This window comes from Bidens hawaiensis, unplaced genomic scaffold (assembly GCF_021521415.1).
Source record: "Bidens hawaiensis isolate Kalapana, Puna unplaced genomic scaffold, B.hawaiensis_p1.1 tig00007427_1, whole genome shotgun sequence".
Taxonomy (NCBI): Eukaryota; Viridiplantae; Streptophyta; class Magnoliopsida; order Asterales; family Asteraceae; genus Bidens; species Bidens hawaiensis.
The window spans coordinates 143,854-215,942 of NW_027491518.1; the positions used below are offsets into that span (position 1 = coordinate 143,854).

Consider the following 72,089-nt stretch of genomic DNA (forward strand, 5'->3'; position numbering starts at 1 on the left):
ATAATCAATTCCAACAATATGACACGAACTAAGCTACAAGAAACGTAAACGGGTATGGATTGGGAGGGTTTGGTTTAATAAAACGGATATGGATTATAATAATATATTATTTAATTAGATTTTGCAATTTATTCCTTATGCTTTTGATGTGGATACAAAAATGATTTAAACTTATGTTTTAGTGTATAAATTGAATATAACTCAAATTTCTTTTAGATAATTAATTAAATATAACAAATAATAAAAATAAAATATTATTAACTTGTAAACGCGATATTTTACAGATAAAATTTCCCGAACATAAAATGGGCCCGGTAATGGTTAATAATATAATAATTTAAAATCCGAGTTGTTACAGTCTCCGCTACTTTAGGTAATTTCGTCCCGAAATTAAAGGACACTATAGCAAAACCATTAAATTTTGAGGAAAAGAAAATTTTAAATATAATTTTAAAATTAATCATAATACAGAACCTTGAATGGTCACAACAACGCTCTAAATAAAAACTTCGATAAGGGCACTTATATATAGGATATACCAGCGGCGTATCCACCATGTCCTTATCATCTTTACATTTGCACCGCTATCCCGCCTACTTTCGATTCTATATTACGACACACAATCGTACGCATAATGATTTCCATGCGAGGACTTTGATAATTATGTAGGCCTCCATAATTACCTAGGTTGTCAGATGGTCCACATAACTCGTCCCATCATGTGGGTTACAAAACATTGAAATACATTATTTTTATAAAAAAAAAACAAGAATCTTAATACGTTTTGGCTAGAAGATAGTCATTGTGGAAAATGTTGCTAACATGAATTGAATTTTGAGCTGTTTTAATAAAATATTAAAATTAAACATCTTTTGAAAGTATAGTATTGCAACAGTTGTCTTTGAAAATACAGATTATTGTATGAGCATAATCACTTAAGATTAATAAATTATTATAATTGTTTAAATCCAAAAATCGAATAAAAACTTGTTATAATATACGTTTGAGAAAGATAAAATATGTTTAGATAAAAAAATAGCAAAAACATCTTCTTTAAAAAACTTAATTATGATTGCTATGATTTATCTAATTTAAAATAACTTGATTAATTAGATCTATAAAATTTGAATAATTGAAGTTGATTGAATTGAAATATTTTAATTAGGTTGCAAAGTAGGGGTTCATAGAATACTTTCTGTAATTTTGAGCTTGATGAACATGATTGACTCGAGAACACACATGGCGTAGGTGATTAAGATTTCCATATATGTAGAAACTACAAGTAGCAGGGTATAATTTGAGCAAATGTCGTAGCATGGGTTTTAGAGTTAGACGGCATATATCGTCGTGGAACGTCTTGTGGTATGTGGCAAGTATTAACAAAATAATCGAACGATTATATTGGGTACAAAACGATAAGAGGGTTGAATTGAATAGTGATAGTGGCAAGTGAAGCGTACTAAGTGAATTTTGACGTAGCGTTTCTTGTTTGAGACGCTATGATTTTGTTGAGATTGGTTGTTAATTTGATTAACAACACATAATTGATGTTTAAACTTGCGTTTGTTATTGTTGTTGTTGTGAGAATGAGTAGTGGTAAATGAATTGAATTTATTAGCGAAGAAGTTAATGAACAAGATTGAAGTGATTGCATTTATGTTTTGGAAATTGAGTTGATATTTTAGAGATCGCATGAGCTATCTCCTTGAATATCATGTTGCCATGAGACTGTTATAGCAAATAAATGATTTATGTGGTTTAATGTTGACAAACATTCTATGATTAATAAAGATGTGATTTAATGAGAAGATTGGATAGTTGTGTAGATTTCATATGAGTTATTTGTGTAATACGACACTTAAATATGTTATGTTGATGCTTATTCATAACTTAAGGATAAGTTAGAATCTAAATTGAAAATCAATGAGTTAATTTGATGAGTGAATGAGTTTTATCAAAGTTTAACGTGTATTAACAATTTAAAATTTGAAGTTGAATACTTGAAATATGTTTAATATTTTATGTATATGATACCATGAGTATAAGAAAACCATTCGATTATGTAAGGCCCCGTTACCGGTGCCTCACATTTGGACGTTGGATTTACTCATTAACATAGTTCTAATCATCAGAGTTATAAAAAACATTCGCGGAATATTAAACTTTTATAAAGACATTACATATTAATCCATAACTTGTCTTAATAAACACATTGTCTTTCAAATTTAAACATAAATTAATAAAGTCTTGAGTCTTCGGATGCCAGTCTCTTATTCGTTTGCCACGTGTTCCCCTCAAGCGAGCTGCTTCATTCTACTCAACTGCGTGCATACTAAAAGCCAGCTACGCTGAGTGAGTTTTAGTTAATCATACAACGTACAATACATTCATTACTTCATACTTTCGTACATACTTTATATTCTCATACTTCGTACATAATATATATTCTTACCTTCATACTTTATTCTAAATTATACTTTACATTATTATATTATACCTCGGATATTATTAGGCTCCGGTCCTTTTTATGCCTTGAGTATTATTAGGGCTCAGTCCCTTCTCTACCTCGAGATTATAAAGGGCTCGGTCCCTTTTCTGCCTTGAGTATTATTAGGGCTCAGTCCTTTTTCTGCCTTGAGTATTATTAGGGCTCAGTCCCTTTCTTCTGTACCTGGATACCTCATACATTCATTCATGACATGCGTACATATCATTCATACATTATACATAGCATTATATCCATAATCATAACTTGAAAACACGTGCAATATCTGAAGATCGTTCTCGTGCCGACAAGCAGTCAATCATACCTTTCACATAATTCACATAAGGCATACACTTATCACTTAGGATAAGTGTATTAATAAATCACATCGAGTATGCAAAAAACCCCGAAAACATAACAAGGAAAGGGGCTAGAAACTCACCTGAATGCGGTTACGTTCACCGTTTATGGTTATTCCTTTCTTGAGCTGTGCACGACTAACTGTATAACAATTACACTATCAATTTAACTACCACTACCCTTATCGCGTTTCTAGTTTAATTATTACCCCCAACGAACGGGGTCCGGGGGCAACGCCCCTGGCAGCGGGTCTAGGAGCGGCAGCCCCTAGCAGGGTCCAAGGGGCAGAGCCCCAGGCTGGGGTCATAACGAGCTAGTTCATTAACTTTCTTAACACATCTTTCATTAGAATTTTAAATCATTATATAATTTGCTAACTTAAAAGTTCAAGGGCTTCTTTGTAATTAAATCATTCTTTTCTAAGTACAGGGACTGTTCTGTCATTTATCAAACTTCTAGTTCGTTACTTGGTACTTAACGAATTGGGTATCATAACGAGCTAGTTCTTGTAACGAGTTAGACCTTATGACGAACTGGTCCTTTTAACGAATTGAACCTCATAGCGAATGACCCCTCTGTAACGAATTGAACCTTCTAGTTCGTTATATTCTTTTAACGAATGGTCATAACAAATTGGGGCTAATTCGCTATCTTTTCATTAACGAATCTGGATATGAACTAAGGCTAGTTCGCTATTCTTTCCTTAGAGAATTGGCATACGAATTAGGCTAGTTCGTTAAGCTTCCATTAACGAATCAAGTTGATGAATTACCTCTAGTTCGTTAACTCTCCGTTAACGAATTAGGGTTAGGACAGAGAATGTTAGAAACATTCTTTGACATGTTAACCTCGTACCCGTCGCATTTCCGGCGCCGTCGCCGCCGGAAAACCGGGCAGTGGCCGGAAAAACAGGTTTCAGCACCATTTTCACCGTTTTTCGTCTCGTTTGATCCAGATCTAACCTAGGGTGATCCCTAGGCTCATATTTTGCTCGGTTAATACCCTATTCCACCCGGATCTCGTGACTCTAACGGTTTAAAGGTTTCGGCTCGTTGTGCCGTGACTAAATCTAACGGGTTTGAGCTCATACAATATCATACTATCATGACCTTGGATCGGGATCGGTTTTATTTCTTGGTCCGGCTAGAGAAAAGAGAGAAACTAGAGAGAAAGCTTAAGTGTGTGTTTTGGGTGGTGTATGGAATATGTGTAAATGAATGGATTATTTGGTAATTAAGGTGTATATAATTATGGATCATGGGCTTAAGCCCATGGTCTTTCCTTCTTTCCTTCCTAGTCCAAGTCCATAACCCATACCCAACACTAGCCAGACTCATAATAACTCATGTTTTCATTTTATTAACCGAAACTAGAAAACGGGATGTTACAGATTATTAAATTGTGCAATAATACTATTTAAAATTACTTGATATTTTGTTAATATAATAACATGATAAGATGAGTAGGTGAAAACAAATTCAATAATAGAGTATAAATTGTTTTGATTGGCTCGTGATAACCGAGTCTTGATGAATAAAGAATTTGTATCCGATCAGGAGAATAAAAATGTTTTGAGTGTATGAAGAGATCAAATCAATAAATCTTGATTCAAAAATGATTTAGTAAGTAAGAAATTGATTAATTGCATAATTTAATAATATAAATATTGCATAATCAAATCATAAATCGTTTCATATAAAATCAAATAAACAAATACGAATGTTCTTCGATGCGTTGGGTTTCCCATGAGCTTTCCATGGCATCTTGTTTCCCCAACTTATCAGCATACCAAAACCAAAACAAATGGTGTGAGTTGGCCTCCCATGAGCATAACATGGCAATTTGAATGTCCCAACTTAATTAATGAATTAACGAATCAATTGAGTTTGTCAGCCCATGAGCGTTGCATGGTGATTTAGCCGACCAAACTAAATAACGAATAAACGAACTCAAGCATAAGTAGTTGAAACATCTCGTGTATCACCACAACTGATAATGTTCCAACAAAATATCGCAAGTATAACGAATTATGCAAATGTACAGTTGGCGTGTCCATGGCGTCCCATGGGTTTTCCACCTGACTAGATATTTTAAAACAATAAAACACAATAAAGAGTGTAACCGTTTAGCCGATAACGTTAAACGATTAAAGTGTCGGTCGCATGACAATTTCCATTATGGCGGGAATTCTGTCACACTCTCTAGTTTTAAGTGAAAAAGAGCAAAAACAAAGCTAGGAAATTCTCAAGGAATTTTCCAATAATGAAAAACAATTAACTAACATTAAATAAAGGAGTCGTAAAATATTTTGAGAATGAGACATAGTCTCGGTGTTGTAAACATATTTTGAAGGTGAAGCATAGCTTTGGAGTTGTGTGTGCAGGACAATAAAAATAAACAATTATTATTTAAACAGTTAAATAGGTACTTAATCTAGCAAGTAATTACATAAGTTGTAAACAATAAAATATTACACATCAGGTAAACAAATAAGCACGTTTAGGGCTCCTAAGCATGTTACTAAGGCACCACTAACGACATATCTTAAACCTTCGATTCTGAAACCAATCTTTCACACCTCAACCAACGACGGAAATTGCGGGGCGTGAACTGAGTGCTCACAACTCTCAAGTTACTATCATGCATGCAGTATTTGAAATTATAATATCTATTAAATTAAATTCAAATAAAACCAAAAATATTCAATACAAAATCCATCATTCAAATAAGTCAAACAAAACAATTATATCAAAGATTAAAAGTCTTATTTATTTTCTCTATCTTGCAAATCCTATGTTTTCTTCCAATCTTGTTTGAACATCACATCACAAGATGACTTGCATATGCGTTAAAAATGAAATAGATTTATCAACACGAGGTTGAGTGAGTAGCACACCAGATTTGGTGTATATATTATAATAGATAAAAATGCAGCAGTGTTAAATGAGATAAGCAATTCAACCAATAAGCAAGTAAATGCGCTGGCAATAAGCGCGATGCCAGATAAACTGGACGATGGCTATTTCGACAGTCGTATGATCATATTTTTCTGAGATTATGCTGGACCTCTCCGGATGCGATTCAAATAGAGCACATAAGCATATAACACATAAGGTATAAATCGTTAAACACACGTGACAAATAGTTGCAATTTGCGTATTAGATAATAGGAAAATATATAGTAACATATACGTCCCCAAAACGGTAAAATAAGTGTAAAAAGGGGAATGTAATACTCACTTGATCGGATGAACGAAATATAAGTGATGATGTGAGAAAGATAAATCATTCGGGATATACAGTCAAGGATTCCTATTTAAATAATGGTAATAAGATTAATTATAAAGATATAACATGATTTAATAAATGAAGATTTCGATGTGGTTTGAGTTATTTTGGAGATTACAATATTATTGATTGAAGGATTGATTTCCAAAATCATTATTATTGCGAATATTATTGATTATCATTTATAAGAAACATTACTTTTTATTATTTATGAAATCATCATTTATTATTCTTGATAAATACATAATTAATTACTTACATAATTTAAACAATTAAGATATAGGATATTCTTATAATAATAATAATAATAATAATATCTAAATAAATAAAATAACTATAATAATGTGTAGATAATTAAATATAGTATGTAGTATGCTATAAATAAATGTTTTGTTTAAATCTTTTAAGGAAAATCTATTTAATAACGTATTAAATAGATTTTCCTTAAAAGATTTAAACAAAACATTTATTTATAGCATACTACATACTATATTTAATTATCTACACATTATTATAGTTATTTTATTTATTTAGATATTATTATTATTATTATTATTATTATTATAGGAATATCCTATATCTTAATTGTTTAAATTATTTAAGTAATTAATTATGTATTTATTAAGAATAACAAATGATGATTTTATAAATAATAAAAAGTAATGTTTCTTATAAATGATAATCAATAATATTCGCAATAATAATGATTATGAAAATCAATTGTTCAATCAATAATGTTATAATCTCAAACATAACTAATCATATCGAAATCTTAATTTATTAAATCATGCTATATCTTTATTATTAATCTTATTACCATTATTTAACTAGGAATCCTTGACGGTATATCCCTAAGGATTTATCTTTCTCACATCATCACTTATATTTCGTTCATCCGATCAGATGAGTATCGCATTCCCCCTTTACACTTATTTTTACCGTTTTGGGGACGCATGTGTTACTATATGTTTTCCTATTATCTAATACGCAAATTGAAACTGCTTGTCACATGTGTTTAACGATTTATACCATATGTGTTATATGCTTATGTGCTATATTTGAATCGCATTCGGAGAGTTCCAGCATAATCTCAGAACAGTATGATCATACGACCGTCGTAATAGCCATCGTCCAGTTTATCTGGCATCGTGCTTATTGACAGCTCATTTACTTGCTTATTGGTTAAATTGCTTATCTCATTTGACATTGTTGCATTTTTATCTATTATTATATATACACCATATCTTGTGTGCTACTCACTCAACCTCGTGTTGACAAATCTATTGTATTTTTAACGCATATGCAGATCTTCGTGTGATGTGGTGTTCAAACAAGATTGGAAGAAAACTTAGGATTTTCAAGATAGAGAAAATAAACAAGACTTGTAATCGTTAATATAATTGTTTTGTTTGACTTATTTGAATGATGGATTTTGTATTGAATATTTTTGGTTTTATTTGAATTTAATTTAATAGATATTATAATTTCAAATATCGCATGATAGTACCATGAGAGTTGTGATCAATCAGTTACGTCCCAGCATTTCTGTTGTAGGTTGGGGTGTGACAATTATATTAAGTAAAATAGGTGAATACAAGTGTTGTAAGTGTTTGATCACTGCTATGAGTACAAAAGAATGTATACGGGTGTGTATATGTGTTATATTATGATCAATTCAACTTATATTTATAGTTACAATGGTTAAAACAAGTAGTAATAAACAAAAATGAACATTAATTGCTCTAGCGAGGATCCTAGAGAGGTTACGGTTTGCATATCTTCATCATTAAACGCTTGTAATCACCTTCAACGCCCCTTATCCTTAATTATTTGACCGAGTCTTCAGCTGAATATTAATTGCCGACCGTTGCCTGCAAGACCAAGTCAAGAGTAAAAGAATAATGATGGCTAATAACAAAACTCACTGAGGATCATGTCTATTAGGATCCTTGAAATTTCTACCCACAACAAGTTGTAATCACATAAAATTTAAAGTTAGAAACTATGTAAGCCTATCTAGGGAATTATGTAGCATAACTCCTTTATCTTAGGTAACTATTTGGTATTTTGAAACGTATTAATCTCAACCACTAACACCCTAGATCTAAAAGTTTAGATCCATTTTTACTCTTTCTAAAAAACTCTCTTTTACCTTAACCCACCCATATATATATATATATATATATATATATATATATATATATATATATATATATATATATGATTGGGATCATCTGAGAACTATTTTGAAATTGAGAACTTTGAAAACCATTTTAGACCACAAAAAAATAAAAATATATATAAAACAAAAAAAAAGCAAGAAAATAAAAAAAGTATAAAAAACCAATTTTTTATATTTTTCATCCCGAGTTCATAAAATAATAAAAAAAATATCGGTTTAGCAAAATTATACATATATATATAATACGTACTTTTTAATTTTATACAAGTTATACTTTATACACATATGTACAATTAAGATAAATGATAATGTACATATGTGTACATTATGTAAATCGGTATTAAATAAAAAAATGCATATGTGTATAATTATGGTTTTTGTTTATGAAACGGAGATGAAAAATAAAATTTTTTGGTTTTTTTACTTTTTAAAAATTTTAGTTTTTTTTGTTTTATATTTTTTTTATAATCTTTTAAAGGAGTTTTTTTTTTTGCTTAAAATAGTTTTCAAAGTTCTCAATTTCTAAAAAGTTCTCTTAGGATCCTTAGGATTCTAAGAGAATCATTTGAAATTGAGAACCATTTTGGACCACTAAAAAACCTTTAAAAAATATTTAAAAAAATTATAAAACTAAAAAACAAAAATTTTTAAAAAAGTAAAAAAAAAACCAAACTCTTATATTTCGTTCCGACTTCATTAAAAAATAACTTCGTATTATACAAATGTGTACGTTTAATCTCTAGTTACGTAATGTACACATATGTACATAATCATTAACCTTAAATTGCAAATATGTGTATAAAAAACAAGTATGTACATATTATATATATATATGTACAATTTAGCTAAACCGATGCGTTTTTTTTTATGAAACCGGGATGATAAATAAGAATTTTGGTTTTTTTACTTTTTTCATTTTTGCGTTTTTTTAGTTTTATGATTTTTTTTTTCATTTTTGCGTTTTTTGTGGTCCAAAATGATTCTCATGGTTCTCAATTTTCAAATAGTTCTCACATTATTCTGATCCTTTATATATATATATGTGTGTGTGTGTGTGTGTGTGTGTGTGTTTTGGTCAAAAATTGCCAAAACAACTTCATGAACAAATCTGATAAGTGAGGTAGAGTGTTCTTCAAGTAGACGGTGAATGAATGTGATAAAGTAAAGGGTTGGCACACAATATAGCGAGGAAAAACCTTATATCCATGTGAGGATCCTCGAAAAAAAAACCTCTGGAGGGGAAAGTTATCCTTTGCCTAAGATTTATTAATGATAAAAAGGTTATTACAACTCGAAAACTACATGAAAACGATTTTTAAGCACATAAGTATAAGTAGTGGGTGCAGAAAGTTGTGTCCTACTTCATTCCCATTAGCCTCCTTATATTGAAAAATAGAAAACAAACTATCATATTATCTCGAAACTCTAGCCACATGACCGTTGCAGGACTTTTTCTTCTCTCCCACGTGCATTTCAACTAGGCTTCCGAAGTATTAGCAAGATCAGGTCTACTAGCCGTTACAGGCTGTTATTAGATGAATAACATGCAAGCATATTTGTTAATACAAATAATATAAGGTTCAGGATTCCGAACCTGTTAAGGATACAGGGCACCAAGATATCACTCAAGATATTGGTCAGGATCCTAAGAGAGAGATTAACCCACATTAATATATATATATATATATATATATATATATATATATATATATATATATATATGTATATATATATATATGTATATATATATATATTAAGTGATGGGTGGTGGCCGTGTGGTGGAGTTTGGCGGTTGTGGTGGTGGTGGTGGGTGGTGTCGATGGTGGTCGTTGGTTGGGAAGCGGTGGTAGTGGTGGGTGGCGGTGGTGGTGACGGTGGTGCTGGTGATGGATGGCGGAGTTCGGTTGTGGTGGGGGTGACGGAGGTGATGTATGGTGAAAGCGAGAATGAAATAGAGAAAAAAAAAGGAGAGTGGATTGAAAAAAATTTGGGTCTTTTTAAGAGAATGAAATAGACTGGTTAATATGTAATTTCATCCATTGACCAACCAAACACTTTTTTTTATTACTTTGCAAAGGTTCATTCCATTACGCCTCTTATTCATGTACACTAAACATTACCTAATGAGCTTCCTGGATCTTGGATTTTGGATGAAGGGCACCGATAAAATAGCACTCACGATGGAGGTGATGTATGGTGAAAGCGAGAATGAAATACAGAAAAAAAAAAGGAGAGTGGATTGAAAAAAATTTGGGTCTTTTTAAGAGAATGAAATAGCCTAGTTAATAGGTAATTTCATCCATTGACCAACCAAACACTTTTTTTTTATTACTTTGCAAAGGTTCATTCCATTACGCCTCTTATTCATGTACACTAAACATTACCTAATGAGCTGCCTGGATCTTGGATTTTGGATGAAGGGCACCGATAAAATAGCACTCACATTTGTTTCTATATCAAGTTTTTTTCTTGAAACTTGTGGTGTTATTTTCGGGTGCACGTCTCATTAAGCTATTTTGCATATGCTTGAACTTGTTTGATAGCATCAAGTAAATGGATGATTATAATTACTCATTGTTTTCGTAAATGGACTAGACGCTGAACCGGGCGCTTTATCGATTCACTGGTCAAACCGAACAAATTAGTCGGACTAGATTCAGATATGAAAGCTTCATAATTATATAAAAATTATTAATTATAATCCTTAATCAAGTATTAAGCCTTAAAAATTGTTCCTAGTATTATACTTTTATCCTATAGAATCGTTTCATAGTTCACAAAAGAAGGATGAAATGTTATGGTCAATTACTCAATTAGAGTCCACTTCCAAGTTACAACCCACCATATAAGAATATTAAAAATGGATGCCAGAAATACACTTCTTCTTTATTAATTGCAAACCCAAGATCTTGACTATAACACGAGATCAAGTTCTTACAAAAAACTTAATAATAATCAACACAGTGATCATAATAAAAAAGGACTCCTAACAATCTAAGACTACTGACTCACTGATCATAATAAAAAAAGGACTCCTAACAATCTAAGACTACTGATCACTAACAGAATGAATCTAACCCTAGATTGTTATAACAGAGAACTATGAAAGTGAGAGAGCAAAAAACACATTGAAGAAATATGCGTGTTGAATCTGTTATCAACATTTTTTTATATAGACATCAACCAATTCCAAAGCCCAATTACACGTGAGGCCCAGAATGGTGTTATGTCATAAAAACTTCAGGCTGGCTCAACAACATCCTCTTCAAGCCCACAAGCTCCTTAAGTCAACATGAGTTCAGCCCAAAGAGTCTGGTCCAAAAACTCAAAAGCTCGTTTATAAGCCGCTGGTCCAATACTCATACAAAAAAATAAAGAACATATTATAAAAATAGCCAACAAAAGAATTGTAGCGTATTGAATTGAAACAATAAAGAAGATTTATCAAAAACTAGAGTGACTTGTATCTCAAATAAGATAAGAAGGGAAGATTGACATGGTCTTGGCATATGAAGAGGAAACACATAATAATGCCAATAAAAACCATGGGCACTAACACAAAGATGAGAGGAAGATCAAAAGAAAACCCAAATTATTAAGGGATGATAGTTTTTTTGTAATACTAAATCTTCTTTACTTATTTGGTTCAACCTTGCGTTCTTGCACATGAACCTAAACATCCTTATATCTGTTAGGCCTAGCTTTCACCATTGTATTTTCTTGATGATCTAGCAATCGGCCCAGTACAACATAGCTGGTCGAACTACAACCCTATAAAATTTTCCATCTAATCTTGTTCGAAACAACTTTTTCACGTAGTACTCTTGTGACTACACTCCACCTTGTGTGAGCGTGATAGGCTACAATGCCAAACTATGGGCATATGAAGAGGAAACACATAACAATGCCAATAAAAACCATGGGCACTAACACAGTAGATGAGAGGAAGATCAAAAGAAAACTCAAAGTATTAAGGGATAAGAGTTTTTTTGTAATACCAAGTTTTAAAGGATAAGAGTTTTTTAGAGTTACATCTCTCCGATGATATAATTGGGGATAAAGGTTTTTATTTTGTAATGATCAAATTTTAGGGGCGTTATGAATCATTGAAGTTAATTATAATTTTGATTGGCCAATATTGTGGGCCAAATATTATAACAATATAACGCGTGTATTATGGGCCAAACTAACTAATATATTTTAACTAAAATGTGACATGATTTAAGCAAGGGAGAAGTTTAGTGGAACTAGTGTGCAATGGACTAGCTTATGTCGTCTACAATTTAATCTACAGTAAATAAAAAAATGTGTCATGTGTGGTATATTCTAGATTGATGGATTAATTAAGGTTAAATGTGTGACTTATAGTGTTGTAAAGGAACCAACAGATGTCCGGCCGTCTGTTTGGTAAAAAGTTTGTTTATGTTTATCTGTTTAATAAGCAGACCGGACATGAACAAAAAAATTATATTCGGTAAGCTTAACAGGTGAACGCGAATAAAGGTCACGTTCATTCAATAGTGTTCGTGAATGTCCGGTAACACTCGTCCGGTAACTTCCGCACCTTAGGTTTGCTTATGTCCTTCCGTCTGGTAATGTATAACATTTTGCAATTAATATGCTTTATTTAGTTGGTTTTTTACCATATTACCCATCCCTCATGGCTTCATATATAAACCAAGTTAAAAATAAAACAAATGCTAATCGTCTATGTTCTTTTGTTCATTAGAGTCGTTTATGTATGTATGTCCATTAATGTTCATTAGTGTTTGTTATGTAAGTTTATCCATCAATGTTAATTAGTGTTTGTTATGTATGTTTCTCCATTAATGTTCATTAGTGTCTATTAGTGCTCATTTGTCCATTAGTGTTCATGCGTTTGTTTTTCCGTTAGCGTCCATTAGGGTATGTTAGTGTTTCTTTGTCAATTACCGTCTGTTTAAAATAATAACGAATGAACACAAACGGATACGGCAAACTTAATTCCTTAATAGACGAACACAAATACGAATTTTTGTTCGGTAGAGTATTCGTGAACCGTTTGTTTGTTCGAAAAAAGCTTAACGGACAAACGAGGATAAGGTCTCGTGCAGTTCGGTTCGGTTCGATCCATTTACAACCGTGACTTATGTTAAATGAGAATTGTATGTGACATAACAAAAGCCTATAAAGGAATTAATGTGCCATGGTCTAAGGGCATTCACATTCTGTTCTCTATCTATAAATCAATAATGTAAGGCCTCGTTACCGGTGCCTTACATTAGCGTCGGATTTACTCATAAACACAGTTCTATAAATCAGAGTTTACTAAAACTTTCGCGAAATAAATAAAACTTCAATTATTCCTTACAAAACAGTACAACTTATCTTTAGATCATAACATAAACATCATATTTAAAGCATCATTTCTTCCATCTTCAGATGCCAGCCGTCAGTCCATGCCACGTGCCATCCTCATGCCAGCTTGTAAAACATAAATACCTGCGTGCATACTAAAAGTCAGCTACGCTGAGTGAGTTCTAGTTAATCAAGCAACTTATCATACAACCATTACATGCAATTATATACGGGTCCGAAGACACATATTCCACTGTTTAACCTTTTCACCTTACCGCTTAACCACCTACATGTCCCCTACGTCATAGCCACTTGTTTTACGGAAGCACATAGAGGCTTGCCCTCCCACGCACTCACGTTATACCACTTAGTAACGAAAGCACGTATAGGCTTACCCTACCACGCACTCACGTCAGGTCACTTTAATAACGAAGACATGTATAGGCTTGCCCTACCACGTACTATCGTCTTGCCACTAACACCCTTACTAGACCATTACCACTTCTATCACACTCTACCTCTGCTTGTCTACAACACACTTTCTATCATTACATCATTTGAATATTAACTATTAACCAAGTAACATAATAACATATACGCACATTAATAACCACTTAGAGATCATTCCCATTGGCAGTACGTGCAATATCCGAAGATCGTTCACGCACCGACAAACATTCGTTCATAACATAATACTTACTATCACATCAATCATTATAGCATACAGTTACCACTTAAGGTAAGTGTATTCACACTTCACATAGAGTATGCACACAGCCCCAAAAACATAACAAGGAAATGAGGCTAGAAACTCACCTGAATGCGGTTACGTTCACCGTTTATGGTTATTCCTTTCTTGAGCTGTGCACGACTAGCTGTATAACAATTACACGTATCAATTATCTAACGCTACCCATAACGTGTCTCTAGTTTATTTATAACCCTCAACGAATGGGGGTCCGGGGGCAGCGCCCCTGACAGCGGGGTTCTAGGGGCGGCAGCCCCTAGAAGGGTCCAAGGAGCAGAGCCCCTGGCTGGGGGTCGAGCTGCCAGGTCAGCTTGGAAAAATTTTATTTCCATTAACTGTCTTAACACATTTTCCATTAGAACTTTAAGTCGTTAATTAATTTTCTAACTTAAAAAGTTCAAGGGCTTCTTTGTAATTAAATCATTCTTTCTAAGTCCAGGGACCTTTCTGCCATTCTTTCAAACTTAATTTGTTAGTCAGAATATAGCCTGATTCGTTATCTGAATATAGCGAATTGGCGAGTAACGAACCACTTGATTAGTTACCTTATCATAACGAACTGGATGAGTAACGAATCACTTGATTCGTTATCTCAATATAACGAACTGGCCTTAACGAATGATCATAACGAACTGCTGCTAATTCGTTATTTCCCTTAAGGAATGGGCTTGACGAATTACTCAGCGAAGTTTTTCTAATTCGTTACCTTCTCATAACGAATGGGCATAACGAATTGCTTCCCAATTCGTTAAGTCTCCGCTAACGAACTAGGGTTAGGTCAGAAACATTCTCTGACATGTTACCTCATACCTGACTTTTCCGGCGCCGCTATTGTCGGAAAAACGGGATCTTGCAGGAAAAGCGAGATCTCGCTTATTTCACCACCGTTTTAACCGTTTTTCGTTCCATTTGATCCAGATCTGAGCTAGGGTGATCCTTAAGCTCATATTTGATCGGTTTATACCCGATTCCATCTGGATCTCATAACTTTAACGGTTTAAGGTGTCGACTCGTCGTTTTACGACCTGATCTAACGGGTTTAAATCGCTACAATATCATGCTATCATTACCACGGGATGGAAATTGATTCTTCTTGGTTTCGGCTAGAGAGAGAAAGTATGGTGAGAGAGAGCTAAGTGTGTGTTTTGGGTGGTGTATGGAATGGAATGAAAATGAATGGATTAAAGCATAATTATGGTTTATATATTATGGGTCATGGGCTTGAGCCCATGGTCCATCTTCCTCCCTTTCTAATCCAAGTTCATTACCCATATTAGTTAACCCAACACAAGCCCGACTCATAATAACTCCTACTGTATTTTATTATTTCACCACTAACCCGAGTAAACTTTCCCACCAATTTAAATAATATTATTTTAGAATTTTCGGGATGTTACAAATAATTACACTAAAAATCATTATCTTCTTTTCTTTGTCGTTTTCAATTAAATAATATTTTTCTATACTTTTATTATTACATTTTATCTCTCTCCACTAACAACCATTTTCAGAAAGTAGTAAAAAATTAATTGTCGTTAACAGTAACTTTTCAAATATACAAAAAAATCATTGCATTTTCTCTCCCATTCACTCACAACACCTTAAATCAATTCTTACATTATAAGCATCTCCCTCATATAACATGAGGGATAATATGTGAATGATCTAATGAAGTATTGTGACATGCGTGACACTGAAGGATAGAAAAATAAATTATAGTTATACAATTGAAATGGTTATAACTTATAACCTATAAGTGAATTAAATAAAGTTCATGTTAGAGGTGTAAACGAGCTGAGCTCGAGCTTGTCTAGGCTTGAGCATGGCTTGTGATTAGTGTTTCAAGCTTGATATCATCTGACTCGAGCTTTGGCTCATGAGTAGTTTTTCAACCTCAAGCTCTTGCTCGTGAGTATTTTTCTAAGCTCGAGTTTGGCTAAGGGTTGACTCGAATATTTATTAATTAGTTTACAAATATTTGTACCTACTTTTGTATATTTTAGTTATAATTGTTATATAACATAATGCATATATTGATGGCATTCATGATAACTATAGGTAAGTAAGACTTAGAAACATGTTATTTAATGTCATTGATGTCATTGATGATGCACATGTTAACGATATACACATGTATAGGCATGTAAAAAGTTGAAAAGAAAAGAAAACCACAATCAAATGGTAGCTTACACATATGCGTGTCGCCAGGATATTCACCGTATATTTATTCTGAAATTTATAAAAGACGTGCGAATTGATAAGGGACAACTTTATAGAACAGTGCCCAATTAGTTAGTTAATTGAAGTGAAAAACTATTAAAAATGAATATTATACTATTTTTATTTAATTTTACTTTTTAAGATTAAAAAAATAAATCAGGATTTTAAGTTTTTATATAAATTGAATTGTTTGATCATGTGTTTGTGAGTGAGACGATTCCTATACTAATAACCAACTCTTTTTTTATGCAAAGCGTATGAAGTCTATGTAATTATGCATCGCGTGTTTACAATAAAGTACAGTTATATATGCAATTATTCACCATATGTGTAAAATAACTGACAATTATGTATATAATTACGAACGATTATATTCATATTATTATGTTGTACAGTTGAACATGTTGAAACAGATCATGTATGGAAATTAACATCAACGCTATACACATATTAAAGACAATAACATGCTCAGGTGTTGACATAGTCCTCATAGGTGAAGCAACAGGAGTCGTGGCGTTCAGTAATGAAGCCTTCATCGGAGAACTTGTTTGAGCTTGACCTCCTCTAGCAGTGGTGACAATGACACCGATAAGCACTAGAACAAGAGTGTTTTTTCTATCCATGATGTAAAGAGAGAGATTTAGAGAGTGAAAGAGAAAAGAGGAAAGATATATAGAAACAGGTCGGAGATCATTAGTATAAGTAGTAAAGGAAAACATCATTTTAGAAAAGGCGTGTTTTAAATGCATGTTAAGATAACGATTAACCGACAAAATTTATCTTTGAAAAGGTAAATTACATTTTCCGCCATTTATATTTGGTGTTACTTATAGATTGTATCCTTTAACTTCATCAAGTACTAAAAATGTCCTTGGTTCATATATTGTCACAATTTTCCTTTTATTTTTCTACTAACAAGGGTTAAACTTGATCTCTTGGCCTTTTTTTTCAAATGAGCATTGTACCTTCGTTTAAAAGATTACATCAGCTAAAAAGAAAACAAAAGTTAATCTCTTTCTCTATACTATCTCTTTCTCCACACTCCTTCAAACCTTTTTCAAGTTACATCATCTTCACTTCATGGATTTATTCTTTTTCTCACACTTTTTATCAAATGTTGAATCATAGAGCTTACTTCGCCGTTAAAACTTGTGTATCATGCTTTCATGTCAGTGATTCTGCATCTGTTGTTGTTGCTTAAATGTCGTATTCCTCCTCGTCAAGCTGGTAACGGTCGCCAACTTCATCATCTTCTACCCCAATGCCGACCAAATATGTAAGGACACTAAGTCGACATTTTAAGGGTAATCAAATTGATTATTACCGGTTTGTTGCAATACAAAAAAGATTCATGAGTGGGAATGGAATGATTTCCGGTCATGAAGAAATCCATGGACTTTGATCTCACAAAGCTTTCATTTTTGTTGGCCTTGTTGCAACAGGGAAAAGATTTAAAAGAGGGGGAAAAGAGAAGTGATTCATTATATTTCAATGATGGATCTTGTGATTTCATTAGATTTACTTATTTTTATTGTAAGTTTATATATAACAACTAGGGTATAGACCCGCATGACACGCGGATGGAATAACATGTCACTACAAAAAATCAATTTAAACATACGTTTAAGTTAATATACTACTTGTTCATATTTGTTACAAAAGTATTATAAAATTACATTGTCTTAAGATTCAAACTTCAAAATTACAATAACTTAATTTAAACAAAACCACCAAAAGACATTAACAAAAACACTAACCATGTTCTTTGATGTTAAAACATCATCAAAGTATTCAAAAGTTATACCAACACAAACTCTCATTTCCTAAACACCTGAAAAGTTATAAAAACAACACAATATTCAATTAAATTAAACTTAACATAACATGTTTAATAATTACTACTAACATATAAGCATTACAAAGTTGTTATATACAACCTACAATCTAAACTTCATAAATATAATTATTAGTTGGTCTAAAAAGATGTTGGCAATATACTTCTTTTATTAAATCTATCAACATTAACTAAAGCATTAATATATTACATTCTCCTTCATCATCGGACAACAAACTTTTCGGATAACCATCATAATCACTTTCATAGTTTGTACATTCGGCTAACCATTTAACCTTCAAACCCACCTCCCTTTCCAATTCAAGATGTGCAATTTCTTTTCTATGATTAGGTAACTTCAACATATCTAGCTCTCTCAAAAGGAACAAATCATCACATGACAATAGTTGTTTAGGATTCAAATTTTTATACTGGTCATTCTCAAACTTGATAAAAACTTTGTTTTTATTAGGATAAAAAAACCAATCCCTAACATGTTCAAATGGTAAAACATCTTGGTGAAGATCATCAAGGTAATGATGTAAAAGATTAATGAGATTGGTTTCCTCTATACATGGAGAAAGTTTCCGAACACCAATCTCATGAATCTGATGTTTAAGGAGGTTATTAAACATCATCACGGTCCAATGTTATCTTTGTGTATCATGAGGAAATCGCTAAACAGGAATTCATACTTACGTAAAACCCTAGAAAACTTACAATTGACAATGGTAGACATTTTTAGCAATTAATTTTGTTATGAAAAACTTTAGAGTGTAAAAGAAGAAGATGATGATGATGAATTAAATTGATAATTATAAAATATAAAAACGAAGTGACGGTTTAGTTTTCCAAAGATCTAAATGATTATATCTATCTAATAAGTATATGATGTGTATAGTTACCCTATATTTGTAATATTTTATTAGATATTATATTTACTATTTTAAATACTTTAACTTAAAATTGAATAACAATTTTTATTTTGTATATATTAACATTAAATATTTATTTATAACTTAATAACAATTTTTAAGATATGATAAGAAAAAAAAATACAAAACGTTTTAGAACTACATAAAAAAAAGTATAAAACAAAAAAAGTTGCCTGATAACTATAAGTGTAGAATAGAACAATTCAAATACATGACAAATTTACTATTTATCATTCTACGTTTTCAAAAATCTCCTTGTACACAACATTTGTTGTTTTATTTGTAAGCTTTGATTCTTTGTCGAGTATCACTAACTTAATACCATCTCGACTCTTCACTCTTGACAAAGCCACATAAAGCTGACCATAGGAAAATACGGGATCTTAAGATACAATCCAACTCTTGACAATGATTGACCTTGACTTTTGTTGATTGTCATGGCAAAACATACGGAAATAGGAAACTATCTTCTTTTTAATTTGAAAGGAAGTTTCTTATCAGTTGGTGTAAGGCTTACTCGACTAATTAAAGTGCGATATCCTATATTCGTACCGGAGACAACTTTAGCTTCAATTACACGTCTACCGAGACTAACGACTTGAAGGCGTGTTCCATTGCACAAACCCTTTTTATGATTAATATTCCTTAATAGCATGATGGGACACCAACTTTAAGAACCAATATATGATTAGGCATTCTTGACATCATTAAATCATTTAACAAATCAGGGAAGTACAACTATGGATCAACAGCGTCTGAAACGTCTTCACATTCAGCTAAACTGTCGGAACTTAGATACTCGACTTCCTCACCAGGAAAGAGGGTTAACATACGTTCGTTAATTTCTTGAACCACCTCATTCAAAGGTGCAAGCAGTGCGCGATCTTGAAAGTAAGTAAGTTCGTTGAATCTATCTAATATATTAGGATATACAAAGCTTATTAAATCACCAATCGGATCAACTGAGTTCAATATCAAGAGATCGTCTGGAATATCAATAACCGGCTCTCCGTCATTTGGACCACCCAACCTTCCTTGACTTATGTCTAACAACCAATCAGCAAACTATTTGATGTTTTCAACGTTTGAAGATCCTCATGTTCTTAGTTAGTTTAAGAACCTTACAGTTTGACCAGATATAAGAATAATTGATGCAAGCATTGACACATTCATTTCTGGTATCGTTCGTTACAACGGGCAAAATTTGCCAAAAATCACCACCAAAAACAACAACATTACCTCCAAAAAGTGCTTCGGAAGTATTTGCAGAATCACCCTTCATAACATCGTTTAAAGTTATGTCCAAAGCTTCGAAAGCATGCTTATGAATCATTGGTGCTTCATCCCAAATTATTAAGCTTGTCTTTTTCAATAATTCATAGACTTCGGTATTTCCTTTAACCTAATTATAAGAAAAAGAATATATATATATATATATATATATATATATATATATATATATATATATATATATATATAACGTAAGATATTTTAAAGTAAAATTTTTTTCGAATAACAAATAAAACCATATATAATAAAAAAAAGGATTCATATTAAAAGTAACGGAAAGTAGGTTGCAATATTACCGGACAAATGGAATCTTCGGTCAAATTAATGGGTATTAAAAATCTGGAATGTGTTGTTCTTCTACCCTTCAAAAGCAAATAAGCTATACCACTTGAAGCAACATTCAACACGACTTCTCCCTTTGACCTTATTGATGCAGATATGGTCTTCCATAAATATATTTTTCCAGTACCACCATAACAATAAACAAAAAACACGCTACCTTTTTTATCAACCAAAGCATTCATTATTTCATTATAAACACCTCTCTGTTCATCAGTTAACGAATCAAATAGATTATTAAATTCGTTATTCATGGTCTCGGTATCATATGAAAGCTCTTCCAACATCAACGAATTAGTTGCTCTTGAAATTGTTTCCATATATGGAAAAGGCATTTGTTGATGTCTTCTAAGACTGGAGTTGTTGCAAATTAAAAAATTTTCAATTTCCATGAGTGCTAAGTTTTTTAGCTACTCTTCATTAAGAATCAACCTTGAAAATAATTTAAGAAGCTACTTAAATTAATATATAATAAATATTTATTGATATTGCATATTTGGCATAATTGAAAACATTACAAAAAACATAAATCGTAACAGGGTTGTTTTGATCTTTTTGTTGTTTGTATAGTATACCGTCAACTAAAAGTTGCCAAGTACTTTCCCAAACAAAATGAGGTCTAGATAAACTATAAGTAATTAACATCGTAGCAAATAAATTCCTTAAATAATATCCGGTAGAAGTATGACTTGATTCTTCAATTGCTTCTATGTATTCCTTATCATCATCTAAAAGACCTCTTTTGTAACATGCATCTCGAAAAGTTTCAAACACAACTCCATCAACTGTTCGAATGTCTTCAAAACATTCAGGACCTTTAACCTTATTTAATAATATTCTTATATAGTAAGCCTCGTTGAATTTTGGTGGAACAGCATGAACTCTACCGATTGCAAAACCCCTTAGCCTCGGTTCCTGTAACGATTCCGGCAAATTCAGGTATACCCTAGCCGGTATATACTATTTACGTGTTATTTAATACTGAATATATGAATTATAATGTGTATATACGAGTATGTATGATTCACGGTACGAATTATACTCGATTATACCGTTAATCGTATTGGAAGTATGGTTAACCGATTGACGGTTATCGAAACCCGAATGAATCGGAGATTACATTATAGACGAAATATATAATGTTTAGTGATGTTTACGAAGTATTAAAGCTTCGGGATAAGTGAATTAAAGCACAGAAAAGAGTTTTCGATTTAATGGTACGTCGGTACGTTAAACGAAACCTTTAATACCAAACCAATCAAGAGGTGATCGATCAAGCCGAAAAAGATGCACAATTACCGACAATATGATGTGTTAAGTCAATAAATGTCATGGTTTAAGTTTTTAAAGTTTTTAAATCAGTTTTATATAAATTTCATTTTTAAGCCGAAAAACGACCGTTTTGGCCTCGTTTTAAGCCGAATTAAACCTTTAACCGAAAAACGAACTGAACCAGATTATCCAAAACATTATCCAGATTGCGTAATCTGAACTTGTGGCCAAGATTGGAGGTGTGGGCCTCACCCCACCCTCCTTATTACACCGATCGGACCAAGGGGTTTCCCCCTTGGCTTCCATTTTTTTTTTCTATCATCCCAACTCCCCAATTCTCTCAACCCTTCAAACATTCATCCAACTTCCCTTTGATTTATACCAAGAAACCGAGGTAAAGATCGGATTATAGTCGTGTTCATCTTCTTTTCTCGAGTCATTTACAAGAAAATGAGGTTTCAAATGAAAAATGGGTGAAAACCCGAGATGAAACCGATTCTTGCATGATCAAGTGATGTATACAAGTTACACAAGGGATCTTGGTCCAAGAAAGAAGTTAAAAGAGTCAAAAACGAATTTCTACGGTTAAAATCTTTGTTTTGATGTCTTAACCGAAACCATGAAAGAAATGGCTTGATTGTGGGTATAACTTGCTTGGTGTGGTGTTGTTGTGCTTGTAGGTGTTATATCTAGTTGCTAGCAAAGGCTAGAAAGCAAGATCTTTGCGATCTAAAGCTAGAAACACAAGGTAGTTCGGTTTTTCGTATGATTTATATGATTTGGACAGATTGTGATAGACTTAGATTTGGGACATGAAATTTCACAGAGATGATCTACACATGAAAATATGAGATCTGTGAAAATTTGGTAATTTTTGGATAAAGGATAAATATTTGGTGAATTTAATGCTCGGTTTTGGCTAAAAATGATGAAAAATAGTTAAACATCATGAACAATTCTGGAAAATTCCAGATAAGCTTTTTATAACATATAAAAGTCACACACAAAATTTCAGATCCGTTGGAGAAGTCTAAGTAGGCTTTTCGGTAAAACGAGTTCTAAGGTTTTCTAGCTCGGTTTTGGTGAAAATGGCATGAAAAATGAGATTTTGGTTCTGGAAAAATTACAGGGAACTATGTGGATGGCAGGGGTCATCCCAGAAAAATTTGGGATTTTTCTAAGGTCGTTTGGTATTTTCGACATATTTGGTGTTTAAATGACGTTTAAAAATAGATAAATAAATGTTAAATATAAAAATTAATTCCGGAAATATTTTTATAAAATTCCTTACTATCAAAAAGTGATTTGTGCAAAATTTCAAGATCCGAGACTAAACGGATAATTATTTGTGCTAAAAAGAACATAAAAACAAACTTTTAAAGCTTAAAACGCGTAAACCGGCAAAGTTCGCCTAAGCGAGCTGACCGGTGTATAAAAACCCTAACAATGGACTATTTTCATGAAACTAAGTTAATCAAGTAAAAATAAATCATCCGAAAATAATTCGGATGATTTGGGTAATTTTACCCGATTTAGCAGTTTCCGGTGTATTAAAGACGGAAACGGGCCCCGCGGCCAAACGGGGTGTCTAAACCGAGCTCTAATTTCACCACTTTAATTAAAATATCGATAACAACTATTTTCGGGTCGTGTGTGACCAAACTTATTTTTGAAACATAAAAACGGATAACCGTGCTAGGTACGCAAAACGGGGAAAACATAATAATAATAATTTTGACGTTTAAACTCTAAGAAATATCACAATCTGAGTCCTGAGAAGTGTCTCTGGGTTAACATTGTCCCCGGATCGAGTACAGTACTGGGTTAACAATGTCCCCAGATATACCGGTTGACACGGATTTAATTCATGGAAATTGTATAGTAACGACTTAGGTATCATATTACAGATTCAGGCTCATAGCTGTTCACTGTACTACATACTAACTCACGAGAAGGTGAGTTTCACGAGCCCCTTTTTACTGAACTGTTTTAAATATTTTCCCGGGGCGGAAAGCATGTTTCTATTAAAATGTTTAAGTACATGCTGATCTCCTGGAAATGAATGTATTTATATAATGTTTATTGTTCGGGAATCGTACGGTAATGTATTAAGATGGTAATTGTCTGAGTTGCTAACATTGTAAGGCCCGAAACAGTGTTCTGGGTTAACAGTGTCCCCAGAGGTTAGTAAATGGGTTTCTGGGTTAACAGTGTCCCCAGAGGGTATTAAATGTGTTTCTGGGTTAACAGTGTCCCCAGAGGTTATTAAATGTGTTTCTGGGTTAACAGTGTTCCCAGAGGTTATTGGATGTGTCTCTGGGTTAACAGAGGTTTCACTTGTGGGCTCAGCATAATTACATCGCTAATATATGGTTATTATAATGATTTGTCATCGTTTACTTAAATTAGTGAAACTCACCAACTATTCGTAGTTGACCCGTTTTCTTTACATGTTTTCTAGGTACACCCAAATTGGAATGAGTGATACGTGCTTGATGATGTGTGCTATTTTGTGGAAACTTAAGGATCTTTATTTTGTATTAAATATGTTAATGTGCTATCGGTAAAACTTATATGTTAACGCCTAGACGGTAACGAAACTCGGAACAATGTAATACGTTGTAAATTAATGTAGTGGTGTTTTCTTTTTAAGCAATGCTGTTGATATCAGATGCGTCTGTCGCACCCCTTTTACGTTTCCGCTGCGGTTGCGGGGTGTTACAGAACTTGGTATCAGAGCCATTGGTTATAAAGAATTAGGATGTCTTTAAAAAGATACCTAAAATATAACCAGTAGCTCAAGTATTATAGGATCTGAATATCAACTAATAATTTATAGTGACGAGATCTGGATAAACTCGGATGGACAAGTGAGTTATTATGGTCCGGAACATAATAACAGACTTGTCTGCACGAGGGAATTCAGGGGAAGTCACGGAGGACTTTAATAGGTAAAATTGGCAACATATGTGTAAATATATGATAATATTGTTATGTGGTAAAGTTGTATAAGTAAGTGTATATTAATTTGATTATGGTTTACACTATGGAAAGAACTATATGTTTGATTAACTTGTGTGCAGGTAAGAATGTCGAGGACTCATAGTTTATCGGTGGAGGAGGACCCGGAGGAAGTCAGCTCTGGGAACTCTGGGAGTCTACGCATATCATCCAGCTCTGAGCCTAGCGAGGCTAGTCGTAGGAGCTCTAGCCAGTCCTCCCCAGTCAGGATTGTCAGATCCCCCACCCCACCCGCACCACGAGCCACCCCTATCCCTCCCGGATACGGACCCCGCCTCACGGCGCGGATCAGTGTCCCGCATGTCCCACCTACCTCTCCCCCACCCAGACCTACTACCCGTCGGGGCGAGTCCTCCCACTCCCAGCCCGAGCCTGTGACTCCACCTGTGTGGGGTCTCCCTAGGCAGGAAAGGGACGCGGCGGCATGGCTTCGAGTGCTCACCGAGCAGGTGAATGAGCACTCCGCCGCCTTGACAGTGGGAGTGCAGAGGCGGATGTATCTGGGGGACTGCATACTGGACCACCAGTATGCGATTGCGCAGCTAAGGAGGGAGTGCTCATACTCCCAATTGATGATTGATCGGTTAGAGGCGCCGGTCCGGGGTGTATTGGCAGTGATAGTGGTGTTGGTGGCAATGATGGTGTGGTGGGATACCACCGTGTTTAGTGATGTTAGGATGGTAGAAGTCATGGACCGCTTTTTGATACTCTGTGTAAGCAGTTAGTGGTGATGCTAACATAGAGTGAATCTTGGGTAGTTATAATACAACCACCGGCCCTTAGGGGGTCTCTTTTGGGGTATATCATTATAGATACTTTTGGGTATCATTCAAGCACTGACCCATTGCGGGTTATGTCGAGATGATGCCGACATAGGCCCTATGTATGAAAACTTAACCTATGTAATGATGACAGGAAAGTATGTGAACTGACGTTGATGTAATATGTACTGATGTTTATTAATGAATGGAATGTGGGTTGTGTGTTATGATTGGAACTTGTATTAATTATATGAATTTTCTTGATGTTGTGTAGAATGGCACCAAAACGATCAGCTCAAATGTCGGAAGTAGATGTGAGCCGTTTGATTGCTCAACAGTTAGAGGCGGCGATACCGGATATAGTATCGTGCATCGCCGCCAGTATTAACAATTCGACCAATCCAACCCCTCCGAGCAATCAAACGACCACCAATAACGATGGGGAACAAAATGCTAATCCTCCACAGAACGATAACACGATTCCGAGTAAGACGCACCGCCTAGGGTGGTCGTTACGGACAGTAATGGCCCTATACCAACTGTAGAAACGAACCGCACTGGGCCGATTCCTGCATCCAGGGGTTGTTCAATCAAAGACTTTATGTTGTGCAAACCCCTAGAGTTTAGCGGGTCTGAAGGACCAAATGGGTTGGTTAAGTGGATCGAGAAAATAGAATCCGTTGTGAATATCAGCAACTGCCCCGAGGATTGTGTTGTTAAGTATGCTACCTGCACATTCACGGACCATGCCTTGACATGGTGGAACACGATAGTGCAGACTCGCGGTCAGGCGGCGACAAACCGCATGACCTGGACAGAGCTCAAGGCTCTTGTACTGGGACATTTCTGCCCGAAAAATGAATTGCAGAAATTAGAAAACGAATTGTGGAACCTGGAGATGCAGGGGGCAGACCACTTGGGTTATACGAACCGATTTAATGAATTGTCGCGATTGGTACCGTGGTTGGTCACCCCTGAGTCAAAGAGGCTGGAGCGTTATATATGGGGACTAACTCCAGTAGTAAGGAGTATAGTCAACGCTGGGGGACACCAGACGTTTGAGGGTGCGGTGACGCAAGCTTGTATTGTCACATACGACTTCGTGAGGAGTGGGTCACTGAAGGTGGCAGGAGAGTCTGCCGGAGGGAAGCGAGGTACGTATGATAATAGGACCCCGGGGAAGCAGCAAGACAAACGTGCTAGGCCCGCTGCCCAGAACTACGCCATGACTAGTTCAGGCGGAAGGCAAGAACCGCAGAAGGGAACTTCCTGGATTACCACCAACCCGACAGGTCGAATTCAGAATCGACTTATTACCTCAAGCTGGCCCTGTTGCTAAGGCGCCCTACCGACTTGCACCATCCGAGATGCAAGAATTATCCAACTAGTTGCAAGAATTGTTGGATAAAGAATTTATACGTCCCAGTTATTCCCCGTGGGGTGCACCTGTACTATACGTGAAAAAGAAGGACGGGAGCCTTAGAATGTGCATTGATTACAGGGAATTGAACAAGTTAACAATCAAAAATAGGTACCCTCTTCCCCGAATTGATGACTAGTTCGACCAACTACAAGGTGCGAGCTACTTCTCAAAAATAGATCTTAGATCGGGATACCATCAGGTTAGAATTCAGGAGGAGGATATCCCAAAAACAGCATTCCGGACTCACTACGGCCATTACGAGTTCTTAGTTATGCCTTTTGGGCTAACAAATGCGCCAGCAGTGTTCATGAATCTCATGAATCGAGTCTGTAAACCCTACCTCGACAAATTCGTCATCGTGTTTATTGACGATATTTTGATATACTCGAAGAGCAAAGAAGAGCACGAGCAACACTTAAGATTAATTTTAGAACTTCTTAATCAGGAGAAGTTATATGCAAAATTCTCCAAGTGTAACCTCTGGTTACAAGAGGTGCAATTCCTCGGTCACGTTATAAACCATCAAGGAATACACGTTGATCCGAGTAAGGTTGAAGCAATTAAGAATTGGCAAGCGCCTAAATCTCCAAAAGAAATCCGCCAATTCTTAGGCTTAGCTGGATATTATCGTCGATTTATAGAGAACTTTTCCAGCATCGCCCAACCTTTAACCCTTCTGACCCAAAAGGATCGAAAGTATGAGTGGAGTGAAGAGCAGGAAACGGCGTTTCAAACGCTAAAACAAAGATTGTGCCAAGCGCCGATCTTAAGTCTCCCCGACGGAGACGATGGTTTTGTCGTGTATTGTGACGCATCCCGTAGAGGGTTAGGATGCGTGTTGATGCAGAATAATAAGGTCATAGCCTATGCTTCCAGACAGTTAAAAGTACACGAGAAAAATTACACTACTCATGACTTAGAACTAGGAGCGATTATCTTCGCACTTAAAATCTGGAGACATTATCTCTACGGTACAAAGTGCACCATCTTCACCGATCATAAAAGTTTGCAACACATATTCGATCAGAAAGAACTGAATATGAGGCAACGAAGATGGGTCGAGTTATTAAGCGACTATGACTGTGACATCCGTTATCACCCCGGCAAGGCTAACGTCGTAGCCGATGCCTTGAGTAGGAAGGATCGGATTAAGCCATTGCGAGTGCGAGCGCTGGGGATGATAGTCCGGTCGAACCTTTCGGACCTGGTTCGAGTCGCTCAACGCGAGGCGTTGAAAGAGGAACAATGGGAAAAAGAGGGACTTTACGGTAACGAGAAGAATTTCGAACAGCGCGTGGACGAAATTCTCTATTTCAAAAATCGGATTTGGATCCCGACCCTCCATGACCTTCGTGAATTAATCATGGACGAAGCGCATAAATCGAAATATTCCATACATCCAGGATCGGATAAGATGTACAAGGATGTGAAGGAATACTACTGGTGGCCGGGTATGAAAAAGGATATAGCCACGTATGTCGGTAAGTGTACGACTTGTGCGAGGGTTAAGGCGGAGCACCAGAAGCCCTCGGGAATGTTACAACAACCGGAAATTCCTGAATGGAAGTGGGAGCAGATCACGATGGATTTTGTGACACATCTCCCCAAGACGTCCCGAGGACATGATGCAATTTGGGTAATCGTGGATCGATTAACCAAATCGGCACATTTTATTCCGATTAGAAATTATTATAACACTGAGAGACTTGCGCAGATTTATATAAATGAAATGTGTCTCGTCATGGTATACCCATCTCGATCATCTCCGATCGGGATAGCCATTTCACCTCCAATCTTTGGCAAGCTGTCCAAGAGGCGTTGGGAACGCGTATTGATCTAAGCACAGCTTACCACCCTCAGACCGATGGTCAGTCTGAGAGGACCATTCAAACCCTGGAGGATTTGCTTCGTGCGTGCGTACTGGATTCTAAGGGAAATTGGGATCAACATCTCCCACTTGTTGAATTTTCTTATAATAACAGTTACCATAGCAGTATAAAGGCAGCACCTTATGAAGCATTGTATGGACGGAAGTGCCGATCACCACTCTGCTGGACTGAAGTGGGCGACACACAGGTTATTAGATCAGATCTGGTCCAGGAAACGACCATCAAAGTCCTTGAAATTAAGAACAATCTGAAGGCCGCACGGGATCGGCAGAAGAGTTATGCCGATACCCGTAGAAAACCGTTATCATTTGAGAAAGGTGATAAAGTGTATTTGAAAGTATCACCTTGGAAAGGAGTAGTCAGATTTGGAAAGACGGGGAAGTTAGCCCCTAGATACATTGGACCATTCGACATTACTGCAAAAATCGGTCCTGTAGCATACCGATTAGAACTGCCTGATGAACTGAGTGCAGTTCACAATGTGTTTCACGTGTCGAACTTGAAAAGGTGTCTGTCGGATGAGACATCGGTGTTACCCTTAGAGGGTGTCCAAATAAGTGATAAGCTTAATTTCGTAGAGGAACCCATAGAAATAGTGGACGGGAAAATCAAGCAACTTAGACACAATAAGATCTCGTTGGTCAAAGTTAGATGGAACTCGCAACGAGGCCCAGAATATACATGGGAACGGAAGGACGAATTTCGGAAGAAATACCCCCACCTATTTCCTCAAAAGGAAGTAGTTGACGCATAAAATTTCGAGGACGAAATTTTTGTAACGGGGGGAGAATGTAACGATTCCGGCAAATTCAGGTATACCCTAGCCGGTATATACTATTTACGTGTTATTTAATACTGAATATATGAATTATAATGTGTATATACGAGTATGTATGATTCACGGTACGAATTATACTCGATTATACCGTTAATCGTATTGGAAGTATGGTTAACCGATTGACGGTTATCGAAACCCGAATGAATCGGAGATTACATTATAGACGAAATATATAATGTTTAGTGATGTTTACGAAGTATTAAAGCTTCGGGATAAGTGAATTAAAGCACAGAAAAGAGTTTTCGATTTAATGGTACGTCGGTACGTTAAACGAAACCTTTAATACCAAACTAAGCAAGAGGCGATCGATCAAGCCGAAAAAGATGCACAATTACCGACAATATGATGTGTTAAGTCAATAAATGTCATGGTTTAAGTTTTTAAAGTTTTTAAATCAGTTTTATATAAATTTCATTTTTAAGCCGAAAAACGACCGTTTTGGCCTCGTTTTAAGCCGAATTAAACCTTTAACCGAAAAACGAACTGAACCAGATTATCCAAAACATTATCCAGATTGCGTAATCTGAACTTGTGGCCAAGATTGGAGGTGTGGGCCCCACCCCACCCTCCTTATTACACCGATCGGACCAAGGGGTTTCCCCCTTGGCTTCCATTTTCTTTTTTCTATCATCCCAACTCCCCAATTCTCTCAACCCTTCAAACATTCATCCAACTTCCCTTTGATTTATACCAAGAAACCGAGGTAAAGATCGGATTATAGTCGTGTTCATCTTCTTTTCTCGAGTCATTTACAAGAAAATGAGGTTTCAAATAAAAAATGGGTGAAAACCCGAGATGAAACCGATTCTTGCATGATCAAGTGATGTATACAAGTTATACAAGGGATCTTGGTCCAAGAAAGAAGTTAAAAGAGTCAAAAACGAATTTCTACGGTTAAAATCTTTGTTTTGATGTCTTAACCGAAACCATGAAAGAAATGGCTTGATTGTGGGTATAACTTGCTTGGTGTGGTGTTGTTGTGCTTGTAGGTGTTATATCTAGTTGCTAGCAAAGGCTAGAAAGCAAGATCTTTGCGATCTAAAGCTAGAAACACAAGGTAGTTCGGTTTTTCGTATGATTTATATGATTTGGACAGATTGTGATAGACTTAGATTTGGGTCATGAAATTTCACAGAGATTATCTACACATGAAAATATGAGATCTGTGAAAATTTGGTAATTTTTGGATAAAGGATAAATATTTGGTGAATTTAATGCTCGGTTTTGGCTAAAAATGATGAAAAATAGTTAAACATCATGAACATTTCTGGAAAATTCCAGATAAGCTTTTTATAACATATAAAAGTCACACACAAAATTTCAGATCCGTTGGAGAAGTCTAAGTAGGCTTTTCGGTAAAACGAGTTCTAGGGTTTTCTAGCTCGGTTTTGGTGAAAATGGCATGAAAAATGAGATTTTGGTTCTGAAAAAATTACAGGGAACTATGTGGATGGCAGGGGTCATCCCAGAAAAATTTGGGATTTTTCTAAGGTCGTTTGGTATTTTCGACATATTTGGTGTTTAAATGACGTTTAAAAATAGATAAATAAATGTTAAATATAAAAATTAATTCCGGAAATATTTTTATAAAATTCCTTACTGTCAAAAAGTGATTTGTGCAAAATTTCAAGATCCGAGACTAAACGGATAATTATTTGTCCTAAAAAGAACATAAAAACAAACTTTTAAAGCTTAAAACGCGTAAACCGGCAAAGTTCGCCTAAGCGAGCTGACCGGTGTATAAAAACCCTAAAAATGGACTATTTTCATGAAACTAAGTTAATCAAGTAAAAATAAATCATCCGAAAATAATTCGGATGATTTGGGTAATTTTACCCGATTTAGCAGTTTCCGGTGTATTAAAGACGGAAACGGGCCCCGCGGCCAAACGGGGTGTCTAAACCGAGCTCTAATTTCACCACTTTAATTAAAATATCGATAACAACTATTTTCAGGTCGTGTGTGACCAAACTCATTTTTGAAACATAAAAACGGATAACCGTGTTAGGCACGCAAAACGTGGAAAACATAATAATAATAATTTTGACGTTTAAACTCTAAGAAATATCACAATCTGAGTCCTGAGAAGTGTCTCTGGGTTAACATTGTCCCCGGATCGAGTACAGTACTGGGTTAACAATGTCCCCAGATGTACCGGTTGACACGGATTTAATTCATGGAAATTGTATAGTAACGACTTAGGTATCATATTACAGATTCAGGCTCATAGCTGTTCACTGTACTACATACTAACTCACGAGAAGGTGAGTTTCACGAGCCCCTTTTTACTGAACTGTTTTAAATATTTTCCCGGGGCGGAAAGCATGTTTCTATCAAAATGTTTAAGTACATGCTGATCGCATGGAAATGAATGTATTTATATAATTTTTATTGTACGGGAATCGTACGGTAATGTATTAAGATGGTAATTGTCTGAGTTGCTAACATTGTAAGGCCCGAAACAGTGTTCTGGGTTAACAGTGTCCCCAGAGGTTATTAAATGGGTTTCTGGGTTAACAGTGTCCCTAGAGGGTATTAAATGTGTTTCTGAGTTAACAGTGTCCCCAGAGGTTATTAAATGTGTTTCTGGGTTAACAGTGTTCCCAGAGGTTATTGGATGTGTCTCTGGGTTAACAGAGGTTTCACTTGTGGGCTCAGCATAATTACATCGCTAATATATGATTATTATAATGATTTGTCATCGTTTACTTAAATTAGTGAAACTCACCAACTATTCGTAGTTGACCCGTTTTCTTTACATGCTTTCTAGGTACACCCAAATTGGAATGAGTGATATGTGCTTGATGATGTGTGATATTTTGTGGAAGCTTAAGGATCTTTATTTTGTATTAAATATGTTAATGTGCTATCGGTAAAACTTATATGTTAACGCCTAGACGGTAACGAAACTCGGAACAATGTAATACGTTGTAAATTAATGTAGTGGTGTTTTCTTTATAAGCAATGCTGTTGATATCAGATGCGTCTGTCGCACCCCGTTTACGTTTCCGCTGCGGTTGCGGGGTGTTACAGTTCCCATTTACGTAATTGTTTTTCCAAACAAACTTTGTTGGAAACTCAGAGTATGTGAGACTCTTTGCAAGGTCATTGTCCTTATTACACTCAAACCAACCCATAAACATCGAAGAAGCATTAGTTGTTTTGTTTAAAATTTCTTCATATCTTCGTTAGCACCATATATTACCTGTTGTTCACCGGGTAAATGAAAAGCAAGCCTCATAACAGACAGAAGCCTATAATGCATGTCAAGGGCGAATATCCTCCATGCTACCTCGCATGCAGAGACATATCTGCAATCATAAATCGCTTTGATTTCATCTAAACTAGTATCTTCGTTATCACCATTGTTATTTTGTACAAGCGAAATTGTTGCTCGGTCTGGACCCTTATTAATGTATTTAAACAAATACTTTATAGATCCATCTTGATTGCACCACTCAACGTTAGCATGTGCTTGAAATTTTTTTAATAGAGTGTGGTTGTATGGAACAACACTTTTATTATCCATCATTATATTTGACTTAACAACATATTGGCCGTTATCTCTTCTTTTGTACACCGAAAAACCTTGAGAATCAACCATTGTCTCATCATTAAAAATTCTAGGAAAATTTTTGGAGCATTTTTTGTTTACCATGCAGGTGCACTTCGGGTTAGTATCACCACATGGACTGTGAATCATATGATTAGGCACAAGTTTGTATAGGTCTGGATCACTGTCTTTGTTTGGAATCTCAGCAGTAATAAATTTATCTACATCTTTTGGATTATGAATCTTACTACCTGGATGCAAAAATATGCAAATATGGGCGTGCGATAGACCCCTTTTTTGAAACTATATCGTGTAAACAACTGCAAGAAAGATAATAAAAGTAAATATATAACACTTTTAAATATTATTAACATTTTTAATATATGCAAGTAGCTCTTTTATTATTATTGTATATTCATAACATTAAATAAAATTACCTTCTTGAACCTTTCCAAACAAAGACTTATCCTTCACCAACTTAATCATTGCATCAAGCTTGAGCTTAAAAAGCCAACATAATATATCAGGTCTATCCTCCGATTTTAACGTTGTATCCTTAAGAAATCTTTTAACTTCTGGCCAATTGGGATTACATGTTATGGTTATGAAAAAATCGGGATAACTGAACCATCTACAAATACACATAGCGTCTAGATAATTTTGCATCATATATCTTGCTCCGCCAGTAAATGAGGATGGTAGAATAACACGTTGACCAGCCGTTGAAACATCAGTATTTCCAACAGATTACATACCTCGTAAACTTTGGTAAGTATCACAACTAAGTTCATGTTGTTTACCGCGTATAAAATGTAATCTTTGAGCCTCAATCATCGTATATTCGTCAACTAAAATTTGCTGAAACAAACGCCTACCATTTAATACGGTTGAAAACGTATTTGGCTTATCTTGAATACGATAAGCAAAATACTCACGCATTGTAACCTTCTTGCGTGTTGCGGTTGATGAACATGAAACATTCTTATGAAGTATATTAACCTGATAACAATCCTCGCCAAAAGGATGAAACAAAGGGTATTGAAGAGGTGTATATGATGGATGAAGTTCACTGATACGCTTTAACGAACCAGATTTCTTCGTAACAATTATATCTCTGTTATCAGCAGCGTCACCAATATCACCAACGATTAAAGCAGCAACTTCAGAACTGGATGGTAAGTTATATTGTCTAGCATCATGCTGTCTCGTTCCAATAATATGCAACTTCAAATCTAGTTGTGGGTTTTCTTCAAAACAATCTCGTACCATTCGATAAGCTTGGACCAAATGATTATTTGAATCTAACATTGTCTTCAAATAATTAATAATATGTTTTTCTTGCTCATCGACCTTTGAATTATTATCACTGCCCACAAAAATATTTTTAGTTTGATTAAATATAATAAAAATTATACTAAAAAATAATATCATAACCAAAGTTGAAGAATATCGTTAAAGTATTTACCCAAATACACGTTGACGGTTCGAAATCTCGTTTTCCGTGTCGTAAATGTAAAGTTGAGAAACCTGTGTTTTACGCCCATCTAACGATAAAAGACTTCCCAAACAATGATAGTTTTCACTGCTAAGTCGAAACGTATAAGGCGCATTGCCTCTATTTATGGAATGTCAATCTTTCCTCCCATAGACGTAAACGCAAACATCGAATTGAAACGTCTGATGTTTTTCAAGAAATACTTGCTCATGGCGCTTTCACCACGAAATAATTCAAGATAAGTTTCATATGGTTTTCTAACATCTGGAAGTTCGACTTTGCTATTATAACAACAAAGGGAAAAAGCTCCTTCTTCATTACTACTACTTGGTTTGTTAACTTCGGCTTTCCACAACAATGCATTGCAACTTGGGCACATAACGGATTGATTTCCATGATCAACATATTCTACAAAAATTAAAATATCGCGATCTGTAGTTACTTAGTGTAGATGAATAAATAATAATTGATTTAAAAATATGAAATATATATTATACCTGATGATATTCCTTTATAAACATCTAAAAAAATTTGATAACCAACAATTGTAGCATGTTCACTTAAATCAGCCATAGGTATAGGTACTATAAGAGTTCTTTTTCTTGACCTTCTACGAAAGGTCCCAGATGACTCAGGAATGTCATCAACAACACAAGGCGCGTTTGCTCCTTCCTTAATATTAATTTTAATTAGACGACCTGTTAATGATTAAATAAATAAAAGTTATTATAAAGGTTGTAAAAAAAATTTCGACAAATTAGACGACCATTTTCATGTAACTGTTTCATTTATTTAAAAAAACTTGCAACAAATTAAAATAATACTTATAAAGATAACGCAAAATACCTGAAGAGGTATTTTGTAGACCACTTTTGATCATGTCAACTGAAGCAGCTCTTTTGGCATCTAAAATTGATCGTCTTTCTTTCCTTTTGGATGCATCAGAGATCACAAATGGTGTACATGTTTGAGGATCTTGAATTATAAAGGTAATGATATCAATATTTAAGACTAAGCAAGCGTTTTAAAAAGGATTGTTAAAAATAAAAAGAGTATATGTAGTTGTGAAATATTTATAAATACTAACCGTTGTTTACTACATTTGAAGAGTAGACATTTGAAGTTGTTGATGGAGACACATTTTCCTTATTAGATTGTAAACACGTTACTTGTGTTAATAAAGGAATATTTCGCAAAGTGTCGAAGATCCGATTAACTGTATCATTTTACATATTAAACATAAACATGAGAAACAAAAATTGATAACCAAACTATATAGTCAACAACATTTTATTAACATACCAGGGACACAAGGATTAAAGAAGGAATATGTTGTATGCGGTTTAAATTTGCAGGATTAGATAAACCGTGGATATTTTTTTCGTAACCAATAACCGGTATATTAGAACCACCTGAATTAAACATAGTCAAATTTAGTTTTCATTTCAAAAAAAATTTTAATAAAAAATAATAATGTATTAAAGTTTACATACTTGCGATTTGGTTTCCGTTGTAAGTTGCAGATTGATTTCCGTTTATATGATATGGTAGTGTGACAATAGGTGATGCTTGATAATCCATGTAGTTTGTATTATTGGAAATGGTAGACAATGGTAAATGTTGACTTTCTACTAAAGTAAAATATTTTAAAAATTAATAAATTACCATTATTGCTTACTTAAAAAGAAATATAAACCATATACACCATATAAGTATATATAAGTGCTTAATTTAAAAAAAAAAACTCTAAACATTAAAAATAATACGTATAAGGAAAACACAAAATACCTGAGGAGTTATTTTGTAGACCAGTTTTCTTCCTGCCAACTGAAACAGTTCTTTTAGCATCTAAAATTAATCGTCTTTATTTCCTTCTGGAGGCAGCATGGTTCACACATGGTGTACATGTTTGAGGGTCTTGAAATTACAAATTTAATAATATGAATATTTAAGGCTAAGTAAATTAACCTAAAAACGATTTGTAAATAATATATATAGTATATTTTATGTGTGAAATATTTTTATATACTAACCGTTGTTTTCTACATTCGAAGAGTAGACACTTGAAGTTGCGATGTGGTTGCGGTTTAATTGATATGGTAGACTGACAATCGGTGTTGGTTGATAATCCATGTAGTTTGTATGATTGGAAATGGTAGACAATGGTAATCGTTGACTTTGGACTACATTATAAACATATTATAAATTACAAAATACACATTATTGGTTATTTAAATAAAATAGAAACTATATAACTATTCATAAGTGGGTAGAATCAACTGAAATTTTTTAACATACCACCATTAATTAACTTATTTTGAGAATATGAAGACCCTTCCTTTTTTCGTTTATTTTTGGATGTGGACATCTTGAAAAAAATATAGCAGACAAACCTTAGACGTGAATTAAGCAGACGTCAACGAACCCTATGATAGAAACATGGAGTAGTATAGATTAAACACTCAAAACACCATTAGATAACATGACTCAAAATCAAACTCATTGTCATTTAGGAATAGCGGAATAAAGTGTATATATATATATATATGAATTTTTATAAAACATCACAGCACTTATATATGTATTGATAAAGATTAAATTGTAAAGACCAAAACTGTGAAATATGTATCTGTGAAATAACCAAAAATTTACAGAAAATTATTGTTAAAGATAGATTGTGAGAAACTCTCATGGATCTAAAAATGAATGAAAACTTTTTTCAGAACATGTATGAAGAAACGATCCTTAACTTATTGTCTTGAGGAAGATACGTGTATAACAATAATCCAAATGATGGAAAAGTAATATGTTTGATTCTTGAAGATTAGAATGATTTATATGTCTATATATAGACAAATAATAATGTAATTTATGTTTATTTGAAAGGAAACAATAATGTAAGGCATATATTAGGGATACTTTATTATATGAGGTAATATGATCATCATTAACAATAAATATATGGAAGAAAAAAACAAATTTGTCGTGTTAATATATGAGAATTTTTACTGATATTATTGTTAATTGAATTCTTACTATTTGTAAATACTTAAGTTATAAGTATTTGTATAAAATAATAATAATAGTAATAAGATGTCATAAAGTCATAATCTATTAATCCTAGTACAAACCATACATAAAGAAACCAAAATAAGTCAATTAGTTACAAAACCTAACTGATAAACATAACATATAACAGGTTACCAAAGTGTACGGTCTAAAAGTTAATGTATAAACATAAAAAAACAACCCATGATAGAAATGTTCATAATTAACCAACAGCATCAGTGAGTATCAACGAATTAGTAGCATCATTGTACTTGAAAACAGCCAAACTTCCAATATGAAGACCATTAGACCGAACAAAAGCTAGCCAATGTCTAACCCGATATCTCTCATTATTACCATTGAGTTCAATAGCAATTTCAGTCGAGACATCAACACCATTTGGATTGATTAAAACCAAATCTGTTTCCACATCCAAGTTATTGTTCCGTGCAAACTCAAACGGCAAACGCTACAAAGAAAAATAAAATTACAAAGTTATGTGTTTAACCATCCATCACATTAAATTAAAAGACTTGTATAATATGAGTTTACTTACCAGCCTATCCCGTACAACCACTTCCAAACTGTTATCTTCTTGAACATGAGGAACAATAATATCCAAAACCGGCTCATCAATATCTTCCACACCAACATCAACTCCTATAGATATACATTTAAGTTATCAATGTATTAATAATATTAATTGTACTAAAATTTAGAAGATAAAAGAAAATGAATAAAACTACCTTCTAGTTGGAGGTGTTGTTCATATTCGTCATCACTTTCTATGTCTATAACCATTGGGATGATTGGTGGGACCGTTGTATACAAATTCATCATCAAAATTGACACGTTCAATACCACGACTATTAAAAACATACATTCTAAATGTCCACGTACCTTGAAGACGTTGAAACACCAAATAACCATTGACAGCCAGTTTACAATGAGCGGACATGTCTTCCCACATACAAGCGAAAGCAAATCTCTGAGTAGTCAGTTTGACACATTGGATGTATAGATTCCATAACATTCCATCAACAGACTGAGCAATGATCTCGTCAAATTTCCTGGCTCTAAACTAAAGTATTTTTTTAATCTGATCATCTCTCAATGGCTACAATAAATTATAAATAAAACAAAATAGATTAATAAAATAACATAAAACACTTTTTATTTTACAAATGCGATTGTTCACTATTTATTAAAAAAACCAACACCGTTACTTACAAGATATTTAAGAGTGGGATAACGAACCACAGCATCAAGAACCATGTCATCATATTCTGGATTATCTCTAACGTAAACGAATTTTCATTCATTTTCGTTAACGGGAGAAAAAACCAAGACATCTCTAAATATCAAACGATTGTCTTGAACAAATTGATTCCAGCCATTTTGAAAAACAAAACTTCCGTTTATAAATTCAATTTGAATAAACCAATCTTTTTCTTTGTGATACACTACAACCGGGTGCATATTAGCACCTGCTTCAAAAACTCTTTCACAGAACTCAGCCGGAAGTACCTTAAATAATATGGTTTGGTAGTTAAAGTATAATGCAAGAAACAAAACATCACTAAAATAGCTTGTTATTATAAGTTTACAAATACATACCGTCTGTCCATTCGAATTATCATAGAAAATGCAAACCGCAGGAATAACAATCTGTTTTGGAAAAAAAATTATAACTAAATTAATAATAAATATTACGCAATAAAATTATGACTAAATGATATCTTAATTTTTTTTTAATAATAAGCCCAATAGAAACATGTATATGCCAAAATCTTAATTAAACAAATCCATTAGCACATAACAATAATAACATAACAATCAACAACCAATAAGTTGATACTACCAAGCTGATAAAACAATGATCGATGTTTAATCACAAAAATATTACAGTTAACACCCTCAAGTATGCACAGAGATTAAAATAAAGTTTAAATAAGTTGAAGACGAACTAACTGAACAGCCTTAGGTTTATAACTAAAAACTAAACAACAAAAATAAAGATTCTGACTGTTTAGTGACATCTTCGATCACTTTAAATTAGGGCTAAAAACATAGGCACAGTTTCAATTAACAGAATGAAATTATTAGACAAAGTAATACTTACATTTTCCATATATTGAGATAAATATGAAACAGTTTGAAGTTCTGCAAATCGTCGATTAAATCTTTGTTCGCGTTGTCCGGCATAAACTACTGAAAAATCGAAGACAAATTATTTATTATGATAATTAACATAAATATAATTGAAGAGTCATTGATTTTAAAATTGATAAAATAAGATATCTATGGGCCTAAATTAATGGGATTATTCAAATGGATCATGTTAAAAACAAATAAACTTATGGGCAAATTAAAATATAATTAAATATTAAAAACTTATTTTTTTCTAAGATTTAAATTACGTTTTTTAAAAAACTTACTAATTTTAAAACACACAATATTGTAAAAAATATATTATTATATTTAAGGTGTAATCAACCAAAAACCATTTTCATATTAGACAAATCTAAGGTTATTGTAAATAAAAATTAATTTGGAATATAAATTATGTTTGTGTCATATTCAAAATGCATGACAGAGTCCTTATTAATAAATTATATATACAACAAAGAACCAATCATTAAGAAAAAATAACTCCAAACATAAATATAATTAAACATTCAAATAAGGATAAATCGTTCAAAACAACCAAGTAGCAGTGGTAGTCGCTCCAAAAATCACATGTTTAAAAAACCAAACATAAAATATCCAAACATACTTAAGATGTAAAACCAAAACAAATATGCAAGAAACCAAAGTTGAACCGCTCACTTAGAATCTTTCTCCAACTTAGGAGTTAAAATAGTTGCAACATCACATGATTCACTGGTGTTCCCCATCTCTTCAATAGTCTTTGACTTAAACTTAGTGGCCGACATGCTAGCTTGATCGTCAACTTCAAAAACTTCAACCAATTTTCTCTTAAGTTTATCGTCAGAAGACGTTGACATTTCTTATTCCTCATTTGCCACATCCTGACCATCAACATTTGAACTTGGAGTTTGGTTATCTCCCATATCTGTAATATGTTATTAACAAAGTAATCAACATCACAAAATCATGTCACACATCTTTGCGTCACCTATATGCAACATCCCGAAATTTCTAAGAATTAATAATTAATACATATTTATTTAAGATGGAAAAGTTTACTTGAGTTAATAGAAAAAAAATAGTAAAATAATAAAGATGGAAGGATAAGTAAGCTAATTAGATGTAATTAATTATGGAGCAAAAAGGAAAGATGGGCCTAAGATCTATGGGCTTAAAGGAGTATAAATACCCCTTAAAACCCTAATCCTTTCCATTTTCATACATCTCTACACCATAGTCTACACCATCAAAACACACACTTAACCCAATTCCCGTTTTTGAGAAAACCACCCACCAAGACACGAAGATTCCCGAAGATCTAACCGTCGGATCGTTCAAAAATTTTAACCGAGTATTTATGACATATAAATGAAGTTTTCCACCGAAAATATATTCGATTAGAGGTCGGTAAGTCCCGTTTTTATTTGCAAAACCGTAGCATCTCAAAAATGAAGATTCCGGTGACTGTTCAGCTTTTCCGGCGACTGTAGCGGCGGTTTCCGGCGAAGGTGAGCTGATGGGTTTGTAGATTGGGGTGAGATGGTTCCGTGGCTGCTTGAATCACTCAAATCGGAGTTCGTATGATATGGTTTTGAGCATCTCGAGTGATTTCATACAAAAACCTCAAAGGTACGTTTTTGTTAAAAAGGCTTACTTTTCATGAACGAAGTTACATGAAAATTAGTAGGATGATAGATCGGGTCATGATTATTGATAAAGTAATGAACTTGATAATAAACGGGTTAGTTGGTTCGTTTCGGGTAAAACGAGTAGTGTTCGGTTTGTGAAAAGGACGGGTAAACGAAATCGGTTTTGCATGAAACTTAGTAGGATAGTAAATCGAGTATAGCCAACTTGAAGATTAAAATGGACTTAACGAACTCATGGTTAAGAACGGCTCGTTTAAAATAAACCCTAGATCTAGTTTTGAACATTTTAGCCATAAAGGTTCAAGCTTTATGCTAGAAAAGGGTTGAGTCTTGATGATGGGTTGATAACTAATGTAAAAAGGTGAAAACGGTGGTGAAATAAGCGAGATCTCGCTTTTCCGGGGAGATCCCGTTATTCCGGCAATGGCGGCGCCGGAGAATGTGGTACGAGGTTTAGATCTTGTTAGGGAATGTTCTGACCTAACCCTAGTTCGTTAGCGGGAACGTAGCGAACCAATCTTAGTTCGTTAACGGAGACATAACGAATTAACAAGTAATTCGTTTTGACCTTTCGTTAAGCAGAGATAACAAACTAGAGGCAATTCGTTAAATTGATTCGTTAACAGAAGCTTAACGAACTAATCTCAATTCGTTAAGGAATGAATGATGAACTAAACCCAGTTCGTTAAGTAGTTCGTTAAGGGAGAACTGATAAATAAACCCCCAGTTCGTTAAGGGTTCAGTTCATTAAAGACCAGTTCGTTATAACAGTCAGTTCATTATAATGAATGAGTTCATTCGTTAAGAACCCCATTCGTTAAGGGCTGGATAACGAACAAGAAGACTGACATAATTACAGAAGTAGTCCCTGGACATAGAAAAGAATGATATAAATACATAATAGCCCTTGGACTTTGATAAATGGTGAAAGATACCTTTAAAGCTTAGCAAGTAACGATTAACTAACCGGTGATGATTCAATGAAGTAAAATCGGCTTAGACGTGTAAGATTAACTAAGTAGCAATGAGAATGGCTATAGTAGTGTTTAACATCTCAACTATTAAACAGATAGTCGCGCCAGCTCAAGAGAGGAATAACCATTAGCAGAAGAAGTAACCGAGTTCAGGTGAGTTTCTAGCCCCATTTCCTTATTATGTTTTCGGGGATGTGTGCATACTCGATGTGATAGTTAATAAACTTACCTTAAATGGTAAGTGTATGCCATGTATGATTTATATGTTATTTATGTATGTATATTTTGAATGTGAATGAAAGCTTGTCGGTACGTGAACGATCTTCGGATATTGAACATATTGACAAGGGAGGTATGTATATGATAGCTGAATGTGTATGTTAGATATATGTAGAACATACGAGTATGTATGAATGACAAAAGAAAGTATATGTATATTACGGGTAGGTAAAGACAGTATGTACGAAGATGAAGAAGTGAGGGATCAGACCCTAATAATATCTGAGATAGAGAAGAAAGGGATCAGACCCAAATAATATCTGAGATAGAGAAGTAAAAAGAGATTAGACCCTAATAATATCTGAGATAGACAAGAAATGGATCAGACCCTAAAATATCTGAGATGGACAAAGGAAAGAGGGATCAGACCCTAATAATATCTGATATAGACAAGAAAGGGATCAGATCCTAATAATATCTGAGATAGGCAAAGAAAAGAGGGATCAAACCCTAATAATATCTGAGATAGAAAAGGAAGGGATCAGACCCTATAACATCTGAGATAGAAATGACAGTAAATATATAGTATGATAGTAACAAAGTATGTACGTATGTATGAAAGTATGAAATGAAAGTAAATAAGTAAAGTAATCATTATGTATCTTCAGATGCATGATTGAAGGTAAGTGTATGTATTGTATGATGTATGATTAACTAGAACTCACTCAGCGTAGCTGACTTTTAGTATGCATGCAGGTGAGTAGAATGAGACAGCTGGCTTGAGCGGGGACACATGGCAGAAGAATAAGAGTCTGGCATCTGAAGACTGATGATGTTTTATACTTATTGTTTAAATTTGGAAGACAAGAATGTTTTAAGACAAGTTATGGTTTATTATTGTTATGTTATTGAAAGTTTTATATTCTGCGCAAAGTTTTAACTAACTCTGATATTTAGAACTGTGTTTATGAGTAAATTCAACGTCTAAATGTGAGGCACCGGTAACGGGGACTTACACTATATTTATAAGTTTCAATTATCATATTTAACAAATATATTTACCTTGACGGAAACCGAACTGGATGATTGAAATTTTGAAATAGATGCTCCCAATGAAACATAATTAGAATCGGTTTGCTGAAAATAAAAAGTGTAACCATAAAATCTGTTAATGAAAATACTTATAGAATAACATTAACTATAAAATGAATTTAGTATTAAATAATTACCAAACGACCATTCTGCCTTTAATATTAGTGTCATCAGTAAGCTTGTTTATACCATAAGTCTGCCACATTGACCTTAAAAGCAAATTTCTTTTCTAAAAGAAAATCCAACTCGTCAGGGAATCCACCGTTTTCAACCTCATTTTGTAATAAAATAAGTGGAAAAAAAACTTAATATTTCAAATTGTTCATAAACAACATAATAACAATGATCAATAATAAATAATAAAGTATAGTAATTGAAAACAAACCTACTTTTGAGAATCAATCAATTCAGCTGTAGTTTTGTTGATAAGTATTTTAGCATCTCCATCAAAGAGAGTCAACGACACAACTCCTGTCGAATCTTGAACCCTTATCTTGATCTTGAATCTACATAATTTTTAAAATAGGTTAATAGCAAGCAAAACAGAATATTGTATATTTTGTCAAAATAAATTTGAATTTTTTTTCTCAAAGTACCTAGGTGTAGGAAGAACACTTAACACATTGCATCTTTCGGTTTTGCATTCATATTCATTTCCTCCTTCACCACTATTTTCCATGAGTTTACGGCTACAAGTATTACAGCCAATGTAATACCACTCTGAATCTGGACATATGGCGTTAATTGTATCAAGGATAATGATATTCTTAGGCTGCAAATAAGTAAAAAGCAGTTATGCAATATAATCGTACAAATAGTGAATTTAATAATTAACTTACAAATATAATGGTACAAATATCACAAATGTTAAATCTGTAGCTTTCAAAAACTCTTCATCAATAGAAGAGAGCATCTTCACTGGAATCGGTGTACGAATAGCAACATCATTCTCATTTAGCAAATCAAACAAACTACAAATTTAAAATTTACACATTTAATTCAAAATAAAAGGGCTAAAATTTAAATAACAAAATCTATGTCCTAAACAGAATAAAGAAAACCAAATAATATACCTGTTTTTGTATTCTTCTATCTCAAATAAATAGTCGTTTATGAACAAACGGCTAACATTAGATCCAAAAGAATTGGACACATATACTTTCTCTACAAAAATTGAATATTAATGACTGAAAAATTAGATTCACGTGATATGCTTATATTTCAATTAAGTTGAAAACAATAAAAATAATTACATTTACCATCATTACCGGTGTAATACTTAACCCTATCAAACTGCATAACAATAATGGCCTGCGGTTCATCCAAATGATCAACGACATATTTAGAGAGCTCGGATGCATAATGATCCCATAGTGTGAGATACACACAATTTCCACTTGAATAAAAGAAGTGTTCAAAATCAAAATAAAGTATATTGACTAAATTATATAAAATAATTATTTATAAACACTGGTACCTTAAATCACATAACTCCATTGTACGCTTGTTCTTGTCTTTGACGTTTGAAACATTGCTCTTGAAGACATGAACCATGTGACCAATTATATCTAGCATAAAGAAATTAAAAAAAATAACTAAAACATCAATTGGAAATCTTAGGCTACAATTAATAAATAATTGTATATTTTGAATACATATAGTATTATACCAATTATGGATTTCAAAGAAATTTGTTTATTGATTATTGATTCAAATGAAATCATTTTGAATTCAAACATGCAATCTTCAAACTCTTGACATGGATTAACATGAGTGTTTGGTCCCAACATTAATTTGTTGGGAGAATCAATCACTCTGTAGTTTGATCCATTTAGACCAACGCTAGGATTAACAATAGTCAGAGTAGAGCTTTCCTTCAAGAATCTTTTAAAAAGAAAGATATCATGTTTGTAAACGGTGGCTTGGATTCGATTTTCCTGTCATTAAAGAAATAAATATTTGTTCAATGATAAATACAGTTCAAAGTCTAACATATATACCCAGGGGCGGATCTATAGCTTAAATGAGTGGTTCCTCGGAACCACCCGAGTTTCGAAATAATAGTGTATTTGTATATAGAAAATATTAGAGGAACCACCTTTTAAATTAGAAAGGAACCATCCTATAAACATTAGAAATGCTAGTCCAGCCGGTAAGGTGTTGGTTTTGTAACATGAAGGTCACAGGTTCGATTCCGGATTTCCAAATAAATTTTTGAACTTTTTTTTAAGTAACTGCTGCACAGCCCATTTAGTAAAAACACACAGACACAACGGCGCCTGCTATCTCCGCTGACCCCTCGTCCCCGTCGGCCGTTCTCCGAAATCACCATCTGGTTATTAAAATAACCAGTGGACCGGTAAGGCGGCTGGTTCAATGATTATGTAAGCTTTGGTTATAATTTTTTGCCTTTCTTTGCCAGGAACTTTAAGTTAGTGATCTGCAAGAAAGTAGAAGCGATATCCCAACTTAATAATCTTAGAATAAAGTGGTATGGTCGAATAATGTTATTTCTTGCAAGCAAATAAAGCTAGATGATGGCCACAAATGCAGTAATTGGATTAAGGGCAGGTGAAAGACTATTAAAAGACTATTAACTTCATCCTAATGTCAATGAGAAGCTTCCAAACAGTTGTGAACTCGGGTTTGTATATGTCCCAACTAAGAGCACGATCACTGCAAAAAAGTCAACCAACTACGGTCTTGATTTCAAACCCAAACAACATAATCAAGACATATGTTACATCAGAGCTGTAAAAGAACACGTTAACGTTGCTTCCGATTGGGTTCAAGGGTTTGAACATGCATTTAGTAAATGAAGATTCTGATGAAGAGTTTTCAGTTGAAGCCTTGCTTTCATTATCTGAACCATCGAACCGACCCGAACCTCAAACGACCCGGAATTTTTTATACCCGACTCTATGAAATTGAATCATATAAAAGTTGTGCACCACCTGAAAAAAATTCCTGGATCCGCCACTGTATATACCGATTTAGAAATACACACTTACATCGTTATCCATTAAAACCATCTCGATCAAAAAATCCTCGTTGACATTTTTGTTATCTTTAATGCTCCAAAGCCTCAGAACTCTAACCTTAAGAGTTGATGATGATGTTTTGAGAACATCAGTTTCATTTTGCATTGTAAAGGTTTGAGCTTCCATTGTCATATGATTCAAATGAAAATATAAAACAGTTAAATAGCAATTTCCGAAAACTAAACACAATTATCAAAAGTGTACAACCTTAAATGGCAGAAAATATGAATGGGATAAAAGGGATACGATTATGAAAATTGATTGTGTGGTTACATATTATATAGTAAAATGTAGAGAATAATAATTATGTTAAACGTATTATTGTTAGAAACTTTCTAAAAATAAGTATGAATATAATCAACCGGTTTATTGTAAATTATTATATCCAAAAATAAAAATTTGATTATCAAAAAAAGTATATTTAGAATGTATGATTATATACTGCTCCGTATTATTTAATATTAAATATTATATAAAAATAAAAGATTAATTATTATATTATTTCCTTAAATATAGTTATTCTAGTCAAACCTTAAATAAATTTGAAGTTCAAATTTAAGTCAAAACGTAAATTAATAATGGAATCAGTTAGGTAAATAAATATTTTAAATAAATTATAGAATAAAATATATTTGGAAGATGAATATTATAATTTAATATGTAACTGGACGGAAAAAAATCAAAAATTGGCCGGAAAAAAATCTAAAATTGGACGGAAATTGGTCGAAAAATAAACATAAATTACAAAGCGGCCGGAAAACAATTAAGAATTTTGACAAAAATTCAATTATGAATGTTGACTAAAGAAAAAAATAACAAATTGGCCGGAAAATATCATTAGACATAAAAATATGTTATAACAAAGTGGCCGGAATAAAGTCATTGGATATAACAAAACAAACTGGCCGGAATATATTCATCGAATCTTATTATAATAATTAAGTATCTCAATGTGCAAAAATCGTCTGTTAATTACCTTTAATATGTTCATCGGAGAATCGCTCTGTTATACGAATCATCAATTGAGGCAAAAAAAACCTTATCACATATCCTACGACAAACGGTGAATTGAACGGAATCCAAACGATTGCAGACCTTTCCACATATGGAAGTGAAGAATAACATGGTGAATAATGGAGAAATCGGAATATGACGGCCGGAATTACAGTTTAATAGTAGCGGCGGATTAGGTTTAGTATGTTCGTATAAAGATTAGAGAGAAAAATGATTGGTTGGATTGTATGTGGGTTATGGAAAATGGACCGGGTCCTTTTTTTTGGGTTTTGTGGTTAAGATGACACATGGCAACAAAATTGAGACTTTTAGAAAGAAAATTTGGTGACTTTGAGGCCTAGGTGGATACCCTAGTAGAATGACATGTGGCATAATTGTATTGTTTTGATTAGTAAGATTATTACAAAAATATATATTTAATATGTTAAATAAAAATGAGATAAATAGAAGCTCGAACTCATTTATTGAACAAGCTTATTTTTAAGGTCGAGTTTGTTTGAACTCGGCCCGATTTGGTGTTTTAACGAGTCCATCTCAAGCAGTTCACAAGTTGTCGCTGGATCTCCGTTCTGGCCACTAGAACAAAAGCCCCTACCATCACCACTATGAACGGAGGCAGGATCTAGGGTCTTCTTTACCCTTAAACCATCGTCGCCAGAAAAGCAAGCCAATCGCAGTAGTGATGGTTGTTTCAGACAATGACAATGGTGATGAAGAGTTGTTTCGGGGGATGTTGATGGTGTGGTTGCCGGAGTTACTTACGGCAGCAACTTACCGGCTGAGATAACGAAGATACCGGTGGCAGCAGCTTCAATAATTATATCTGCTTGTCGGAAATGATCTTGCTTGCCTCTGCTATCATCGATGTCATTGGTGTCATGGACTTTGTTTTCTAAAAAGCAACCAAATGGGATGAGGTGTTTCGAATAAAGAAGATGGGTTCGTAAGTATTAATTAATGCAGGGTATTAAAAAAGAATAAAATTATAAATACCTAAACAGACCATTTTACCCTTATTTAAGGCTGAAAAACCAAGAGTTAACAAAATAGAACGTAAATGGCAAATATAGTAAGCCTCAAGGTTCCAGATGTGAAAAAAAAAAGACTTTTTATGACCAAAGTTACGTAAATGATCACAACTCAACAACAGAAAAGGTTACTACATTTTTATCGTATGTAAAAGGTTTAAACTGTCATTTAATATGGATTCACTGACGTAAATTAGTTAAAAGAAAAAAAAACAAAAACAAAGACGGTAAACATGGGATCATATCCGTACATTTTTATTGAGATGCCCAAATTTGCAATAGGGAGCATGACATCGCATACATTGGCGAAGCATAGAAGGGACCCGGGGCGGGGGGCATATCATATACATGGTTTTCGGACCCCCTATATAAAAGTCCAACTTCGCCATTGATTGCATACCAATAATAAAATTAAGTTCAGAATCCAATCATATAAACTACAGCCTACAGAAACCACAATATTGAAAATGAACACTTACCATCTTCTAAATATATCTTTAGTCGAAGAAACATAGGTAGCAAAAACATGAATGATACAATGACTCAAAAACATCATTCAGTGTCTTCCGAAGACTCGCAAACAGGAAGATAATATGTATCTAACTGCCAATATTTATGTTTTACACCCTCCCAAACTTCATCTCCCAAACAATCCTTAACGGGCAACGGTATAAGTTGTGTTGAATATCCCAAACTCTCCAGTTCTAGTGACACCAACTGACAGTAAACAACATGAAAGAACGCGTTACCTCCACAAAGCCCGTTAAAAAACGAGTAAATCCCTCCGGGCTTCAATAGAGTGGGAAGATGTTGGTGGAATTCTCTTAGATCGTCATAATATTCACCGTACGTATCAAAGAAGATACCTGTGCAACATGAATTCTAAGTTTTTAATTGAAACAATATAAGAAAACTGATTAACCATTTTTGTTCACTCACTAAATCGCTTACGGTTTAAAAATTTTGATAAAAAGTCTCGAGTCTCTTAAGAGATCTTGGTTTAAGGTAATAATCCATACACGTTACAATGTCAAAACTCAAAACATGTCGGCAAATTTGACTATGTTATAACTTTTTCCTGCTACAAGGTTGAATAAGACCTTGAACTCCAAATTTCTCAAACGTTGGTTACCTTACATGCGGAAAAATAAAGACAGCTAACCAAAACAGAACTTAGAACCAAGTGGAAAAACACTATGCGTGTGCATGAAACGAAGTAACCTACTAACCTGTCTAACTGAAACAACCGAGCCGAAATGATCGAACCCAACCCAACCCAAAACCGACGCTTTGGTTTTATGTTTTTTTTAAAAAACCAAATTTCCGGTTCGGTCTTGGTTTGCATGTACTGAAAACCAAAAACACAAACCGAACTGCAACAACTGAATAGACTTTTATAACCAAACCTAACCCATAAAAACCGAAAAACTGACTTTTATTTAATAAATTAGACCCAAAGTTTTAACCCAAGAAAAATATTTCCGGTCATTTTTTTCGGCCCAAAATTTTCAAACCCAGATGACAAGACCGAAAACACCAAAACCGAACCTTACCCATTGTGAAAACAGAAAACTGAAAAAAAAAACGAAACTGTCAGTTTTCAAAAAACCCAAACACCGAATTTTCAGTTTTTGTTTTGGTTGGAGCCCAAAACCGACTCAACCCAACCCATACACACTCCTAACAAACACATTTTAAGTTGATAAGTAAAGTGAGAAGCGTACATTTATCTAAAAAATCATGACAAAAAGATCAAATACCGTCATAAGATTCAAGTTGAGGAAGAACATCCTGCCACCGCCCAAACACAACCTTAACATTTTCCTTCTCGGTCCAACCCGAAGCCTGCATCCGCTTATAAACCTCAGGATGAGCCTCGACAATGGTATGCGTAACGGGCCCGTACTGCTGTATGGCAGTATCCACAAGGCCCATTCCAAACCCAATGTTTAGTATGTGACCACCTCTTGAACAAATAGCCTTTGCATGAGCCTCCATTAATGGCTTCTCCCAAGCCATCATCACCGCTTTGCTTTCAGCATCCATGAGCTTATCTTCACTAAAACTAACTCTGTCTTGTAGATATTCCCCATCTAAATCACCTACTTTGTTTTCTTTCCTTGCAATCGTACCAAGTATTAATTCAGCTTGTATCCCTATGCATTCAAAGGTTAATTCAGTAAGCAGATATTAGAAGCAATTTGAAGATGTATTGTAACAATTTGAAACCGGGTAGATGAATGCATATGACTGATCATTACAGAGAACGAAATCAACTCTAATGACTGAAAAAAATTTAAACAATAATACATGAATTTCCCACTTCACTTAAGTCACTGAACTTTCATTATGTGTTTAAAACTGGGGGTGTGCATGAAAATAATCTGTAACCAAAAAACCGAAAACTAACAAGAACGGACGGTTTAGTCTTATGTTTTCAAAAAAAAACCAAACTTTAGATTTGGTTTCACTTTTCCATGTAACTAAAACCGAAGATGATGATGATAATAAAAATAAGATGAGTTTGTAGGTAGATACCTGTATGTCAAAGGCATCTTGGTCTCCTGCTGATAGATTGGAAGGTGAGAGTGCGTTCCATGGAGCACCGGCGTCGAGTAGGGATTTGACGATATCAGCATTAGAGAGGTGAACCCGTCGTCGTTGAAGTAGGTTACGTCTGCTCCTGATGCGATTAGGGCTTTCACTCTCTCAGTGTCGCCTTTCGCCGCCGCCTCGCATAGCTGCCGCTCATCATCGACTTCCGCCATTTCACTAGCTGCTTGGTTAATCCACTGCACTCTTCTTGAAACTATTATATGGCTGGCTTTAATGAACACGCTAGCAAGTTAATGATTATGAGCTGATAAATCATAAGTTACAGCTTGGTAACTTGTAAATATAAAAGTAAAATCCCAAACACCCCATAAGTAATCATATGAAACTATACAAATCAAGTCGACTTTAAGATTTTAGGTAAATATCACATAGCTTCATTTATATGGGTAAACAACTGGAGTAAACGATCCCACTGGAGTTCATCAATTTCCTTTATAAGGCGTTTGTTTGTTGTTCGGTCTATTTGGCCTCTTTATTTCCTTTTTCGTGTATTTGTATTGTTGGACCTTTTGTTTCTTGTGAGTTACCGCGTTTTTTTTCTTTTGACGTTTAAAAAAAATAACACAGAAAATTAAGTGTTTATATAACTGAACTTTAAAATGATTATAAAATAGCTAGATTCTATCTCACTGTTTTTTAGTAGTATGGTCGGATTTGTTATAGCATCTATAGTTGAATCACGAGAACAATGACAAGGGTAGTGATGACGACTAAAATACTTGTAATTATTTAGTAATTTATTTAATTTTAGTATGTTAACTAAAAACATGTTCCAGTCTATTATTTTAGTTTCGAATTGTTTTGTTTAAAGTTATTGTTTTTAAATAAACAAATATACTTAATTTAATCTTGATGCTTGTTAAAGCTAATTAACCCACAACACTAAAATTAAGGGGTGGTCAGTTAAAGTCCATTGTCAACGTGACAGTGACGTGACATTTTAAGTAGCACATGAAAGTTAACTCACAACACATAACCTAATTATAGATGTTTCAATTCCGTGTTAAAAAGCCCAATCCCCGCAATTCCACACCCTCAAAACTAAATTTATAATCAACTCAAAAAATTAACCAAATATCATAGAATTTCTAGCTCCTCTATTAAATAGAGCTCCATCAACCATAAAAAAAGAACTGAAAGTTACAAGTCATTTTCCACCTCCTAAAAAAATCAACCTGACACCATACAACTATGATGCACAAACATGTATTGCAGTCTATGAAACTCTAGTTATGTTAATTCACAGCCACTGCACACTAACTGTCACCTTAAATTCCATTCCTACTATTAAACAGCTTTTCAAAACCGTTCTTACTTTCGAACCGACCACCAAACTGGTTTAACAAAACATTAGATAACAATGATGAAGAAGATGAAGATGGTGAATCATCATCATCACCATTCTAAGCTAAAACGCAGTTCTTTTCACCTTGTTTTGCAGACATTAGAATACTTTTAGGCATAAATGTACCATTTGAATGCAACTTCCATAGCTCACCACCAGTTTTTGGAACAAATGATCCAGAAATCCCGGGTAGATTTGCCGTGTCGATCAAGATGTCTTCAATAGTTACTAGCGATTCCAACTGTCTAGCAAGTGATGATATTGTTTTTTGACACTCGGATAGTTTATCAGCTGCTGCTACCTCAAGGCCCTGTAAATAGAAGAATTATTATTTTTAAATATATGCAAACTTCTATTAGTTACATCATAAGAATCATCATAACTTGTGGTTTTTACAGGCGTGAGCGAGCTGAAAAACACCTCAAATCTTGAGGCGGCTTCTCATGTACCTTAGGGACAGAATTGGTCAAAACTAGGACCCGATGGAGGCTGATATGTAAAAATTACAAAAGAATGAAAATACTATGATAGGCTCCTGATAAAAAGTAGTGATATAAATTAGCCAAGATGCTCATGAGCTACTCGAGATTTGCTTGCTAAACCGAGCTTAAACAAGCTCGAGCCTATAAATAAGCTTGTTTAACAATTGAGCCAGGCCCAAGCTTCTATAGTTCTAATTTAATATATTAAATAGTTTTAATTAAATGAGCCTCTTACTTATATAGTTTTAATTTAACATATATTATTATTTATATAAATAATACTCTAAAAAAATTAAGAACTCTTAGGAACTCTAAACAACCAAACGTTTTTTTAATTTATTTTATGTATTAACATTATTTAATAGTAGTTTTATCATATTTTATATAAAAAGTTTTGATTACAATGTTAATCACAAGTTTACATATGTGTAAAATTTATAACTAACAAATTTACATAGGTGTAAAAAAAGCATAGATATGTATAAAAACTAATTTTCAAAATTGTAATTGTAAATATAGATATAGAAAAATGATAAAACTACACTCAATTAACGTTGACGTACAAAAAATTTTATAAAAAACGTTAGTTTTCAAGGGTTCCTTCAAGTTCTTAAATAATTTAGCAGTTCTGTAATGATACTCATCCTATATATATCATGTTATATATAAAGATTATAAATAAAATATTATAAATAATAATTATAAATGTACATATAATAATAATAATAAATAACAAACAAGCAGAAGTCGAGCTTCAGAAATAGAGTTTGAAACAAGATCGAGCTCGGGCTCTAGTAAGTTAAACAAGCCGAGTTCGAGCTCGGACTCGGCTTGCCTCGGGTTTCAGAACCCAAATGGCTTGGAAGACGTCACACTTTTTAAACCAAGAATGTTAGAAAGGGTACCTTTTTAACTTTTAATTCAACATTTGAATTAACAGCTGTTTGAACCCGAATTTCTTCTGTTTTTTCCACAAGTTCTTTCTCCAAACCTTCACATTTAAGTTTCATTTCATATGAAAAACGTCTTTCCTTTTCAATATCCGCCTTAATCGAATCAACTTCTGTAGACATGATTCGTGCCTCTGTTTCCATTCTAACAAGCCGAGATTCAAGCAACTCCTTTGACCTATTGACCTCTGTCAACTCCTTTTGGAGGTCAACCATTTGACTTTTGGTATTAGCAAGCTGAGATTCAAGCATCTCCTTTGGCCTATTGACCTCAGTCAACTCCATTTGAAGGTCAATCATTTGACTTTTGGTATTAGCAAGCTGAGATTCAAGCAACTCCTTTGACCTATTGACCTCAGTCAACTCCTTTTGGAGGTCAACCATTTGACTTTTGGTATCAGCAAGCTGAGCGTTTGAGAAGGCAAGAGATTCTTTGGTTGAATTTAAAGCACTTTCCAGTTCATATACGCGCTGGCTCATTACTTCAAGCTCAGTTTTCATGGAGTTATCTTCAGTTACAGAGTTACAGTGAAAGGTTTCAATCTGACCGTCTGATAATGAAGCAATTCGCTCCATTTCCAAAAAATCGTCCATCATATTATTAATTTCAGAACATAATATCACATTTTTCGCCACACATTTCCCACTATTAAACCGATCAAGCTCAGCCATGAGTGCCCGGGCCCAGGAATCCGAGCATCCTTGCTCGGCTTCAACTTCGTTATGGTCCAAATTGTTTATTTTAAATGAGTCAACTGATTGACTGTCAGTGAGAGAGTCAACATAGAACGAAGAAACTGAAACAGCCTTATGATTTTCATTTGATTTACGGGTCAATGATTGCAGCCTTCTGCACTCTGCTTCAAGTTTTGCCACTTTCTTTATACTCTCTAACTGTTGTTTACTAGCAGCTTCTGCTGTTTGAGTGCTCAAATTGAGCTCAAACTTAAGGGTCAAGTTTTCTTTCTCAAGATTCTCATTGATTCTTTGTTCTTGTTCCTCTTTTGATATTCTTAATTGTTTGACACATTCTTTAAGTGCAGCATCAAGATGGTTGGTTTTAACCTCAAGAGCCAAATTCTGCTGCACAGCTGCCTCGAGTTGTTGTCTTAACGTTGCAGCTTCATTTTCCGCCTTTTCCCAACCTAATAAAATCAAAAACATGTTAACAGGTGGTTCGATGTGTGTTTTCAAAGCAATTATATGATATTAACTAATCATAATAAGACAATCAGTGATAAAAACGGTTATTTGACTCCTAAAAATAACAACCTTAATATTATCATAATTTGATTCTAATGATCAATAATTAAAAGCAAGCAGCATTTGTTTTATCCTGTTATATATAGATTATTACTAGTCATTATAATGTATTAGGGTCTAGCTTAGCCCACAGACCCATTACAGGTTTGCCTAGGGTTTCTGATTTTCTATATATTGAGATTCCCCTTCATTGTAATCACAACATTCAGATAGTTATTTAGTCTCTTTTACATATCCAAACATTTAAACTGATCAGTTCGTTCAAATTGCAAAAATGAGATGATCGGTTTGAATAGTACCAGCAACGGCTTCTTCTGCAACTTTGACGTGTTGTTTAACCAAATCTTCTTTAGCGCCAACATTGACAAGAGCCGCGGATAACTTTTCTGTCAGGCTCTTAAAACTGTCATTAATATTCATGTTTGAGGTAGATTGTTTTGAGGTGACTTCAGGTGATTGTGAATGGTCAACCTGAAATGTAGATGATTAAATGAAAATGGCCATAACTTATTAAATAAAAAAGATCTGCATTTGAACAAATCAAAGAATGCTAACATCAACTAAAATAAATGAATATATTTTCTGTATAAATATACATAGAAGGTTAGCCAATTTGAAATAGATGACTGTAAGAACCCATAAACACATTTACCTACTGTTTTACATGTGACATATATATACTGAAATTCAGCTCATCCTACATACATATATGCATATATACGCATATGTTTATATGTGCGTTAAAGGTAGAGACCACACAACACACGTATTGATATATCATCATCGGCTACCTTGTGTAGCATAGTTATATTGAAGCAATAGATGCAAATTTTTACGTGATTCTTGTAATTCGTTACTCAAAATTGGTTTTGTATCAAACAATCCGAAATGTAAATATAAAGAATTAGTGGCATTCAATTAAATAAGGAACAATATGCAGCTAAATACAAAAAGTTCAATGCATACACGTAGTCACAACTAGATCGTTTCTTTTGCAATCTGAATGAGTTCCTGGTTATCTATACAAAGTTGTAACTATTCAGATAAATGCAAGTATGCGACACCGCTCCTCTGCAAGATGTCAATGATTTCTGAAGTTAACAAAATTTATGAACTGAAAACTACCTTTTCATTCTCGGAATGTGAAGACGCTAATGTGGAGCTTCCAGTCTCACCCGGACTGGCGTCAGAAGCCTTCTTCGTTGGCATCTCAGTAAACAACAGGATTCACATTTGCTTCTGCACCTCAAGCTAGACCTAAATTAAATACATGATGAAAGCAAGCAAATACATTATTATTAAAATAAATATGAAGCTAAAGGAATCATATAAGATCTAATCCATCATAAACAAATCATATGTAACTTGAATTGAAAGCAAACAATAAATTATAAATAGCAAAAGAAACTTTTTTATTTTGTTTTTTCTCAAAATCAATGCAAGTTTCCACACCAACCGAGAACAAATCGAATCAATAATTATAGTAATTAATAGTCAAATTCAGGAACAAGAAATTTAATAATTAAAAAGAAGAAGAAGAAGAAGAAGAAGAAGAAACCTGAAATGGGAAATTGAAGAAGCGTTAAGGCAGATATAACATGTGTGAGTCAGTCAGAGTGAAGACGAGGAGCATGTGATTATCGAGACACCCTTTTTTGAATTCATTTCTTTATTATTTTTTTATAGGACCACGAGTATTATTGATTTTGGATGGGATATTATTTTATTTTATGTTTTTAAATTACGGGTTTGACTCATTCCCGCACATCGGTCTTGAAATTGGGCATTATCATTTGGGGTTTTGGGCAGTGGATTGCTTGCTGATTGATTAATGATTATGTGGCATTGATGAAGGAGTTACAAACAGTGGATTATGTTTTGAGGATCCTAGTAGACAAATATAGGTGTTTGGCGTTACTTTTTATTATAACTTATTAATATTTTTTAAAAATAATAAGATCTTTGGGATTGTTTTTAATGTAAACAGAAAAAGTTAATAAGTTACACATTTTATTAACTAATTAAAAGTATAAGGAGTTTTCATAACGAATCCCCCCTTTTTCCGACCGATCACTTTTATCTCTTTCTCTCATCTCCTCACCTATTCAAACCCTAGTTCCCATAATAAAACCTCACCGTACCTCTGATTCCGACCTCCACCGACGACAGACAGATGCGAACCCTAAATCGTGTATGGTTGTCAAGAACAAAAAAAGGATGATTTAGTTGTTATATCGACAGCGGTGGACTTGCGACATGTACGTCAAACTTGAATATCTATCTATGATCGTTGTAGATTGACGAAGAACATCGCGGACGGTGGTCGAAAATCGAAAAGTAATCAGAATTTTAACGCACTCTTCGTTTTAGGTTTCCAATTCCATTATCTATTATGATTATTGAAATTTATTTGAAAAAAAAAAAGTTATTTCTGTTTCCGAGTGTTAATTGGAGCTCCATTGGTTTTTGAAATATGTGGTGTCGTTCGGTGGAGACGGCGATGGTGGTGTCGTTCAGTGGGGATGACGGTGGTGGTGTCGTTAGGTGGAGACAACGGGTGTGGTCGTTCGTTGTACTTTGATAAGGGTTTCATTGTGTGGCTTTTGGTTAGATGGTGAGCCGGTTTGTTTGGGATGATGGTACCCTCCATTGATGAACTCAAAAGACTCAACTCAACATTACCCATGTTTTACGGGGTTTTGGTAAGTGTTGAAAATAACGGTGATGAGACTTGATGCTATGGGCGCCCTCGGGGGCATTGTTTGGGCGCCAAACACCGCCGAGGGGCGCCTTTGAACCCCGGGCGCTGAGGCTTTTGCCGTCACAACGATGGGCACGGAAGGTGGGTGAAGGTGGTTCCCTCTCCTCCATCTCTCACACACATATACATACATATGCATATATGTATATGTATAATGGGCGCCCAAGGGGCATTAAACCATAGTGGGGCGTTATAGGTTGGGGCTTCGATGCCCCCCAGTGCTGACATGACAATGTGGAGGGGCATCGATGCCCCTCACCATAGAGGATAGTCTAATGATAGTTGGATTGTGACCATATGTGCTGGGAATTTGGATGAGATGATGGTGGTGGAATGGGCTAAGTGTTTGTGTGCGAGCAAATGATGGTGAGTCCTTTTGTTCCTAAGGTATAAATATTTGATTTGGAGAACATATATAGTTTTAAGGAAAAGAGTCAAGCTTTGAGGGATGTTGAAGAATATATTCAAGCTCAAGTTGGGGAAGACAAACAATATAGTGATCAATTAACCACTAATTAGACGGATCAACTGACTGAGGGGCACAGAAAAGCCCGACAAAAAAACACGAGGACATATATCAATCAATTTAAGAATTGGATCTGCATACTGCCCCGGCCCATAAAGCACATGGACACAAATCATAATTTTTCTTGATTATTTATTACCGAGTTAATTACGGTTTTCATGTATCTGATCTTTGTAAAAGTCATGGTTTCATATGTTTTTTTTCTGTTTTCTATTGTTCATCTAAATACCTCAACGATTCATATTCGCCAAGAAATGCCACTCAATTAACAAAGAAAAAAAACACAAGCTTAGTCTCAAGCTTTGATAAAATAAAGCGTTTTTAGGCAAGCATCGTATGAAACTCACCAGCGTGTGCCATAAGTTGTCACACCCCACTTCGGCGGAATCGCGAGGGGCGACAAAAACGACTGTCAAAGCATATAATTATTGGAGATACAAACACACAATTAGATACATAATCAAAAACCAAAGTTTGCATCCCAAAATCAACGTCTAAGTATCAAAACATTTGTGAAAAGTCATTGTTTCTAAGATTTCACCCATATTACCCAACACAATAGGTTATACAAGTAAACTCCTCCAAAATATGTATATGACTCTTGTGTGCATGTTTCCTTACAAGGTTTTCCACTTGAATGATTGTGCCTTTAACTACTTGAAAAACATACTATAAAATATCAATGTAATGTTGGTGAGTTCACAGGTTTTAGCTTTTGAAAGTTGGTAAACCTTTTTGTTCGGAAGTGTTTCATATAGGTTAAACATAAACAAGTAAGCGCGTTTGACCCATCGTAAGCTAGCAAAAAAATACAATAAATATGAACTACATGAGGCATAACCAAACCAAGACACAGGTGTTTCGCCCCTCACTCGTACTTCATGAGTAAACGAGTAGACACTATGCAGTCATTCGACCATGTGGATCGGCAGTTAGAGAGACTAATCATGACAGGGGGTGTCAAACATAATAGTACTATTCATAGGATCCCTGGCTAATGGGTAGCTAATGGTAATAAATATGTTGATACATGGGACTTCTCCAGGTCTAAGCGATAACTCATGTAGATATAAAGGTCGGGTCTTGTTTATTATTACCGTATAAAAGCTAGTTTGAGTATGTCAAATTATAAAATGTTAAGAAAGCGACAAGGGGACCATGAAACTCACCTTTGAGTTCCCATGCGTAACAGTTAGCAATTGTCGAAAATAAGCATGGGACTTAAAGTCCACTCAATATGTTAGACTTGATGATGTATGTTAATGTGAACGTGTATCTCAATGAACAATTGGTGACTTGTTTAAATATTTTACCCCATGTTTAAGTTTTGGATCATAATACATATGGATATATATGTAATCATACTCTTAATAGTATATAAGTTTTTATATGTGCTTCATATTATAGTTATATTACTTATAACTAGTATTCAAAATTTTAGAAATTTTAGGGTGTGAAGTGACCTCATTTTTCCATACTAAACGACATTGTTTAGACTTGAAATTTTTTTAACATATTCCCAGGTGTCTTAGGTAGACAGAAACGTATGGTACATAATTTTTGGATGTGTTTTAGAGGTCCAAAATATTTTTTATTGGTACACAAAAGTTGTACAATGAGTTTTCTGGTTAGTTGTTGGGAAAACGTTTGGGTGACTGACTTAAACTCCATTTTGTGTGACTTCTTTTTACTAATTTTAAACCTTAGACATAAAACTACTTTTTTCAGAAAAGAATCATGTCATTTGGAACTGTTATGACTAAGTTATGATTCCGTTATTTAAACCAAAATCTGTTAACGAAAGTACAGTTTTGACACAAAATTTTGCAAAGTCTGTTTGGGATATCAAATCACATCCAAATTGAGTGAGACCAATTAATTGGGATAGAAAATTAACTTCCTGAATATAGTTTTATAATCAAGAATAGCATGCTTTGGTTGAGTACTGGTCGACTTATGTCTTCCAAATCCGGGTTAAAGTCCTAACAACTCATACTCTCTCTCTCTCTCTAAGTGTACCTTTTAACCCATTTTTGCATATTTCCCACGTGTGCAATGGTTTTGACCAATGTTTACTGATTTATTAAGGTGGTTAACATCAACTTAAACATGCTCATCTTTACATGAAGTGATTTGTTTAAAGAAAACTCTTGTTTTAGTGGTTGGTTCATACTCCATCTTTTAGCCTACATTTTAGGGGTGGTTCCTATACAAGTCTTCAAACTTGTATGTTTAGTAAAGATGTGAAAGACCAAGTTGGTAGGAACTTACCTAATCAAGGTTATATGAGATAATAATATAAATAAGAAGAAAAGAAGATATCTTAGAGTCTTCTATTGTCCTAGACTCCTAGCTTGACCCTCAATCCGGAAATGGTGCGGCTAAACGTATGTAGAAAGGTGTATCCACTACTACAAACACGTCTATTAATAACGATTGTGTTTTGACTTTCGTCAACTGGTCTCACAAGTATCGTATCTAATATTGTTTGTTCACTTAGATTGTAACAATCACTAACAACTATCTAAAAGCACGTATAAATATTATAAACAAATTGGCGTAATTATAACTGATAATAGTATATATAAAGGTAGAATATTTACATGTAAATAAACATATAGAGTAGACAAATAATATTAGTCCAAATTATCTAACAGTTCTAGTAGAGTGATGGAGAAATGCGTGTCTAAACCTAAGGCAAGTTTATTAAGAAGAGCACTTGGAAGAAAATCATGATTTTGATTAATCATCTCAATTCTTCCTTGATTATCCGGCAATCCTGACCATGGCAGAGCTTAATAGGATTATCATCTATGTGTTGAAGCTAAGGACCATGGGCAAGATCAAACCCCATATCTTCCACCAAAACAAGGGCCCAAAGTCCCACATTAACCATCAGGAATCAATGTTAACTTTCGAGCCATCACGTTCAGACTAAACTCGACTAGCAGAACCTTGTCACTAAAGCCTATTACACGTGAATACATTCAAGAAAATCTCATCATCTTGAACCCAAGCATATTGTAAACTTATCACGCTAAAGGTCAACATGTCAAAATCCTTCTAACTTCGGAAGAAGCGTATCATGTGAAAACTAACAAGATTAGCATAAGTTTATATCCAAATCAAGGGTTCAAAATTAAAACAAGTGACTGCACCAACAAAGTGCTCAAAGCGATAAAGCACTCAAGCGGCAAAATGCGTAAGCGATTGAGCGCTTAAGTAATAAAATGCTACAGCATCAAACTATCGCAAAGATAGAAATGAAACAGAGAGAGCCGATAAACATGTAGTATTTTTGATGAATAAAATGAAGAGATCAGTGGATTAAAGCCTGTAAATGGGAGGATATTTGTTAAAAAAAATCATATAACCCAAATATATCAAAACATCACAAAAGCCACGAGTTCACTTAGCCATCATACTCACATGCAAAACCATCACATTAGATTTTCAAATTCAAATTTGAAATCAATAACTGCATTGATCAAGCGATAAAGCCTAAATCGTTATAAAACTGATAATAACTTAGTGGAAAAGGAGATGAGCGGGTGGGCCAAGAGGCCCATCAGTGATCTGAATAGCCGATTAAAGTCAGACGCCGCTATCACTTCTTCATAATAACCTCTGACAACGTGGGGCTGATGATGGGGGATAGCTTAATCACCAAAGCTGAAGCAACAATGAACACTTTGGCTCAATCACTTCATCACCCTTTGATGTGACATGAACATTAACTCTCAATAGTTGACCACTTTTGGGTATGGGATAGTCATCACATGTTAGTGGGTGAGTGTTCTCCAATAAAAAGGTGGTAGACACTTTCACCAAAATGGCAAGACACATACCTACAACTTAGAAATGGTTGGATAAGACCTTCCTGATAAAGCGAGTTAGATGTTCAACATCTCAGCTAATTAAGTAGATGTAACATCCCGAAATTTCTAAAATCATATTAATTATATTATTTAATTTTAGTGGAAAAGTTTACTCGAGTTAATAGAGAAATAATAAAATATATAGGAGTTATTATGCGTCGGGCTTGTGTTGGGTTAAGTAATATGGGTCATGGACTTGTGTTAATAAGGAAAGGAGGAAGACCATGGGCTTACGCCCATGACCCATAATATATAAACCATAATTACCCCTTTATTTCATTCATTTTCACATATCCCTTACACCACCCAAAACACACACTTAAGCTCTCTCTCATATTCCTCTTTTTCTCTAGCCGAAACCAAGAAAAAGAACCAATCCCGACCCGGGGTTATGATAGTATGATATAGTATGAACCTAAACCCGCTAGATTTAGTCCTGAAACGATGAGCCGACACCTTAAACCGTTAAAGTCACGAGATCCGGATTGAATCAGGTATAAACCGGTCAAAAGATGAGCTTAGGGATCACCCTAGCTCAGATCTGGATCAAACGGGATGAAAAACGGTGAAACGGTGGTGAAACAAGTGAGATCTCGCTTTTCCGGCGAGATTCACGTTTTTCCGGCAACGGCGGCGCCGGAAAGGCGGCGCCGGAGGTTGTGTCACATCAGATGTGACGTCTGACGTCTGACAAAACCCTAACCCTAATTCGTTACGGAAATCTAACGAATTAGCGGTAATTCGTTAACGGAAGGATAACCAATTCGTTTTGGTGGGATGACGAACTAGAAACAGTTTTCTAAGTGATTCGTTAAGGAGAAATGGCGAACTAGGATAACGAATCAAACCGTGTTAGCTGATTTGTTACTTGTCCATTCGTCATGGCAAGATAACGAATTAGCTCACTCAGTTCGCTAAGTCAAGATAACGAATTAGGCTGTATTTTGATAACGAATTAGGTTTAATTCGTTATAGCAAATGTGATGGCGAATTAAATAGTAATTTAAAATCCTAATGAAAAATGTGTTAAGACAGTTAATGAAAAATGTGTTAAGACAGCTCGATCCCAGCTAGGGGCTCTGCCCCTTGGACCCTGCTAGAGGCTGCCGCCCCTAGAACCCCGCTGCCCCCGGAACCCCGTTCGTTGTGGGTTATAATTAGACCAGGAACGCGCTATGGGTAGTGATAATTAATTGATACGTGTAATTGTTATACAGTTAGTCGCGCACAGCTAGAGAGGAGGGCAACCATTAACGGTGAACGTAACCGCAATCAGGTGAGTTTCTAGCCCCATTTCCTTGTTATGTTTTCGGGGCTGTGTGCATACTCGATGTGAAGTGTGAATACACTTACCTTAAGTGGTAAGTGTATGCTATAATGATTGATGTGATAGTAAGTATTATGTTATGAATGAATGTTTGTTGGCGCATGAATGATCTTCGGATATTGCACGTACCGCCAATGGGATTGATTAATAAGTGGCTATTAGTATGTGTAAATGTTATTATGTAGCTTGGTTATTATGTAAATGATGTAATGATAGAAAGTGTGCTGTAGACAATAAGAAGTAGAGTGTGATAGAAGTGGCCAGGGTCTAGTAGGGGTGTTAGTGGCATGACGATAGTACGTGATAGGGTAAGCCTATACGTCCTTCGTTATTAAAGTGGCATGATGTGAGTGCGTGATAGGGTAATCCTATACGTGCCTTCGTTAATAAGTGGCATAACGTGAGTGCGTGGGAGGGTAAGCCTCTATGTGCTTCCGTAAAACAAGTGGCTAAGACGTAGGGGACAATTAAGTGGTTAAGTGGTAAGGTGAACAGGTTAGACAGTGGACTATGTGTCTTCGGATACGTATATAATGCATGTAATGGTTGTATGGTAAGTTGCTTGATTAACTAGAACTCACTCAGCGTAGCTGTCTTTTAGTATGCATGCAGGTGAGTAGACTGGGAAGCTAGCATGAGGATGGCACATGTCATGGATTGAATGGATGGCATCTAATGATAAAAGAAATAATGTTAAAACACGATGTTTTATGTTATGATTTAAAGACAAGTTTGTAATGCTTTGTAAAGAATGATTGAAGTTTTATTTATTCCGCGAAAGTTTTAATTAACTCTGATCTGTAAGAATTGTGTTTATGAGTAAATCCGACGCTAAAGTGAGGCACCGGCAACGGAGCCTTACAGTAGACCTCCCTCGCTATAAAGACCACTTGGACTCAGGTATAACCATTCAGATTTCAGTCATAATACATATATCTTGTCACACCCCGAAAACCTTAATCTAGGCAGTGGAAGACTTTGACTAAGTCATTCGGGTTATGACAGATGTCGATAGCCAATCATAATAAAGCAAAACAAAAGTTTGTCTTTTATTTAAAAAGTTAACTTTTATTACAAATCAGTATTGCACGTGTCAAAGACACAGTGTTATTACATGCCCAGATTTTCACATATTCAAATACCGCACCAACTTCTTTCCCATTTCATCACGAAGCCATCACTTACCTGAAATGCATATTAAAAACGTTTGTCAACACGAATGTTGGTGAGTTCTCTTTATTATAAAAAAATAGCTTATATATATATACATATATAGGATGAGTATTATTACAGAACTGTTAAATTATTTAAGAACTTGAAGGAACCCTTGAAAATTAACGTTTTTTTATAAAAAATTTTGTATGTTAATGTTCTTTGAGAGTAGTTTTATCATTTTTTATATCTATATCTACAATTACAATTTTGAAAATTAGTTTTTATACATATCTATGTTTGTGTTTTACACCTATGTAAATTTGTTAGTACATAAATTTTACATGTATGTAAACTTGTGAATAATATATGTAATAAAAAAATTTATATTAAATATGATAAAACTACTCTTAAATAATGTTAATATATAAAAAAATTAAAAAATTGTTTAGCTTTTAAGGGTTCCTAACAGTTCTTAATTTTTTTAGAGTTCTTAAATGATACCAACCCTATATATATATATATATATATATGTAATAAAAAAAATTTTTAGAGTTCTTATATATACATGTATGTAAAATTGTTTTACACCTATATATATATATATATATATATATATATATAATCCCGTGATATAATGGTTCTCAACCATTATACCACAATAATCATTTCATTATTAAACATAGCATTTTATCTTTAAAACAAATCGTACTGTTGTAAACGAGCAAAGAATACAGCGTATAACTATCAATATTGATAACTCGAAACATACCAAACTCAAAATATTCCCAATTTTAGCCCAACGCGATTGGAAGTAGGGGGCGTCACCCCGATAGATCTACCAACATTTCTATGTCCTTACTACTTCGGCTAAAAGTTATTTAGCCAAATTGACTCATCCCACTTTAACACGATTTGTAAAATAAAATGCTTTTAAAACTTTAATAAAATAAATAAAAAGAATATGTTTTTACCATAAAAACATTTATAAAACATTTCATTTAAAAACGAGAGGTTTTTAGAGAAACTCGCAGTCGAAGCTTCTTGTCCAAATCTTGTGTCTCATATTAGTACACATTTGTTAAAATTAAAATTCGGTTTGTATTCAACATGTTAATAACCTTTATTTATTCAATCTTAGTTTAATGACCACATAAGCATACAAGCACATAATTTTCTATCTAACAATTAACAACTAAATATAACACGGGTTTTGTTAACAATTGTCTTAATAACTATTACATTATGAAATAAAATAAACAATTGAATATTAAAACCAAAATAATCTATTAAGTTTCAGTTTCCGGTAAGTTTTTAAGAAAATAGAATTAGAAATTTATTATTTTCTTTAGTCTATTTATGTGGTTTTGTCAGTTTTGCTGGTTTGCGTTTAAAAACGAACCGGTCAACTTTTCGTATAAAATTTTATTTTTAAATCTTTGAAAGCACTTGTTATATAAATATTATTTAAGTTTTAGGAGTTCTTTTTATAAAAATATTTTATTTTTCATTTTAGTTATTATTTTCTTAAAATAGCAACTTTTAACGTTTCCGTGTCGGTTTTAACGACACAAACGGTTTAGGACCAAGTTTTGCTATTTTGTCATCCTTTCATAAATTAACTTATGTTATGTGTGAGTATTTTATAACTTTAGGGGCTGTTCTAAAATAGTCCCTAATTGTCGTGTTGGTTCGGGTTTAAAAGTCGATTTTTCGACCGTTAAATTTACCGACAAGCAAACTAAGTCTCATAAATCCACACCAAACATCTTATAAACCAAATATGTATATTATAACCTATATGTTATCATTATTTCCATATTTGAACACATAATACCAAATTGAACATTTTTAATCAATTTAAGTCCTTAAACTCATATCTTTTATTTACTAATCATAGTAATATAAAGTTTAGCAATTTAAATATGAACAAAACATAATCATATCACTTAAAAGTCAAGATTCTTTTGATCATGCTTATCATCACAACATGCCAAACTTGGCAATTTCAAAGATATCATATATTCCCTTAGAAGATTCTAACATGAATACCTAATCATGTGTGATAATTTCAAATCAATTCATTAAGCATCTTATTCAAGTACATTCATGTCTATCTATCGTGTATTTTATCAAGACAAGTTCATCAAGTATGTATATGTTCATGTCACACCCCAACCTACGGCGTAAATGCCGGGGCGTGAACTGATTGTCATAGCTCTCAAGGTTACTATCATGCAACATTATAAGTTGCAATATCTATTTAATAATTTCAAATAAAAAAATTACAGTTAAGTACATCAAGTATAACGAAATTACAACAATGATTAATTAAGTTTGTATCCTAAAAAGTATTTCTACGTGATCTTCATCTTGCTAAACAACCAAGCTGATAACCTGCAAATGCGTATAAAATATATTTTTGTCAACAACACATGTTGAGTGAGTAAAACACCAGTTTAAAACACAATAGTAATAGTATATATAAACAAAGATGCAAACTGTTCCTGTGAGATAAACAGTTAAACCATAGCACATACACAAACAATCAAACATAAAGAAAGGGCTAAACCGTTGCCATGTGAATGGGCATTGGTTACTAAAAATGAGGTGTCGGTGAAACCATTGTCAATGCGTCGGACGCCGACCACTACGACGGTCATATGATCATACTAGACTGAGAATATGTTGGACCTCTCCGAATGCGGTTCAAATAAAACAAGTAAGCAAATAGCAAGTTAGGCATAAACTGATATACACACAAGGATTAAACAGTTTCGGTTTTGAATACTAGATAATAGATAAATATGATACGATACGCATATGTCCCCAAAAAGGTTAAAAATAAGTAAAAAGGGGAGTGAAATATTCACCTGATAAGATGAACGAAATACAAATGAGGATGATGAGAAAAGTAAACCCTTCAGGATTTGCCGTCAAGGATTTCCTAGTTAAATAATATTGATATGAATTAATTATAAATGATATAACATACTTTAATGAATTAAGATTTCAATGTGATTTGTATTATGATTGGGATTAAGATATTTATTGATTAATCTTTATGGTTATTGTTATGGTGAAATCATTATTATTAGTTTAAATAAAGAAATATGAGTTGAAATAATTATATGATTATTTAGATAATATTTAATTAAATGTAATGCAATTATAAGCATGTACATATATAAATATAACTTGTAATAAAATAATTAATTTAAGAGAAACATTTAAACATATATATTTATTATACAATATGTATCTTGGTCTATTTAACGAAAATATAATTTATAAATATATTTAATACGTTCAAAATACGATTTTACAATTTTTAAAGAATGATACAAATATATATATTTTTATGTACAAAATTAATATAAGCGAATTTATAAAAACGTTCAACAATGAGGAAAGTAGATTAAAGTGTTGGGTTTAAATAAAATAGTGATAATCTAGTGTTATTATATACTTATAAAATACACACACACACATACGAAAACTAGTATGCGAGATTATTCGACCGAAAATGACAACTTAACGATGTCAGTTTGAATAGTATAATGTTTATTTGATATTTAATATTAATTATAATATAACTATAATTCATCAAAAACCTTTACACAATTAATAAAAATAAAAAGAACTAAAACCGCGTCCAGGGGGCTCGAACCGCGTCCCTGGCCGGTTCAAAGGTTTAACGTACACACCCACAGCCAACTGACCTAGCTTGTCTGGTGATAACCAAACGCAAACAAAATATTTAAATACAATAAATGATTTTTCCCCAATTTGTTATAAACCCTAATTATCCAAATCCGAACATTTGATTATTGATTCTGAACCAAAAATGAACTAGAAACGTAGTTTAATTACCAGTAAGGTTGAACAATTGATAATGAATATCGAAGGTGAAGCAGACAGCCCCAAAGCCAATAGATTCGACGTTGCAGTTGTTTTTAAAAAATTCATCTTAGGGTTTTGAACACGAGGTGTCCAGAAGGGTGCATGTACGATTAATTGAATTATAAAGATCGTTTACTTGTATAATAAGATCGATGTGGGTGTCGGTTGTAACTATTACAAAGAACAGATCCCTTATATTGATTAAACATAATTAGGAGTGTCGGTTAGGCCGCATTAGGCAAGTTTAACAAGATTTTGATTTGATTTCCGAATAAACGACGTGAATTGCGGCCCAAGAATGATAACCAAGTTGCGGGATTGCTAATTGGGTCCTGGGTATGGGTCTGGTATACAGGTTAAAGGGTTATGGGTTTGGATAATAACAGATTTTGCTAAATGGTCCTTTAACTTTAAGGATGGAAACACAAATGGGTTTAAACTAAAACTTTAGAGAGTAAAATTAATATACATGAAAGTTATATATATATATATAATATTAATTAAGAATAAAATAATATTTAATAATATTTACTCGATAAACGGGATAATTAAAATGATAAAATTTTCCAGACATGAAGCGGGTCGGGTAATTGATGTTAATAAAATAAACGAAAACCCGAGTTGCTACAGTCTCCCCTACTTTAGAGAATTTTGTCCCTAAATTAAAGAATACTATAACAACACCATTAAACTTTTTCTATTTGAGGATAGGAAAATTTAAAAAAAATATAATAAAAAATTTATCATAACATAGAACTTTGAATACTCAAAACAACGCTCCAAATGAAAATTCGATAAAGACACTTATATATATAATGTACCAGCGGCGTATCCACTATGCCCTTATCATCTCAACATTTGTACCGTTATCCCAACTACTTTCGATTCTATATTATGACACACAATTGCACGCATTATGATTTCCATGCGAGAACTTCGATAATTATGTAGGCCTCCATAATTACTTAGATCGTCGGATGGTCCACATAACTCGTTCCATCATGTGGGTTACAAAACATTTGAAAGACATGATTTTTAGAGAAAACACGAATTTTTAATATATTTGGGTTATAAATAAAAAATAGTCATTGTGTAAAATATTGCTAAAAATGAGTTAAAGTTTTGAGTTATTTTAATAAAATATTAAAATTTCAAAACATCTTTTGAGAGTATAGTATTTTTAACGAGTGTCTTTGAGAAGATAGATTTTATTGTATGAGCATGATTACTTAAAATTAATAAATTATTAGAGTCGAAATTGTTTAAATTCAAAAATCGATTAAAGGTTTGTTATAAGGTACGATTGAGAAAGATAAAATATGCTTAGATAAACATGACAAAAACATATTCTTTGATAAACTTAGTTATGATTGATTTGATTTACCTTAACATACTTGATTAATTAAATTTATAAAATTTGAATAATCGAAGTTGATTGAATTGAAATATTTTGATTAGGTTGTAAAGTAGGGTTTAAAAGAATAAGTTTGAAAATTTTGGGCTTGATGAACACGATTGAATCGAGAACACACATGGCGTAGGTGATTACATTGGGTATAAAGCGATATGTGGATTGAATTGAATAGTGATAGTGGCAAGTGAAGCACAACGAGTGAATTTTGACGTAATTTTCTTGTCTAAGCCGCTATGATTTTGATGTGATTGGTTGATAATTTGATTAACAACATATACTTGATGTTTTGACTTGAGTTTGTTATTGTTGTTGTTATGAGAACGAGTAGGGGTAAAAGAAGTTAATTTATTAGCGAAAAGGTTAATGAACAAGATTGAATTGATTGTGTTTATGTTTTGGAAGTTGAGTTTATATTTTAGAGATGACAGGAGCTATCTCCTTGACTAAACATGTATCCATGAGGCGGTTATAGAAAATAAATAATTGATGTTGTTTAATGTTGAGAAAACATTCTATGATTAATAAATGAGAAGATTGGATAGTTGTTTTTGATTTCATAGGAGTTATTATGTAAAACGAAACTTAAATATGTTATGTTGATGTTTATTCATAACTTAAGGATAAGTTAAAATCCAAATTGAAAATCAATGAGTTAATTTGATGAGTGAATAAGCTTTATCAAAGTTTAATATGTCTTAACAAATTAAAATCTGAGGTTGAATACTTGAAATATGTTTAATAGTTTATATATATATGATACTATAAGTATTTGCTAGCCATTCGATTATTAGATTGTGCAATAATAATATTCAGATTACTTGATATTATGATAATATAATAACGTGATAAGATGAATAGGAAAACCAGTTTAATAATAGAGTGCAAATTGTTTTGATAGACTCGTGATAACCGGTTCTTAATGAATGAAGAATTTGTATCCGATCAGGAGAAAAAAATGTTTTGAGTGTATGAGTAGATTGAATCAA

At 33.8% G+C, this 72,089-nt stretch overlaps 4 protein-coding genes across 5 annotated transcripts; all 4 read right to left on the reverse strand.

The window, feature by feature from the left end:
• Positions 1 to 20,127: 20,127 nt before the first annotated feature.
• Positions 20,128 to 21,338, reverse strand: LOC143635274 (uncharacterized). The gene is made up of 3 exons (XM_077103148.1): positions 20,976 to 21,338; positions 20,629 to 20,665; positions 20,128 to 20,435 (listed from the first exon to the last, which is right to left on the reverse strand). Exons 1-3 carry the CDS (start codon positions 21,336 to 21,338, stop codon positions 20,128 to 20,130), a joined length of 708 nt encoding a protein of 235 aa, XP_076959263.1.
• Positions 21,339 to 33,388: 12,050 nt separating this feature from the next.
• LOC143635275 (uncharacterized) lies at positions 33,389 to 35,044 on the reverse strand. The gene is made up of 3 exons (XM_077103149.1): positions 34,531 to 35,044; positions 34,213 to 34,350; positions 33,389 to 34,026 (listed from the first exon to the last, which is right to left on the reverse strand). Exons 1-3 carry the CDS (start codon positions 35,042 to 35,044, stop codon positions 33,389 to 33,391), a joined length of 1,290 nt encoding a protein of 429 aa, XP_076959264.1.
• Positions 35,045 to 50,002: 14,958 nt separating this feature from the next.
• LOC143635276 (protein arginine N-methyltransferase 2-like) lies at positions 50,003 to 52,254 on the reverse strand. The gene is made up of 3 exons (XM_077103150.1): positions 52,025 to 52,254; positions 51,247 to 51,677; positions 50,003 to 50,352 (listed from the first exon to the last, which is right to left on the reverse strand). The coding sequence occupies exons 1-3, from the start codon at positions 52,252 to 52,254 to the stop codon at positions 50,039 to 50,041; spliced, it is 975 nt and encodes a 324-aa protein (XP_076959265.1). The 3' UTR covers positions 50,003 to 50,038.
• An 890-nt stretch (positions 52,255 to 53,144) lies between these two features.
• LOC143635294 (filament-like plant protein) lies at positions 53,145 to 57,360 on the reverse strand. 2 transcript variants are annotated; one of them, XM_077103158.1, is made up of 4 exons: positions 57,268 to 57,360; positions 56,442 to 56,613; positions 54,835 to 56,024; positions 53,145 to 53,757 (listed from the first exon to the last, which is right to left on the reverse strand). In XM_077103158.1, the coding sequence occupies exons 1-4, from the start codon at positions 57,349 to 57,351 to the stop codon at positions 53,506 to 53,508; spliced, it is 1,698 nt and encodes a 565-aa protein (XP_076959273.1). In that variant the 5' UTR covers positions 57,352 to 57,360; the 3' UTR covers positions 53,145 to 53,505. The 2 variants fall into 2 exon arrangements, with proteins under 2 accessions (XP_076959273.1, XP_076959274.1); XM_077103159.1 differs by lacking the exon at positions 53,145 to 53,757 and adding an exon at positions 53,774 to 53,936.
• Between the last annotated feature and the right edge of the window lie 14,729 nt (positions 57,361 to 72,089).

What these genes read in the sequence shown, in the direction of transcription:
- LOC143635274 (XM_077103148.1), bottom strand. Translation starts at nt 21,338, where the DNA reads ATGGAAACAATTTCAAGAGCAACTAATTCGTTGATGTTGGAAGAGCTT. An exon ending in CCGAAGATTCCATTTGTCCG is followed by an intron (nt 20,666 to 20,975) that starts GTAATATTGCAA and finishes GATGTTATGAAG; the next exon opens with GGTGATTCTGCAAATACTTC. An exon ending in TTCCGAAGCACTTTTTGGAG is followed by an intron (nt 20,436 to 20,628) that starts GTAATGTTGTTG and finishes ATTGGTTGTTAG; the next exon opens with ACATAAGTCAAGGAAGGTTG.
- LOC143635275 (XM_077103149.1), bottom strand. Translation starts at nt 35,044, where the DNA reads ATGGTACGAGATTGTTTTGAAGAAAACCCACAACTAGATTTGAAGTTG. An exon ending in TACTTACCAAAGTTTACGAG is followed by an intron (nt 34,351 to 34,530) that starts GTATGTAATCTG and finishes CCAATTGGCCAG; the next exon opens with AAGTTAAAAGATTTCTTAAG. An exon ending in GTTTGGAAAGGTTCAAGAAG is followed by an intron (nt 34,027 to 34,212) that starts GTAATTTTATTT and finishes TTTTGCATCCAG; the next exon opens with GTAGTAAGATTCATAATCCA.
- LOC143635276 (XM_077103150.1), bottom strand. Translation starts at nt 52,254, where the DNA reads ATGGCGGAAGTCGATGATGAGCGGCAGCTATGCGAGGCGGCGGCGAAA. An exon ending in AAGATGCCTTTGACATACAG is followed by an intron (nt 51,678 to 52,024) that starts GTATCTACCTAC and finishes AAATTGCTTCTA; the next exon opens with ATATCTGCTTACTGAATTAA. An exon ending in TCAACTTGAATCTTATGACG is followed by an intron (nt 50,353 to 51,246) that starts GTATTTGATCTT and finishes CATGTTGCACAG; the next exon opens with GTATCTTCTTTGATACGTAC.
- LOC143635294 (XM_077103158.1), bottom strand. Translation starts at nt 57,351, where the DNA reads ATGCCAACGAAGAAGGCTTCTGACGCCAGTCCGGGTGAGACTGGAAGC. An exon ending in CACATTCCGAGAATGAAAAG is followed by an intron (nt 56,614 to 57,267) that starts GTAGTTTTCAGT and finishes TCTACATTTCAG; the next exon opens with GTTGACCATTCACAATCACC. An exon ending in TTGAATTAAAAGTTAAAAAG is followed by an intron (nt 53,758 to 54,834) that starts GTACCCTTTCTA and finishes TTCTATTTACAG; the next exon opens with GGCCTTGAGGTAGCAGCAGC.